Source organism: Carex rostrata, chromosome 8 (genome assembly GCF_964058835.1).
Source record: "Carex rostrata chromosome 8, lpCarRost1.2, whole genome shotgun sequence".
NCBI lineage: Eukaryota > Viridiplantae > Streptophyta > Magnoliopsida > Poales > Cyperaceae > Carex > Carex rostrata.
In genome coordinates, this window is record NC_135925.1 from 19833 (window position 1) to 91921 (window position 72089).

A 72089-nucleotide genomic window follows, 5' to 3' on the forward strand; every position below is an offset into this window, starting at 1 on the left:
ATTCGAAGGGATTGAGAACCAAATGGAATTGTGACAAAAAATAAAACCAGTGGCCACTATTTATAGGCCTGAGGGGTGGCCGCATCCCCTAGAAGCGGGCAGGGGTGGCCACATCCCCTAGAAGCGACCATGGCCGCAGCTCATAAAGGCGGCCCAAAATAGTGGCCGATTTCTGTAGATGCGGCTACCAAAACAGTGGCCGCTTCTAGGGGATGCGGCCATGTCATTTTTATAATTTCCACAGAAAAATGGTGTTTTGATTTATTATTTTTTGAATAATGGTATATTTAAAAATTTTGGCTTTTGTAGTCAATCACGTGGAACATTCCGGTCTCACTCAGCCCGATTCCGAGTTGAATCAATTTGCCGATTTTCAGAACCATAATTAAACAATTTTAGTTCAATGGAAATATGAATTGAGAATGAAAAGCATAAATTATAATATGATGACCCCAATAAAGCTAAACTAAAGTTTTAAAGTATTGCTAATTTAAGGTATGATGATGTGAATAACTTTGAGATGAAGGCCCCGAGTGCAACTATGGCCCACCCATGGCCGGAACACCTACTGCCTCTCCATGTGGCCCTTGGTGCTGCAGGTGGGGGAGCAAAATCGGAGCTGATACACCACAGCTGGACCAACTGTACCGTCTCATATGCCTCGTACCGATTTACTAGTGGCAAGTGATGACTTAATATCTTCTATCATGTTGGTGTAGGAGTTTATTTCATATAAATAAAACGGCTGCTCTTCATCATGTTATACTTAATGTTTTATACCATTTCAGTATACTAAGGTTGTACTCTTTGTGTTTGGTCAGATTGTTATCATAATTACTGTACTTCTATTTTCATAATCCTTCGTATTATGTAATAGCATGGTTCAAAAAGTTTAATCCAGTAAATTTATGAAATCATTCTTTTCCTAAATTTGGACTTATTACTGCAAAGTCTTTGCAGTAGGTTTAGCCATCAAAACATTTTTAGGTTAAAGTAGAAGATTAGTACTATACTACTATTGCTTGTTAGATTTGTATTTTATTTTTTGTTATATTACAAGGTTCTAGAAAGAAGCCAAAGATATAATCGAGATGCCAAGTTGTGTTTTTTATGTGTTAAATTCATGCTTCGATGTTTATCATAAAACAATTCTTATTCAATTGAATGAGTATACATCACATGTATATGGTTATATCATGAATTATTTCAGGCTTAAAACCATCTAGGTTAAAGCTATCATATGAACTGCATTACATATGGCGAGGCCTGCCGCAAATTGTACCACAGGTGCTACGCTGGTATCTCAGGATTTTTACACTTCTTTCTATATATTTTATATTGCTTTCCTGTGGCGCAGCCGCGCAGGCATGATCTATCCTGTGTGATGGACTTTTACCAGTCTATTGTGTGGTGCTCACAGAAATTCCTGCTGGTTACTTTCTAGTTAGCTGTAACATTTTCATGTAGACATAATCAACCTATAATGTCTTGTTTAACAAGAATTAAAATACCACCATTACACCGGTGGGAGCGCACACACAAACACACCGGGCTCCTCTCATGGCATGTGACACTGCCTGGTGCAGACTTTGTCGCTGCCAGTTTGCCTAGCCTTCTTCCTTCACTCCTCTTAAGCGACCCCGCCGCAGTTATGCTGGTTCATCCATAAAAGTACGGTTTAAAGAGGCGCTGATTTAATTTTTGAGTTGCAAGTTCAATTTGGAGACAATAGCTTCTGTCCTTCTTCCAATACTCTCTAGTGTAGCATTCTGTGAGAGCTGACGAAGCAAAATGAGCGTCGTTACTCTTAGTTCTTCAAATGACACTACATCACTAATGTCAAAGAAAAGCACATTCAAAAGCCACCATACTCAGCTGTCTAACCCAAGCACCCTCTAGTTAATTATTATTTTTTGATCTATATCCGGCCCTTTTTTATGTCATTTCAACAGGTCCGGCCCTTGTATTTTAGACGTAGATTATATCCATCTGATCAAAAGGATAAGTCTCTTCGGACATCCTGATTAATTTTTTCATGATATAATAACACCTCTCCTCCTGTCTCATGCAATTGGTAGTCCACTCAGATATAGATAAAATGCATCAATCTGTGTGCTCCTGACATCCACCATATACATATTATAAAATGTCAACTGTTCAATAAATTGTATATAGTACATAGGGTCTGTCTAAATTGTTACTGGCAGCATTTCAGCAGAGGTGCTGCCGGGGCTATATTTAGCCGTGTGATGTCCAAACAACAAATCCAAACCGTTAAATGTTTAATCTATATTATAATCTACTTGGAGACCAAATTTTACATTTTTTAGAATTTTTTTACTATATATTAAGCTGGTTTGAAAACCGCTAATTTCAGTAAATTTCTGCAGCATTGAAATCAGCAGTTTTCAAACCAGCTTAATATATAGTAAAAAAATTCAAAAAAATGTAAAATTTGGTCTCCAAGTAGATTATAATATAGATTAAACATCTAACGGTTTGGATTTATTGTTTGGACATCACAAAATAAAAAAAACAGTGACAGCACTGCCGGCAGTAAATTAGCCACAGCCATAGTACATAAATCATTATATTCCTTAGGACTGAAATTGATGTTTTCTCCCGCTCTTTTCTAAAGGAAAAAAATTGGCCAACTTGTGAGCTAGCACATGCAATGGAGTCTTTTCATCTTCATAATTTTGATATAGATGTATCACAACATACTGCCTCTCCATGTGGCAGTATGGCCCACCTGTGGCCGGAACACCTACTGCCACTCCATGTGGCCCTTGGTGCTGCGGGTGAGGGAGCAAAACCGGAGCTGATACACCACAGCTGGACCAACTGTACCGTCTCATATGCCTCGTACCGATTCACTAGTGGCAAGTGATGACTTAATATCTTCTATCATGTTGGTGTAGGAGTTTATTTCATATAAATAAAACGGGTGCTCTTCACCATGTTATACTTGTTTTATATCATTTCAGTATACTAAGGTTGTACTCTCTGTGTTTGGTCAGATTGTTATCCTAATTACTGTACTTATCTTTTCCAAAAGTTTAATCCAGTAAATTTATGAAATCATTCTTTTCCTAAATCTGGACTTATTACTGCAAAGTTTTTGCAGTAGGTTTTGCCATCAAAACCTTTTTAGGTTGAAGTAGAAGATTAGCTAGTACTATAGTACTATTGCTTGTTAAATTCCTTTTTTTTTTTTTTTAAATTAAAAGGTTCTAGAAAGAAGCCAACAAGATATAATCGAACTGCTATGTTGTGATATATACATCTATTTCTAATTTTGAAGATTCAAAATTCAAGATATAATTGTGATGCAATCGAGAAGCTAGCCAACAAGATATAATTTTGAATTTTCAAATCCTATAGAATTCTACAGAAATAGATGTATCACAGCACTGGACAGTCTATATCCTTCTTGAAATTATTCGTTACATATTATTTTAAATACAGTGTTTTAGAAATTCATAAGTGAGTTCAACAAATAAAATTCCACACGTGGGATGCATGGTAAAATATTACTTCTAGTATATACATTAATTTCTAGTTAACATATAACGTCACCGTACGATAGTCTTTTTAAGACTTGAATTACACACCTTGACCTGCTACGGTAAAATGTTTCATTTTGTCTTTCTTTGTACATAGTATATTTCTACAAAGCGTGTGGAATAATATTAGAAAACTACAAAAGCCAATGCACTCTCAATACCTCATCTCCAGTTATATGGCAATTGTAGTCTGTATATATTCACTGCCTCCAATAAGGCGTTGATTATCAGCCAAATGATTAAACACCAAAAATGGTGTTCAGAAAATTTCAATACTAACACTCTCACAACTCGTCTCTCAAAATTTCGCATTGAAGTCCAGATAATGGTAAAAATAAAATATATTAGTAATAAACCTCTCCAGTTCAATGTATCACTGGAGAAGATGGCAGCTTCAGTATTATCTGAACTGAAGTATTCAGATTGTCAAACAGGAAAGTGATATTTTACTACAAAATTACTTGGAGCTCAAGCTGTCTTTCGCCTATAAAAGATATGCATTCCCTCACCGGCTCTTTGTGAAAAACCAAACACAACATAAGAGCGATCAAAGCCCTAACACAGTTGCACATATAACTTTTTTTTGCATCTCTAAACAAAACATCCCTTTGTGAACCATTGCTACCATGGACACATTCTTCCTTGCTCACGGTGCAGTGACACTTGTCGTGGATGAGACCATCCCCGTACGGTCATTTTTGCAATCATGGAAATCAGACATGATGCAGGAAGCACCAAGGGCGATACTCATGATTTCAGGGCATTGGGACACTGATGGACCGACTGTGAACCTGGTTCATGGAGAAAATGACACCATTCATGACTTCAAAGGGTTTCCCCGATTCTTCTATGAGGTTAGGACTTCGGATGATATAGCAATAGACATGTCAGCATGAACTAATTAAATATTTTATTGTATATATAGTTCACCTCTCTTCTTAGATTTCTAAATTTTTTGGTTGATAATTAGAAATCTTTTGGAATTGATATGGCCTATGTATAATATTTCTACAACAAAACTTTCCAAGTGCAATTACCTTCAGGAGATATCTTTAGTTGATCTTCCAGTTGATATGGCCTAATTTTGACATTTTTTGCTTCATTTTTCTCTTTTGTAAGGATTTTCTAATAACATCCAACAAAACCAATTAATTACAAAAATTATTGGTTCAGCTCAAGTATCCTGCACCCGGTGCACCTGATCTTACCCAGAAGGTGACAGAGCTTCTCGACAATTCCGGGTTCGGACCTGTCAAGCAAGACAAGACCCGTGGCCTTGACCATGGTGCATGGGTCCCACTGATGCTTATGTATCCGGAGGCAAGCATACCAGTATGCCAGCTATCAGTACAGACCGGGAAGGGTGCAGAGTACCATTACAACTTGGGAAAGGCACTCATGCCACTTAGAGATGAGGGTGTACTCATTATTGGGTCGGGTAATATAACCCACAATTTGCAGGCTTTAGGACCCATTGGTGGACCCATCCCCAAATGGGCTTCGGATTTCGACACGTGGGTCAAGGATTCTATTTTAAACGGAAGGTACATGCTTACATATATGCTTCCCTCCTGATCTTTTGAATTTTATTTCAAATGTACATAAAATAACTCACTTCAAAAAGGATAATGTTCAAGTAGCTAATAATTGTGAATTTGTGGTGCTTTGTGAAGGTATGATGATTTGAACAACTATGAGGAGAAGGCCCAGGATGCGAAGATGAACCAGCCGAGTCCAGATCATTTCTTTCCTCTCTTTGTGGCTCTTGGTGCCGCTGGTCATGGCGCAAAAGCAAAGCTGATACACCACAGTTGGACCAACAGTGTCATCTCTTACGCCTCATACCGGTTCACTGCTGCTTAGTGATGAACTTTATTGTGGGCAGATCGAGCTGTTTGAAATCATTGAATATTGAAAATAGGAATAAACAATGTTTTTCTTTCTGAACTTCCCTTCACTGTACTTAGTTTTTTCGTTTGTGTAATCCTTTTAAACACATATATAGTCAAATATTTAAGTAATTCCATCTGTTGACTGTTGTATTTGAGAAACACACTGGGAAAAGTTTTACTTTATTTGGATCATCCTTTGGTTACCGGATGATCGATGGGAATAGTTAAGCCTTAAATTGGAAACTCCAGATTTATGAACGTTCAATTATTTATGATGTTTGATTTAGATGATCACACAATTGCTGCTCCGCTTTTCTTGGTTATTGTCTTGACAATGACACACTTTCAAAGTTATTGTCTTGATAATGTGTGTAAAGTGAAGAAAGAATTTAGGGTAATATATAAGAGCTTACGGAAATAATTCATACGAAGAAATCAACATGAGACAATTAAGGCAACGGAGCTGCGTGGCTGTATTGAAATTAATAGAAATGAATGCTGTAAATACGTGATTGATATAATCAAATAAAAATAGAACTTATGAAGTTGACCTAATTAATAAAACAAAATTACTAATTATACCGTTTCATTTTTTTTATTTAAAGAGTAAAGCTTGGGTGCTATGGATAGCATAAGGCTATCCTTGATACGGTTTTAAAAACTTATCGTATAAACTTCAAACTTCGATTTAAGTAGCTCAGTAAATTAGTTATATAATTAATTTTGTAGAATACCAATTTTTATTATTTTTGTATTTTCTTTTGACTGTTTTTTATGATTTACGAAAGATGACAAAAAATAGCCTAAAATATTGACAAAAAATAAAAATTGGTATCATCAAGGTTCTAAATAGCATTTATCGCGTCATACCAGGAAGCCTACAAAAAAACCTATAGTGAATAGCGTCGCTATAGCTAAAGCTATTCTACATAGCGTTTTTTTTATTTTTATAAAAATTATATCATATATTTGTACTAATTGTCAACATTATCTAAGTCTCATAAAACAATAAATAACATCAAATTGATTAAAAAATTATAATATTTATATTGAACCAATACAAAGTCCAAATTGCAACTCAAAATATCCATAGTAATACTAATATCATAAACTATCGATCTCATTCTATTCAAAATATATTCAGCATCATGACATAATCTATCTTTTTTCTATTTAAATTTCAAAATAACCTAGACATCATGGCATAATTAAGTATCATTTTGTTACTTCAAGAAATATCTTAATATATTCAATCTGAGCCTTTATTTAAAGCCCATATAAATTGAAAAGAAAAAAAAAACAGCTTATGTTGCATAGCGCGCTATAGCTTCCTTATTTGATTTTGTTTGATGGATCTCTTATTTAATAATTAATAGTTCAATATAAAGCTTAGTACGTCAATTGCAAAAAAAAATCATTGTTAAACTCCAATCTGAGCCTTTATTTAAAGCTCATATAAATTGAAAAAAAAAAAAAAAAACAACAACTCATGTTGCATAGCGTGTGCTATTTGCGCTATTGCGGACCACTATTACCGCTATAGCATCCGTAGCTCAAATAGCGCGTTTTGATCATAGCTTAGCGTTTAGGGTCCAAAAACGTTATAGTGCGGCTATAGCGGCGCTATTTAGAACACTGGGAATTCTACAAGTTCATTATATAACTATTTATTGAACTACTTAAATTAAAATTTGAAGTTTATACGATAGGTTTTTGAGGCCGTAGCATGGATGGCCGTATGCAATCCATAGCACCCAAGCCTTACTCTTATTTAATATATATTGTTTCAAAACGTTTTATTTTTATCAAAGACATATGAGTGTTAAAGAGAGACCAAAATTCTTCAAAATTTATATAAAGAGCCAGCCATAATATTTATTTATACATTCAAATTATCATAATATTATTTTATGACATATGATTTTGTTACAAATTAAAGACCTATAATTTAATTACTCTATTATTAAAAAAATTGTAACCATAAATAATAATACTTAACTTTTTGACATGTTATAAAAGCGACCTATTTCTCAATTGATGAATTTATTTATAACTAGGAATTTGTATGCGCAGCATCAAAAGGCACGTAGCTTATATTTATTGAATTCTTGATTTAAAAGATAAGTGCACTCAGTACAACATTGTAATACACACTTTCACTGAATCAAAAAATGGGTTCAAGGAAAGGAATAGCTTGGGACAATATGGGCTACACATATCTTATATTTTTGGGATTTTAGATTTTTATGGGAGGGTTTTTATATCAAATGTAATCTCCGGTGAAAAGTTGTGATTAATAAAGATATTGCGTATGGGCACGTTTCACGCAAAAAAAAAAAAGTGTGTGAATTCGCAATTTCCGTCCAATTTAACTATCACGCCTTCCAGGTTTCCTTGTAGTTTTGTTGGAAAAAGTAGCTTCCGAGCTACCTGTAGCTAGCATAACAACATGTCGTGCTACCCCCACAAAAAATTCTTGAATAGACTTGAAACAACGAATTCAAACCATTGAAACCGATCTACTTCACGAGTGATTAAATAATATCGGACAAAAGGTATTGATCTGTATCGAAATATTGTGATACAATTTCCTTATTCATAAAATTCATTTTTATCTATAATTAAAAATTACCTAGATGTCAAATAACCAATTTGAATATATCATTTCTTGTTTTATGTCATTGGGACAAGATTTTACTGAAAATATAATCTGAAAATAGATATGGCAATAAGTCGGCAGCCCCGCTTGCTCTATTTGTCAGTTTAATTAAAATAGAACTCTTATATATTGGTTGCCGAAATTAGAAACAGAAAATACAGCATGGCAAAATTTAGTAACCTAAACTTATACTTTCCGAATTAGTACACTATTACCTTTGAGTATATATTTAACATAGATTCAGAGGCCAATTTCTCTATGCATTTCACATCTTCTCCTTGTCCTGATCAATTTACATCAGATACAAACTCAAAAGGTGATCTTTCATTAGTCTTTGTTCCGTAAGGTATTGTTTTCAACTTCACTTTCAATCTTCAATATTTATGTACTTTACGTAGTTCATATTTCACCATTCTAGTATTTCAATTTTTTGGGTTCATCTGAACCTATGCATCCGACTAGGCTTTATTTGATAAAATGCCGTAATTCAACTCACCCTGAGTGTTTCCTGGCATCTTTTTAGTACCACTGGTACCAGTACTTGTCTAACAATGTATGATTTTGTTTTATGAAATCGGTGGAGCACTCCACTTTGATCAAAAAAAAAATAATGAATGAATTCAGAAATTATATATGTAAATGCTTCACTCGTGAAGTCTATTAAAAAGAATTTTAGAGGTGGCACGGTATGTTCCTATGCTACAACACTAGCCTTATTCTATTTTCATAATTGATGAAAATAAATAATTTAATAGAAAATGTATATATTGATCTGTATCTAAGATACAACTTCCTTATTAATAAAATTCATTTATATCTATAATTAGAAATTACCTAGATGTCAAATTACGAATTTAAATATATCATTAATTTCTTGTTTTATGTCATCGTGACAAGATTGTACTTGTGATAAATAAGTTAGTTCAATTGAGTTTAAAAATATATTGTAAAAATACAGATGGACGTAATAAGTCGGCAGCCTGACTTGCTAAATTTGTCAGTTTAATTAAAATAGAGCTTTTATTGAATGCCGAAATTAGGAACAGAAAATATACCTTGGCAAAATTTAGTAACCTAAGATTATACTTTCCGAATTAGAACTATGCCGAATTTGTGGTACTTCGGAGTATATATTTACATAGATTCAGAGGCTAATTTCTCTATTCATTTCTCATCTTCTCCTTCTCCTGATCGGTTTACATCAGATAGAAACTCGAAAGACGAAAGGTGATCTTTTGTTAGTCTTTGTTGCGTAAGGTATTTTTTTCATCTTCACTTTCAATCTTCAATATTTATGTACTTTACGTAGTTCATATTTCATCGTTCTAGTATTTCAATTTTTTGGGTTCATGAGAACCTATGCATCCGACTTGGTTTTATTTGATAAAATGCCGTAATTCAACTCACCCTGAGTGTTCCCTCATATTTTTCTAATAAATACTAAACAACTGATTTGTCCTTGAACAGTTATCAAGATTGGAGCGGTACTTGACCTTATTAGTATCCATCATGGGGTATTTTGGAGAAGACACTGATTACATATTGATTGAAAAATATGAGGCTGGATTTTTCCGATTCAAAATCAATTATATAGAACTTGAAAACAGAATTGCCTTCTCGCCCTTTATGTCTCCAGAGATTTGTTCAGGAGGGGTTGTTTGGCATTTAAGTTACTCCAATGCATTTTGCCGGTCCTCATCCATACCGAGGGGTTCTGTGTCGCTCAATATTTGGATTAATACATTCGGTTATCAACAAAACTTTGAATTAAGTGTACTTGATAGAGCCGGCAACCCGTTAATTAAAGACGTGTGTTTCTCGAGGAGCATCACCTTATGATTATATCTCTCTATTAATTTTGAAATCTGTTATACAAGAAGAGGCTCTCGTTGATCATGATGGTTGGTTCTTCGTAGAATGCAAAACCACTTGAGGCAGTTCGTGAAGCACCATGCATCCAAATAGGTATCGGTAGCAGCTTGGTATTTTGAAGAATGGGGAGAAAACGGATGCATGCAACTCTAGCTTTAAATTTTTTGAATTCAATGTTTTCCAGAACTTAAAATGTTATATTTAGTTTAATTGACTATTTTGTTCTTCGTTTGATGGGTTGTGTTTGTATTTCCACTGTTTGGTATTGCTTTTAGCTAGTTTCATATTTCTTAATTGTACTAATAAAGGCTTACATGCGCTGAGATGCAGTTAATCGTAAAATAAAATCAGAATATCCAACAGGCCGATATGTTTATTTATTAAGGCTATTCTTAACATCTAACCTCTTAATTTGCTGCACCAATCTATACCTCGATCCGTAGATATAAGCCTATATTTAATTTTGTATCCCTGAATCCTTTAAAACAAAAAAAAAAGTGGCATTTTTCTCAAGCAATATTCGAATTTTAATTTAAACATTCTTAATTAAGTATTACAACTCTAATTAAAATATAGTTTGATGCATTATAGTAAGCAAAGCAAACGTATATATATATAGAACATTAATATATTTTACATCATCTTAACTAAATTATTTAAGATGGATAATTCTAGTATGTATCTAAGTTTTAATGTGCATTCATTGTTAACATAAATATTGATGGCCAAAATTTAATCATTTTTAAAATATAGTAACTTTCTTTCTTTTTTTCGAAAAATGAGAGTATTATCGTCATGAAAAAATATTTACCTTGTTCGAGAGTGATCACATCACTCTCGACTAATCAATTGCACTAAATTGAAAATTCATATGCACGAATTTTGCCGCACTAAAAAATAGTAAAGTAAATTAGTCATGTTATTACCAGTTATGTTACATAATAACAGGGTACATCAGGTCACATGTGTCGATCACACTTGACATGATTGTCCTCCACTACTTTAGTCACATCTTGTCACGTCACGCAATTTGATTCAGTCACGTTAACTTACCTCACATGACACGTTATGTGACCAACTTTTTGAAAAGTATTTCTTAATTATAATTTATTTGTAATAGTTTCTTTTGTATTCTATTTTGTTATTATATTTTATGAACTATCTTAAAACTTGAAAACAATAATTAAACTATATTAGTCAATTCACATTTGATTGCGTGACAAGACAATCCGCTTGCATCACTATCATCCACTATTTTAATCACGTCACGTAAAAATAAAATAGATCATGTGTCGTTCTGTGATGTGACATGACGTGACTAAGTTACGGTGTGTTTGACACGTCACATCATGTTTTTCCTTCACTAACTAAAGTAAACCCGTATAACCAAATAATTTGCTAATGAATCACACTCTATGGCAATTTAAAAAGTTTTACAACGTTAATCATTTTCAATGCATTAAAATTCATGTGTTTGGGGCATCAAAAGGCACATGGCATATATTTAGTGATTTTCTGATTAGAACAAGAAAAACAAAAAAACAATGTTCTCAGTACAACATTTTAATACACGTTTTCTGCTGAATCTAAATCTATTGAATATACTTTAAACAACATATCCAAACTGTAGAAACTGATCTATTTTATGAGTGATGCAATTAAACATAAAATCAAGGGGTCATCAAGTACAAAAAATGAACGCGTTAAAATGAGCTTATAAATCTTCATTTTTTTGACCGTTTGACTTTATAATAAATGAATTCAGAAATTATATATGTAAATGCTTCACTCGTGAAGTCTATTAAAAAGAATTTTAGAGGTAGCACAGTATGTTCCTATATATGCTACAACACTAGCCTTATTCTATTTTTATAATTGATGAAAATAAATAATTTCATAGAAAATGTATTGATCTGTATCTAAGATACAACTTCCTTATTAACAAAATTCATTTATATCTATAATTAGAAATTACCTAGATGTCAAATTTGCAATTTAAATATATCATTAATTTCTTGTTTTATGTCATCGTGGAAAGATTGCACTTGTGATAAATAAGTTAGTTCAATTGAGTTTAAAAATACAGATGGACGTAATAAGTCGGCAGCCTGACTTGCTAAATTTGTCAGTTTAATTAAAATAGAGCTGTTATTGAATACCGAAATTAGGAACATAAAATATACCTTGGCAAAATTTAGTAACCTAAAATTATACTTTCCAAATTTGAACTATGCCGAATTTGTGGTACTTTGGAGTATATATTTACATAGATTCAGAGGCTAATTTCTCTATTCATTTCTCATCTTCTCCTTCTCCTGATCAGTTTACATCAGATAGAAACTCGAAAGACGAAAGGTGATCTTTTGTTAGTCTTTGTTGCGTAAGGTATTCTTTTCATCTTCACTTTCAATCTTCAATATTTATGTACTTTACGTAGTTCATATTTCACCATTCTAGTATTTCAATTTTTCGGGTTCATCTGAACCTATGCATCCGACTAGGTTTTATCTTGATATTTAGATTTGGTACAATTATAGCTTCCACACCTATTCACTTGAGATCATTTATCATATAAATAAAGAAAAAGAATCTAAGAGAAGATGATGATTCAAATCAAGATTCTTTTTTCTTGTACCCGATGAAGAAAAAAAGAGGAAAGAAATCAATATACTAACCACAAAATGCTCTGTAAGACAGGCTGTCTCTTTGTAGTTGGATCTCCAACTTTTTGGAATGTTCCAAATTCCACTTGAGCATCCAAATCTGGATCAATACCAGCAAAAACATCTCTGAACAAGGTTCTAGCGCCATGCCAAATGTGTCCGAAAAAGAAGAGCAAGGCGAATGTAGCATGTCCAAAAGTAAACCAACCCCTTGGACTACTAAGAAAAACACCGTCAGATTTCAAAGTAGCTCGATCTAATTCAAAAATCTCACCTAATTGGGCACCGGAAATGTTTCAAAAAAGGTAGGCATACGACGTACAAAAAGCTCCCGACCTTCTTTATCTCTAAAAAGGGGGTGTCCTAACCATCCAACCGCTATTCCATCTCCGTTATCCATTGAACCTGCTCTAAATAATCCCCATTTTGCCGGATTATTACCAATGTAATCATAAAAAGCTAATTTATCAGGAATTTTAGACCAAGCTTCCGATAAACTTAGATTTTCGGCTAGCCCGGCGCTAACTCTTCGATATATTTCTTGTTGAAAGTATCCCTGGTCCCATTGATAACGAGTAGGACCAAATAATTCGATTGGGGTAGTTGCTGAACCATACCACATAGTTCCTGCAACAACAAAAGCTGCAAAAAAGACAGCAGCAATACTACTGGAAAGTACAGTTTCAATATTGCCCATGCGTAATCCTTTGTATAGACGTTGAGGCGGACGGACACTCAGATGGAATAAGCCTACTAATATACCTAATGTGCCTGCAGCAATATGATGAGAGGCTATTCCTCCTGGAACAAAAGGATCAAAACCATCCACACCCCAAGCTGGATTGACAGCTTGTACTTTTCCAGTTAGTCAATAAGGATCGGACACCCATATTCCAGGACCGTACAAACCTGTTATATGGAATGCGCCAAAGCCAAAGCAAGCTACACCTGAGAGAAATAAATAAATTCCAAATATCTTGGGCAAATCCAACGAAGGTTTTCCTGTACGTTCATCATAGAATACTTCTAAGTCCCAATATACCCAATGCCAGATAGCTGCCAAGAAGCACAAACCAGAAAACACTATATGTGCCGCTGCAACACCTTCATAACTCCAAATACCTGGATTGGTTACAGTTCCTCCTGAAATATTCCAACCGCCCCATGAATTGGTTATTCCTAAACGAGTCATAAAAGGTATAACGAACATACCCTGTCTCCACATTGGATCAAGAACAGGATCAGAGGGATCAAAAACCGCTAATTCGTATAAAGCCATCGAACCGGCCCAACCAGCAACTAGAGCTGTGTGCATTATATGAACAGAAAGTACCGGTTCCGATATATACCACTCTGATAGGTCCTGTGGGATTAGGAGCCGCTTTTATTCTCGCAGGAGGAACACAGGGGAAACGGGCTGCATTTTCGAACTCTATGATATCTTTTAAGATTCGAAACTTCGTTGATCTAGCTGTTCAGAATTATTCGTCGATTTTGAAAAACTTACGAGATAAACGCAAACTGGTTGATAAATTTTTAAGTGTTTGTGCCAAAAGCACAAGCTACTCGGAACATGAGCTACTCTCCATTATGGAAAGTGAGCCCATTTTATCACCTAGTGAAGCTATCAATTTTGGTATTATCGATCACGTAGTGAATATACATGAAGAGAACGAAAATAGGATCTTGGATACTCTTAATCTTTTTAGTGACCCCACCTATACCTATGAACAAAGTCGAGATTACCTTTTTTGAAATGCTATCTATCTCATGAGCTGTTTCGTGAGAATATCCGGCCCTTGGTGGGGGATCTGGTAATATTGGAATACAACTCTGGTCTTAGACGCATAAAAAGAAGAGTCCATTATATCATTGAAGTGATATAATAAAGATTTTTCTAAGATGAAACAAGATAAATTCAAAAAGATGATTACAAGTGGAGAGCGAATGGAAGAGAAACGAAAAAATATCGAGAAAGAATTACTTGAAGAAGAACTAGATCTAGAGGAACTGAATAAAATGAATGAAGATAAACTCGATTCAGATGAAGAGGAAGTCAACAAATTGATTGGAAAGAAATATACTCGAAACGAAATAGAGCAACTGTTTCTTCTCGCAGAAATAGAATCATCAGGAGAAATAGAAGAAAAAGAAAAAAACCTTGCTTATGATGAAGATGCTAATCAAAATTCAAAAAAATCAATAAAATCAAAAGAATCTAAGGAATCACAAGAATCAGAGGAATCAATAAAATCAACAGAATCTAAGGAATCACAAGAATCAGAGGAATCAACAGAATCAACAGAATCTGAAGAAGATATACCTTACATGGATAAGGTCGATTCTTATCAAAGAAAAACAGGTTTGACTGACGCTGTTCAAACAGGAATAGGTCAACTCGGCGGTATCCCTGTAGCACTTGCGGTTATGGATTTTGAGTTTATCGGAGGAAGTATGGGATCGGTAGTGGGTGAAAAAATAACCCGTCTAATTCAATATGCTACGAGAAAATCCTTACCTCTCATCATTTGTTGTGCTTCTGGAGGAGCTCGTATGCAAGAAGGAAGTTTCAGCTTAATGCAGATGGGTAAAATATCTTCGACTTTATTGAATTTTCAATTCCATGAAAACTTATTTTTAGTGTCACTTCTGACATCACCTACAACAGGTGGTGTCACAGCCAATTTTGGAATGCTTGGCGATATAATTATTGGTGAACCAGATGCAACCATTGCATTTGCAGGTAAAAGAGTGATTGAAGAAGTAATGAAGATCGAAGTACCCGAGGGTGTACAGGAAGCTGAATACTTATTGGAAAAGGGCTCATTGGATTCAATTGTACCGCGTAATCTTTTCAAAGGTGTTCTTAGTGAATTATTCGCGTTCCACGGTATCTTTCATTTAAATAGAGGAGGTTTATGAAAAAAGAATTGGTATGTTCCTTTCTATTGGATTTATGGAATCATTTTGTTCTATTTTTTATTATGTTTTGCTCATTTTGGTTTGAACCACGATTTTATATCGTGGAATTTGATTATTTCACGAACAATTTTGAATTGTACATTTTTTTCTGTGTTCTATAAATTTGTAATAGAGATTTTTCTCTATTTTATAGGATACATTTTCAAAATGTTCAAATTTCGAAATATTCATTTCGAAAACCAAATTGAGCAATATGCTAAGCTCATTCACGGGCTTATGCTAGCCTATACATTAATGTCCTTTAATGAAGACGAGCTAATGGAAAATTCAAAAAAGAGGCTTATGCTAGCCTATACAGGGTGAGTTGAATTACGGCATTTTATCAAATAAAACCTAGTCGGATGCATAGGTTCAGATGAACCCGAAAAATTGAAATACTAGAATGGTGAAATATGAACTACGTAAAGTACATAAATATTGAAGATTGAAAGTGAAGATGAAAAGAATACCTTACGCAACAAAGACTAACAAAAGATCACCTTTCGTCTTTCGAGTTTCTATCTGATGTAAACTGATCAGGAGAAGGAGAAGATGAGAAATGAATAGAGAAATTAGCCTCTGAATCTATGTAAATATATACTCCAAAGTACCACAAATTCGACATAGTTCAAATTTGGAAAGTATAATTTTAGGTTACTAAATTTTGCCAAGGTATATTTTATGTTCCTAATTTCGGTATTCAATAAAAGCTCTATTTTAATTAAACTGACAAATTTAGCAAGTCAGGCTGCCGACTTATTACGTCCATCTGTATTTTTAAACTTAATTGAACTAACTTATTTATCACAAATAAGTTAGTATTTTCCCGAATTTTGCGGTATTTCAGTTTTGCTTATTTGTGAAATTGAGTAACCGAAAATTTGTTTTTACGGGTTTTCGTCTTTTCCCTGTGAATAGTGTTTTTGCATAAAACCGCAGTTTATAGTATTCCTGGCAAAAGAAATAAACTGCTATCTGGTTAGTCCTGGTGGATAACCTATAGAGGCACCATACATTTGGTGCTCCGTGGAGATTCATTCCCCTGGTGTAGCTCTTCTCGCTCGGTTTGCATTCCAACTGTGATTTGGAAAGAATGTATAAATTGTTATATTAATCTATTTATTTAGAAAATCAATTATGGAGTAGATCTGTAAATAGGATTAAACGGATCTTCTTGATTCATTTAATCCGTAGCTTAAGTTAGATGTAAAAAATTTTGTTTTACTCTTTCCACAGCTTAAGCTAAATTAAGGGGTTTGAACTGTCAAAACCCCAACAGAGTATCACTACCCCGATCGGGTATCTCGATAGTTTGGCTTGGATGCTTTCATCCCAGAGCTTCCGTTGATGGGCAAGGATGAAATCGACAAGTTCCACAAGTAAGTATCATCTACTTAATTTCATTATCACTTCAATATTGCCACTGTTTCTCTCATTTCTAATTATTTGTACTTGCAGTACAGCGCACACTAAGTCTAAAGTCGACTGGAGCCAGCATTTCGTCATGCAGTACAACTGGGCTCGACATCCGGAGTAGCACTTATGGAGCCCGCCATCTACTGCATCATTGGGTGCTGGTCCCGGGAATCTGAGATATGTCGTATGGTACCAGAGATGGGGCATGCCGTCAGTCTACCTGACAGGCCATTATGGTGAGACCCTTCGACGTAGACTGATGGATTCATCCAGCAATTATATGCCTTGGGGTCCGATCAATGCTCGCTCGGTAAGTACAACCGAAACATACTTCAATTTAAATTGCAAAATTTAATTACTTACTGTTGGCATAATCATGTTGTGTGCAGCTGTTGACCGCTATGAGATGAGTTGGACACAGCTTGGTGTGCATGGCGAAGGATGCTTGGCGATATATAGGATGCCAAATGCTCGAGCACACTGCACCAATCGTGGAGACAGGCGGTTTTGAAGGCCGCCTCGTTGGCATGCTGCGCGATGCTGGGGAGAACATCAATTGGAGGGAGATAAAGTCCGCACAACGAAATCTGGAGTACCAACCAGAGGCCATCTACGGTCACGATATGCCGCCACCTCCTGCAGGTAATTACAAGTTAATATTAAAAGTACGACACACACAATATTCTTATTTTTGTTGAATTGTTCGTTCTAACTCAGTTAACTTCCAATTATGCAGTTTATGACTCAGGTTGGGCGTTCCACGACTGGGTGTTGAATACCCAAGGATGGGATGCTTATAGAAATAAATACGGAGTTCCAGTAAAGCTTGGCATGGTCAGTCACCGCTTTTTATTATTTATTGCAGAGTTCTTTGTATGTAGCAAAACTAACATTATTTTAATCTAGGATGGAGCACCTCGTTGGAATGCCAATCTCAGTTTTACCGTGGATGAGCTGACCTCGTTCGACACAAATGTAGAGGCGTATGGCTCCCACGAACCACGATATGGAGTGGAGATGGAGCACGACTTTGAGGCTGGTGGGAGTTCATCTCAGACTGCAGATGGCTTTGTCTCTGCATTATTTGGCGCATCGCCTCCTGCCACGTATGCTACAAGCTGGGAGCAAGATCCATGGGAGCTGCGTACACAGCCCGCCAATGCAGAGTCAGCTACTGTATTTCATCCATGGGTAGCCAGTACAGGTACGCAGCACATGTATACGGGAGAGGAGGATGAGGATATGGGAGACGATGAGGAGGATTTGGGAGAGGAGGCGTTAGGAGATGTGAGTCCGCAGAGGCGCGTGCAGCCGCATAGGCATGGCAAGGGCATAGCGGCTCCTAGGTTGTCTCCATCCGGAAGGAAACGACGAGGATGAGTGTAGAGTTTTTGTTTATTGTGATATAGTTCTGACTGTAGTATTTTGACTATGGGACTGTTGTATTATACGTTTCTGATTATGTTGGCGCGCATTATGTTGGCATTATGTTTTTTTTATTTTATATTCATGTTGGTATTATGTTTGTTTGCACTTTACATTTCATCATTATAACACAGTTTAATAATACAATTAAAGTTCAACAATACACTTAAAGTTAAACAATAGAATTAAAAGCGCAACAATACACTATATTAAGAAATTATATTGAAACCGTAATTTTTATTTGCGACCCACACTTCTATTTAAAAAACTAACATCTTTTTCTTTAACAAACTACATTTAAAAAAATAATAATTTAAGTTACATGACATAATAATGGGTACATTAATACATGGCTATTTGGAAAATAATTAAAAAAAATTAAAAAAAAAAACAATACGGGGCGCCCGTCTCTGGGGCGCTTCACATAGCATATAGGGCGCCAGTCCCTGGGGCGCCTCACTTGGCATGTGGGCAGAAATAAAAATAGTACACAGGGTTATTTTGGGGGCGCTCTATGGGGAATTTTGGGCCGCCCGAAGCCCAAGCGATCAGGGCAGAAATAAAAAAAATAGTACACAGGGTTATTTTTAAAATTAATTTTTTTTTAAGGAATATTAATAAAAATGGCCGCATCCAACTTTCTATCATTGGTTTATTATTTTAGTCCAAGCATTGAAGTTCTTAGTTTGCTTCCTAATTTTAATTATTATCAAAATATTCAAATTTATGTTAGAAAGTTGGATGGAATTTGAGGTCAGCAAGTAAGTCGGCAACCAATTTGATTAATAATAATAATAATAATAATAATAATAATAATAATAATAATAATAATAATAATAATAATAAGAATAATAATAATAATAATAATAAATGATATCACAACATTAATTTGATTTGATGATATGGCATGGCACTCTATATATATTCTCAAGAATTGTTTAATTAAGTCACAATGAGAGCAGTATAGACATATATACAATTGCAAATTTGCAACTGCTACTGTACTTCATATTTAGAAAATCACTTGATCTGAAAATTTTGGACCATCCAAAAACAGTGATTTTTAATAAATCTAACAAAATAGTAAAAAAATTTCAAAAAATGTAAAATTTGGTCTCCAAACACATATTAATATAGAGAACAAGATGAACGGTTCGGATCGACCGTTAGGATTTGAAAACTCGAATATAGAGCCGTAGCACGGTAACAAATCGTAATATGCATAGTACCATAGACTCACTCTATTGGCTAAGCAATTATGCATTTTTCTTTGTAGAATAATGTGGTAGTTTATAATTAAGGCGATTGCACTGACATGTATAATAATAAAAAAAAAAAAGACCACAAATCCACTATGAATCTATGATAATTAAATATTATTTACCGATTGTTCATTGTGTTCACTGTTCAATCAATGATCACTGCATAATTTGCGTTTCTTAAAAACAATACCAAAAAGTGAGAAAGGGGAGGTAGCACAATTGGCTAGGAAAATGTCCTAGAGTTGTTATACCCCAAAGGTCGAGAGTCCAATTCCCCCTCACAAACTTTGGTAGCTACTACCAAGTTTTAAAAAAATAAAAAATAAAAAAAATACCAAAAAGTGGAGATCTTCAAACCATATAATACAATACAGTCAATCCTGGCATGATGGCATCTCATCTTGCACGTCTTTTGATAAATCATATTTCTGACCAGTGTATATATGCCTATGATCGTTATCGATCTCACGTTGGATGGATCGATGGATATATGCCTTAAATCATGTTTCTGAAACTACTTCCACCTAGCTAGATCTTTAATCATACACCTCACTCAATTTGCACTTAACTTTTTTTACTTGATAAAATTAAAATGTTGTAAGCATCCACAATTGTCAAAGATGTGCTCTTTCTTTCATTTGAATTTGAATATTAAGTTGAATTATTAAAAAAAAAAACAATGTATAGAGTTAAAGGACAATTAATTGTTTCTTGTCCTCCACATGCAGGAGAGTTACTATAAAAAAAACAATGTCACGTTGAGTGGTTCGAATCGACTATTTGAACTTTGTAAACGGAGATAGAGACGTGAAATATGATATAGTTGGAGCACAAAACCAATGGTACATTTTAACCCTACTTTGATAAAATTTAATACCAATATTTATTTCATCAAATACTAAGAAATCTTCCAACACATCCTCACTACCTTGAAAATAATCTGGTAATCCCATAATTTATTTCAAATTATTTTAGTTTAATTAATTGTAAGCTTATTTAATTTTGAATGACCTAGCTATTCAAAGATGAATAATGTAATTAGGTTCAAATTATCAGAAAGAAAGCGCTAGTCATATACGACTTGAACTTTATTTTTCAATATAAGTACTGAATGATAAATGAAAATAGAAAAAAAAGAAAGTAAAAAAAAAACACAAAAATTGATAACGAAGTTCCGACAATATATATCGAGTGATTAACCTACGAAATATGTTATGTTTTTTTTTATTTGTAACCACTAATTAAAAGTGCGCATTTGTATTTTCCAACTAACAAAAACTAAAATGTAAAATTTAATTATCTGATCTTCGATGAAATAAAAAATTTGACCATCTTTTCAGTTCATAAAAAAAATCTGTTCACACTGTCCGATCGAGTCGGTAAAATTAAAGTCCAATTAAATTAGCACCATCTCTCACTCATATTAAAGTCCAGTTAAATTAGCATCATCTCTCATAGTTTGTCTCAATTGCGTATAAAAATGTCTTTTGCTATACGATAGTAAGTGGTATGGATAGCATATATAAGACGTCCCGTGACATTGCCTCAAAACTCTATTGTATAGATTTCAAACGACAAATACAAAAATCGTTAAAACCGATCTAGTCCGTCATTCATGTATTTACATGTAAAATTTATAAATTTTGAAATCATTTAGTATAAAGTCAATGATGAAGTATATCGGTTTGAATTTGTATTTAAGACTATAACACAAGCCATCTTATGCTATTCATCGTGCTTTAGCCAAACATACAATAATAATAATAATAATAATAATAATAATAATAATAATAATAATAATAATAATAATAATAATAATAATTAAAATTAATGAGTTGACGGAAGACAGACAAAGAAATCTAGTGAACTAAGTACTCTTGTTCATTCTCCATTCCCGTTGATAATATTAATTTTCTTCCACAATTTTAAATGTAAATAGTAAAATCTCATGAATTTTTTACAATTTTTAAATAATATATACCTGTTTGTACCTCTGGACTCTGGTTGACACAACACAATTTGATGAATAATAATAACGATTCATGAACCAACTGATGGATGCAGATCAACTTCGTGATTGATCTTCTCGCCAGTCTATTTATATACTATTAGTATTAGCACTAGGTGTTGCATTGCGATCCACTGTGGCTGGCCATAACATTATCAGATTGAATTGTGACCTTAATTTGCTTGTTGCTCTGTCGGAAGTCGGAAGTCGGAACACTGTAAATGATAAATGTACATCTCCATATATGATTGAACTGAAAATTAAGTTACGGTGATTATGTTTTCTGCATTTTATAATTTGTAAATCTTACTCTTTGTGTAAACGATACAATACAGAAAGATTCAATAGAATGCAAAAATAAAATTCGTGCTATCTTCTTTCAATTCTCTCTCTAATTCTACGATTTTTTTTGTTTTTTTACCACTGACTAGAAATCCAAGTCTTTAAGTACATTTTGTTTACATTTTTAGTTGACAGTTGTGTAGTTCGAAAAGAAACTAACATGTTACAACGAGCTTATACTCTTTGAGAGAAAATAAGCGGTGCCGGGTGCCCATTAAATGATATTAACATCTCTTAAGGTAACAATTTAATTACAATTAAGTTAATTAAGTTAGTCACATAAACGGGATGGTTCAAATATAATTAGTCACATAAACCGGATACATTGCTTTTGCATTGACCGATCATCAAGGTTTTCTTGAGAATAAGGAGTTGTAACAATTAATTTCGCATATATAGGGTTGCTAATGAGTTGAGCCGGCTCGCGAATCAATGAGTTGAGCGGCTCAATATTTCATAATGAATTGGACTCGAAACTGAAAAAAATTCAAACTCGACTCGACTCGACTCATGTGAACACTTGACTCAACTTGATTTGGCTCGTGAGCTCGCGAACTGACTCACGATCCGGTTCATATTTATAAACTAATAACTAAATTTTGTTAAATCAGCTCGGCTCAGCCCATCGTGAGTTCGTGACCTAACTCGCTGTTCAGGAGAACTCAACCATTCAGGAGAGACCCATGAGCCCCTTATCCCAGTTCCACTTATATATTATGTTGCAAAGTATTCTTTATGCGGGTCATATTAACTGCATTCCTAACCCGCTACATATAAAAACATTTGTTATCATGTTTTTATAAAAATTCCTTGGTTTACTGTCCCATTCTCTATTATTATGTTTTTTTAAAATGAAGCTATACCAAGGAATTTTGTAAACTAATCAGAGCCTTTCATGTTATTTTTTGTTATCATTTGTTATCATGTTATCATTTTTTAAGCTATACCAAGTTATTATTATTTGTTATCATGTTATTTTTTGTAAACCAACGAAAATAAAAAAAATGTTTAATGTTTTTAATATTTCTTCTAAATTTTAATGTTTCTTCCTCTTTACATCCCATATCAAATAATGATTGGATTGATGTTGGACAAACGGAAGGCACAACCGGGACCCACATGTCAATTACTCACTATAGAGCTTTATACCACAGACGATCCGAGTCCTTCCGACGAAGCAAATGTAACTGGGACCCGCATGTTTTCAAATATTTTGATTGCTTCTATAGAGTTTTTACTAACGATTGTAGCTAGTATAACATCAGTGTTATTCCAGTCTATATAACATCAATTTTAAAATTTATGGAATCGACTTCAAATGGTGAATCTAAACTGTTTAAACCGATTTACTTTATTAGTTGTGTTTATATGTAAAATTTATAATTTTCAAATTTATTTAGTATCAAGTCAAGCCACTAGTGGAGAACTTGGAATTAGTGTCGGCTATTTATGGGTATTAGTGTCGGACATTAGGCGACACTAATCGGGCTGATACTAATACTTCGTAAATAGCCGACACTAAAAATAAGGCATTAGTGTCGGCTATTTATGAAATGGCCGACACTAATACTAACTTTTAGTGTCGGCTATTTATTAAAAAGCCGACACTAATAAGTATTAGTGTCGGCCATTTCATAAATAGCCGACACTAATACTTATTATTGTCAGCTTTTTAATAAATAGCCTACATTAATGCTTTTTTAAAAAAATAAAAAATAAATTTCAAAAATTCACTATAAATCATAGAAAATTTCAAAAATGAAAATTTTTGTTCTGGGATGCTCATATATTTTTGCTGAACTATATATAAAACAAAGATATATCAAATAATTCATCATAATTTACAAATAACACTCACTAAATAAAATATCATCCAAATTGCTCATTTATCGTTATTCTTATAAATGGGCTGTGCAAGAAAGTTGAAATTGAGAAGGCAATGGATTATCTACATGACATGATTTCTAAAGGGCATCAGCCTGATGTCGTAACCTATAACATTCTTATAGATGGATTATACAAGAATGGTGAAATTGAGACAACAGTGGATTTTTTACATGACATGATGTGACACTACTAATGTGCTGCAAAGACCTTCAATTGGAATGTCGTATTATGGTTGCAACTACCCTCTTCTCTTGCCATATGGAATCACTATTTAAGTGCTACAAAGTGTTTCAGTTAAAGTGTTGTATTAGGGTTACAACTACCCTCTTCTCAAGTCATATGAAGACACTACTAGTGTGTTGCAAAGACCTTCAATTGGAGTGTTGTATTAGGATTGCAATTACCTTCTTCTCTTGCCATATGGAGACTCTACTAGAGTGCTGCAAATACCTTCAAATTGGTGGGTTATATTTGGGTTGCAATTATGCTTTTCTCTTTCCATATGGAGACACTACTAGTGTCTTGCAAAGACTTTCAAATGGAATATTGTATTATGGTTACATCTACCCTCTTCTTTGGCCATCTGGAGTCACTACTAGTGTGCTGCAAAGACATTCAATCGGAGTATTGAATTAGGGTTGCAATTATCATTTTTTTTTGCCGTCTGAAAATACTACTAGTGTGCTACAAAGACCTTCAATTTGAGTGTTGTATTAGGCAACTACCATCTTCTCTTACCAAATGGAGACACTACTAGTGTGCTGCAAATACCTTCAATTGGAGTGTTGTAATGGTTGCAACTACCCTCTTCAATTGGAGTATTGTATTAGTGTTACAACAATCCTCTTCTCTGGCCCTCTGGAGTCACTACTAGTGTGTTGAAAAGATCTTCAATTGGAATGTTGTATTAGGTAACTACCCTCTTCTCTTGCCAAATGGAGACACTACTAATGTGCTGTAAAGACCTTCAATTGGAGTGTTGTAATGATTGCAAATACCATTTTCAATTGGAGTGTTGCATTAGGGTTGCAGCCACCCTCTTGTCTTGCAATATGGGAACACGAATAATGTACTACAAAGACCTTTAATTGGAATTTTGTATTAGGGTTGCAACTACCCTCTTCTCTTGTCATATGAAGACACTTCTAGTCTGCTGCATAGACCTTCAATTGGAGTGTTGTATTATAGTTGCAACTACCATTTTCAATTGGAGTGTTACAAAGACGTTCAATTAGAGTGTTGTATTAGGGTTGCAATTACCCTCTTCTATTTCCATATGGATACACTACTAAAGTAGTACAAAGGCCTTTAATTACACTATTGTATGGTTGCAAGTACCCTCTTCTCTTTGCATATGGAGACACTACTAGTTTGCTGCAAAGACCTTCAATTGGAGTGTTGTAATGGTTGCAATTACCCTCTTTCTCTTGCCACATGAAGGCACTACTAGTGTGTTGTAAAGACCTTCATCAGGGTGTTGTATTAGGGTTACATCTACCATCTTCTCTTACCATATGTAGACACTAATGGTGTGCTGGAAAGACCTTCAATTGGAGTGTTATATTAGAGTTGCAATTACCATTTTCTCTTGCCATATGGAGACACTACTAGAGTGCTGATATGGTGGAAATAAATACTAATAATATTTATAATCATAATGTCTACTTTACTGTTGATTCATAAGCGCATGAATCTATCGTATAGTATAGATTGGGGTATTGATCCGCAGGGATGGTGTATTAAGAGATCTAAGATGTAAACTAAGGTCTAGGTTATTGGTTCCTTTAGGTTGGTTTATTGTGTTTGGTTGTTCAATTGTTGGTTTCTCAGATCTAAGATGTAAACTAAGGTCTAGGTTATTGGTTCCTTTAGGTTGGTTGATTGTGTTTGGTTGTTCAATTGTTGGTTTCTCAGTTGTAATGTTGGATTACAACAAAGAAATAGTAGATTAAGTGTTTAGAAGATGGACTTCTAGGAAATCAGACATTCTATCATTCAAACTTTCTTAATCTAGGTTCTGGTTGTCATAACAATAGCGCACGGTCTGTCACCAACCGCATGCTACTGCTAATACCTGTTAGTTGTAGAGTTACTCGGTAGCATGTGGCTCTGTCACTGTCCGCACACGTTCTGGATAAACTATACAAAGTCTGGTTTCAACTCCAGTCAAAATCGCACACGGTTTAATCAGATCCACACATGCCATGTACTGGTATCCTTGTGATCTGAGAGTTGCTAATCCTATTCTAGTGTTGATCTCCGGTCAGTCTCACAACACCCTAACTGAGTAAATACTTGTCGGGTACTTAGCACAATTGCATGTAGATTAATGATAAGTCCTAATTACTAATATTACAAAAGGGTCAAGTTCACTTGGTCGATCCTTCCTCTAACCTTTGGTAATAGCAACAATTAAGATTACCCCACTATTAGTAATGGAATGCAACAGACCGTTAACCACTTGACTGTAGTTCGAATACAAGCGGTCAACTGATGAGTGTATTCTACTTGTATCTAGGATAAGTTATATTCTTCGCATATTGGTTAACCACAATTATATATGAATGGATTGCGCACTCCACTCATACGAGGTCACTTTAAGCACACAATAAACAAGAACACAAGGCATAAAATCTCAGTAAGAACTCAAATCATAGTGCAAAGATAATATAAATGAACAACTAGATTAAACTCATAAGAATTCAAGATTACATGTCTTCATTCTATAATAGGGTTGCTTAGCCGCTCATGGCGGGTTCAACAACAAAAGAAACAAAAGACATAAAGAAAGAGAGCAATAAAGAGAGATGGAGGGAGAACACCTATGCTGCCCCTTTATCTCATGCACGCCGTCTTTACGCCTTGTTCCTTCCTCCTCTTCTAGTAGAGACCTTGTTATTCTTTAGTGATTTCTCCTTTGCATAGCCTCCACTAGAGTGAAACCCTAGTTCTAAGTGCTCTGAGATGTGTATTTTTCAGAGATTCGAGAGAGAGATCTTTTCCAGGCGTTCATTCGCTTAAATAGGCCTTGGTTGGGAAGTTAAATCTGTAACTGCTATTTTGGCAATTTCTGCGTACAGATGCCGGAATAGCATGCGATTTGACTGAGATCCGCACGGACGGTTATAACTGTCTGCGACAGCTCTTGCAAGTGGCATGCGGATGAAGGCATCCGTGCACCTGAGGCTGAGATGTTAGAATTGTGTGTTTTATGCCTGTTTTTGCTCCAATATCATTGAAAATATGCAATTCTCTAAAATCAAGTGAAATAACAAAAATGAATCTGATTCTCTATAAAATGAGCAATTGTAACTCGATAAATGGCAATAATATAGGCTAAGTGATAGAAAAAATAGTGACTTATTTGACCCCTATCAAGTGCTACAAAGACTATTAATTGGAGTGTTGTATTAGGATTGTAATTATCCTCTACTCTTGTTATATGGAGACACTATAGTGTCTTCCAAAGACTTTCAATTGGAGTGTTGTATTAGGGTTACATCTACCCTCTTCTCTGGTCATCTCAAAACACTACTTGTATGCTGCATAGACCTTCAATTGGAGTGTTGTATTAGGGTTCCATCTATCCTCTTCTCTTTTCATCTAAAACACTACGAGTGTGCTACAAAGACTTTTAATTGGAATATTGTATTATGGTTGCAACTACCCTCTACTCTTGCCAAATGGAAACACACTACTAGTGTGCTACAAAGACCTTCAATTGGAGTGTTATAATGATTTCAACTACCATCTTCAATTAGAGTGTTACAGAAACCTTCAATTAGAGAGTTGTATTAGGATTGTAATTACCCTCTTCCTCTCTTGTAATTTGAAAGCACTACTAGTGTGCTACAAAGACCTTCAACTGGAGTGTTGTATTAGGGTTACAAGTACCCTCTTCTCTTGCTATATGGAGACACTATTAGTGTGTTGCAAAAATCTTCAATTGGAGTGTTCTATTATGGTTGCAACAACCCTCTTCAACTAAAGTGTTACAAAGACCTTCATTGGAGTGATGTATTAGGGTTGCAATTAACATTTTCTCTTGCCATATGGATACACTACTAGAGTGTTACAATGACCTTCAATTGGAGTGTTGTATTAGGGTTGCAATCACCCTCTTCTCTTGCCATATGGAAACACTATTAGTGTCCTACAAAGACTTTTAATTGAAGTGTTGTATTAGGGCTACATCTATCATCTTCTCTTGCCATCTGGATACATTAGTAGTGTGCTACAAAGATGTTCGCACGAAAAGTGTATCACAAAGTTTCAGTACAGCAAGTTGTACCTTTCAAACCTTGAGTTAACTTCCGATTAAGACTGCAAGTGCACAATCCTATCGTATAATAAAATCAGGTATCGATCCATAGGACGGTTCAAATATAAACTGGACTCTACTTAAATTAATTAGGTACTAGAAGTGAGAAAATGTTGGTTTGGTTTGTTTTAAGTTCCTAAATTGGATTGCAATAATAAAATTACAGTAATTGTTCGCTTACAAAAGTATGCTACAAAGTTTCAGGTACAGCTAGCTGTACCAGTTTAAAACCTTGAGTTACTCTCGATTAAGGCTGCAAGTGCACAGCCCTGCTCGTATAGTAAAATCAGGTATCGATCCTCAGGGACGATACAATTCGAGTCTAAATTCTTACAAATCTGAGTTAGGTACTAGAAGTGTGAAAAGTTGGGTTTGGTTTGTTTATATTTCCTAATTTTGAGTGATAATTCAATTAACAGTAAATGAAAGCAATTAAAGGTTTTGGTTTTGAACAATGATAAAAGGCGTTCCCAGGGTCTCAGGTTTCATCCCAAACTTTGCCTTCTCTGGACCTATCATGCGACTCGCATCATCTCTGATGCGACCCGTATGATGCGACTCGCATCATCTTTGATGCGGGTCGCATGGCCCTCGAGCAGAGCTGACATGTGTTCGTATCTAAGTTGATTTCTTGTGCGAGGCTTCAACCTGTAGCTCTCACCTACTGGTATCTAACCTAAATTGATTGTCTGGTTTGCTAGAAGTATCCACAACCTTTTGATAATGGAAAGTTCACCTCTCGGCTACTATTGATCATAAATCTACTTCAAATACTCAATCACAATTGCAAGAAACATCAAGGTCAAATTACTAGAAGAGATGTTATAGACATCTAACAGTAGACAATCAAGAATCAATCAAGCAATCAAAATCAAGCAATCAATGAATACTCAAACAAAGAATCACACAAGTTCAAACTTAGATCAAAACAACATGCAACTCAAAGACAAAGTTTAGAGATTACATCCTAACCCTAGGAACTAGAGATCTACTCAAGCATAGTAAAAGAAAGCATAAAAGAGAGAGAGAATAGGCAGATCATGATGAAGCTCGAAGATCCAAGGTAGATTGGAGAGGATCTTGCAATCTTCTCTTCTCCTCTTCTTCAAGCAAGCTCCAATCTCCTTCTTCTCTCTTGATCTCTGCTCTCTAAGCGATCTGGAATGTAAAGGGGGAAAAAGCTCCCGAAATTCTGGCATAGGACCTGCTTATATAGGTAACGGATCTGACTTGGGGCTTATCGGGTTGAATTTGAATTGGGCAGCAACAGTTGATGCGACTCGTATCAGGTGGATGCGACTCGTATCAGATGGATGCGACTCGCATCATCTGGTCTTCAAGTGAGGAGTGAGGGTCGCATCGCAGGTCGCTTTGGGCTTTGATGCAACTCGCATCAGGTGGATGTGACTCGCATCAGATCTTCCTAAAGTCTGCCATTTGCTTGATTTTACCCGATTTCGCCTGATTCCTGCAAAGTAAAAACCAAAACATAGCAGTACCACATTCTATGGATATTCAATGTAAAAGGCACTATTTGTTGGTTCAAAACATAGATTTTTGTATGGAAACAAGTCGAAATAATAGGTCTAATAATGTGATATCAAATTCCCCCAAGCTTAACCTTTGCTTGTCCTCAAGCAGAGATCTAAACATTGGTACCGGTTTGGACTCTAAATGCAAGTTTCCTAAATGTAAGAATTTACATGAGCTGTTTCAATTAGGAACCTCAAGAATCATGTTGGTATAACTTGGACTTTCTTATTTAACCTTGATTCTCCACACGAACCGACCAACCAAACCTCAAGTCCTGAACTGTTTGAATACTTGTAAAACTGATCAAGTTATCATTTATCTATTTAACCATTGCCCTCATTTGTGGAGATTTCCCTTTTTACCCCCCCCCCCCCCCCCCCCCCAAAGCTTGGAACAAGCTTAGGTCAGAAAGTTGCGGACTTCGCGTGTTGATATGTGCAAAAGTTTCTTTCTTTTCTAAGTGGGAGACGAGCTCAAAGGCGCCCTAAAAGGACTTATTGCCAGTACTCTTATGTTCTCCGTCTTTTCAATTCTATTTTTCTTTCTCTTCTTTTTTTTATTTTTTTTATTTTTTTTTATTTTTTTCTTACTTGCACATATCATGAATACACACACCCACTGGTATTCCTTCATACCAATAAGTATCCCAAATCTTTATTTATCAATAATCCCCATTTCCTTGTTTGGAAAGGCACAAGTCAATTTCTAAATGAGTTTCTCAATACATTTCAAGTTTTCATTGTTACAAACGTTCAAAAATTTTGTCCTTATCGGTTTGTTGGTCAATTATGGGATAGTTCTAATCTCCTAGGGTCATCCTAATCAACACCAACAATTTTCAAGAAGTTTCCAATCTAAACAATCACACAAATTCCTACCTAAAAATGCAATAAACAAGTAAACATGGCCTAAGTAGAAGCAAATAAATCCTAAAGGTCACCCCCCCAAGCTTAGTCTGAGCATTGTCCTCAATGCTTCAAGACTCTAAGATAAAGCAAAGGAAGGGGAGAAGAAAAACAAGCCTGCTCAGTCATCGGAGGGATCGAACCTCCAATCGCGCAAAACATCCTCAATGTCACCCACCATGCGCTGTAGATCATAGAGAATGGCACCCTGCTCACGCCTCATGTCATAGACGAGGCTGTAGACATCCTGGATAGTGGGTGAGGGAATGGGAGGTGGATAGGAGGTGCTAGCGTAAGAGGTGGATGGGCCAGCATAGAAGGTGGATGGGCTGGCCGCAAAGGTGGAGTCACGGAAGTGCGCAGGAGAGACAGGAGGATGCTCAAGAGGGACATGAGCATCAGGCATGGGCATATCGCCATGGGCAGGAGAGTAGGGCTGCACAGGAGGAGAAGGTGGTGTCGGCTCGTCTGGCAGAGGCTCAGTGAAGAACCAGGTACTCTCATCATCAAAAGACAAGGGCGCAAGACGGAGGGGCATCAGATGCAAGCCATGACCCTTCAAAGCCCAGAAGTAGCGAGAACGGTGGTTGGCAGGGCCGCACTCGATCTTGAGGAAAGTCGCCCGCTCGTATGCCTTGGCATCCAGGGTGAGATGGCCAGTAGAGAGAGTGAGGCCTGCGGTCGAGACGCCAAGCCGGTCAGCGATCAGGGTGACGTAGGCGCCAATGCGAACAGATCCTCCGACCTTCGTATTGCGCTGGATATCCAGCCAGTGACGGACCATGAATAACATCAGGTCGGGTCGCGCCAACTCGGCCTCAGGACGGAGCATGTGGTCCAGCAGACAGAGATCCTCCTCATTGACACGGGCTGCAGTCTCGCCGCTTGCGAAGATGGAACAGCCGAGGGTACGCTGGATGCACCGCAGTACCGGGTGAGAAATGGCAATGCTGCGATACTGGGCGCTAGTGGCACTCATCATCCCAGTGATCAGACGCCAGAAATGAGCTTTGTCGAACCCCACTCGATGGTCAAGGAAATCCGTATCGGGGTCGCGCTCAAAACCGAAGTGACCCGGTGCGTCTCATTGCGCATCTGGAACTTGATGTAGTAGCGGCCGCGCATGTCTTGTCGGAGCTTGAGAGAGGAGAGGAACTCGAGGGTGATCTCCGTGTAGCAGGCACGGTCGATATCCCAGAAGGCGGGAGTAAACCCGATCCTCCCGGTGAGATGGAGAAAGTCCTCCCGAACCCCAAAGGCATCTAGAGTGTCGAAGTCAACTCGGCGCGTATTCTCATATGTGCGCTGCCGGAGGATGAGAAAGCGCTCCATCATGCCATGGCTGGAAAAAGTGAAGTGAGAGGGTGGGTACTCTGCTGCTCGAGGGGTGTACTGACCCGAAACGGGGTCAGAGTCATCAGAATTGTACTCCACGGTCATAGACTCTGCCCCTGAATGAGAAGGAGAAGATGGATGATAAGAAGAATGAGAAGAAGAAGAAGAGTGTGAGGAGTTACCATTGTTACCAGCCGAACCCGAGCCTTGCTGAGACCAGTCGGGCTGCTCAGAAGACTCAGAAGGAGAGGGAGTGGGGTCTGGTATCCCCTGTTGGATACGGAGATCCCTCTGTCGGCGGAGCTCGGCTTGACGGCGCTCAAAGTTGTGCTTGGTGCGACGCTCGTTGAACGTTGGTAGATCTGGTGCATCTGACATGGCTGCGATGCGACTCGCACTGTTGTTGATGCGGGTCGCCTTGTGAGTGATGCGAGTCGCCTTGTGAGTGATGCGAGTCGCACTGAGATTGGTCTGATGGCAGAGGCAATCCGACAGAGACGAAAGAAACGGAAGAAACGTGGGTTTTGATGGTGAGTGGAGAAGAAGAAGGTGGAGATGGAGAAGTGAGGAAGGTTCGGCAAGGAGAGATGGAGAGGTGACCGGTGGAGAGGTGGTGAAGGCCGGCGGGTAGGGGAAGAAGAAATAATTTAGGGTTTTGGGTTGAGGGCTTAGTTGAGGCTCGCACGGAGGTGGTTCGAGTCGCAACAGAGAAGAGGGTTTAAGGTTTTCGCTGAGGTGAGGAGAAGAGAGGAGAGGGGAGTGCAGGTGTGAGGATTATATGGTGAGACTCGCATCGTTTCGAAGCACCCCTTCAATGCTGCGACGGTTCCCAGTGATGCGAGTCGCATCGAGGGGACTGCGAGTCGCATCAAGTGAGATGCGAGTCGCATCAAGCATGGACTGGCAATTTTTATTATTTTCTTTAAAAAGATGAAACAAATTGAAACGGCAAATTGAAACGAAAAGTAAACAGAAAAGAATGTCTAACTAATCTAACTAAAAGTAAACTGAAAGGGCTTGGGTTGCCTCCCAAGGAGCGCTTGTTTTAGGTCTCAAGCTCAACCTTCTTTGTGCTAATCCTTTGGTGAGATGGGATCGGAGAGGTCTTGAACAAACCGCTCCTGATAGTCATGATCTGCCACATAGTGCTTGAGACGCTGACCGTTCACCTTGAAATTCCCACGTGCGTCATTCCCAATTTCAATCGCGCCGAAATGGTGCACCTTTCGTACAACAAATGGTCCTGACCATCTGGACTTCAATTTTTCAGGAAAGAGTCGTAACCTGGAATTGAACAAAAGGACCAGATCACCTTCCTTGAAGTCGCGAGACATGATGCGCTTGTCATGAATTCGTTTGGTTTTGTCGTTTGGTTTTGTCATGAATGCGCTTGTCATGAATTCGTGCAAGTCGAGGATACGCTTCTCTCCAGCTGCCAACAAGTCCATGTTGATAGCTCGAGTGGCCCAGAACGCCTTGTGCTCAATCTCAACTGGCAGATGACACGGCTTCCCATACACCAGCTTGAAAGGGCTCATCCCAATCGGCGTTTTGAATGCGGTACGGTAGGCCCAGAGTGCGTCACTCAACTTTAGAGACCAATCCTTCCTTGTTCTTGCCACGGTCTTCTCCAAGATAGACTTGATTTCCCTGTTGGAGATTTCAGCTTGGCCATTTGACTGAGGATGGTAGGAGGTGGAGACCTTGTGCGTCACTCCATGTCGCCGCAGGAGATTGTTGAATTGACGGTTTATGAAATGCTTCCCTCCATCACTGATGACAGCTCTTGGCACTCCAAAGCGAGGAAAAATGACATCATTGAATAATCGCTTCACCGCGTCTGAGTCAGCTCTTCGACAAGCCACTGCCTCGACCCATTTTGACACGTAGTCAACTGCAACCAGGATGTACTCATTCCCAAATGAAGCTGGAAATGGTCCCATGAAATCTATGCCCCACACGTCGAAGACCTCGACCTCAAGAATGGAAGTGAGAGGCATCTCATTGCGATTGGTGATGTTCCCAGTGCGCTGACACTTGTCACACGACATCACCAAGGCTTTCGCATCTTTAAAGAGAGATGGCCAGAAGAAACCACATTGCAAAACCTTGGTGGCTGTCTTGGAGAACGAGGCATGTCCTCCATAAGCGGATGAATGGCAGTGCTCAAGAATGGAGCGTGTCTCTTCATGTGGTACACAGCGTCCGAAAATGCTGTCGATCCCTAACTTGAAAAGAAAGGGATCGTCCCAGAAATAGAACTTTGCGTCAGATTTTAGCTTTTTCCTCTGCTGGTAAGTCATGGCGTTGGGTAGAATCCCCGAGGCAAGGTAATTGGCCATGTCTGCATACCAAGGGTCTGAATACCTGCCTATGCGGGTCGCAATGACTCCCTTGCGAGTCTCATCATGATGGATGCGAGTCGTAAGGCACTCCATGCGAGTCGCATCAAGGTGATCCAGAGTTGAAGTTGAGAAGAGCTGCTCGTCGGGGAAGGAATCATCGATTGGCAAGTCGGCAGAACTCTCGTCATCCAAGCGAAGTCTGGAGAGATGGTTGGCTACGGTGTTCTTGACTCCTTTCTTGTCTCTGATCTCAAGATCGAATTCTTGCAAGAGAAGAATCCATCTTATCAGTCGAGGCTTCGCGTCCTGCTTTTTCAACAAGTACCTGAGCGCGGCATGGTCGGTGTAGATGATGATCTTCGAACCAACCAGATACGACCTGAACTTGTCAAGAGCAAACACAACAGCAAGAAGTTCTTTCTCGGTAGTCGTGTAGTTCATCTGGACAGGGTCTAGCACCTTGCTAGCGTAGTAGATGGCACACGGCATCGTTCCCTTCCTCTGCCCAAGAACTGCTCCTACTGCGTAGTCGCTCGCATCGCACATGATCTCAAAGGGAAGAGACCAGTCAGGTGGTTGCAGGATAGGTGCTGAGATGAGAGCTTCCTTCAAGCTGCAAAAAGATTTGACGCATTCGTCAGTGAAGACAAAGTCAGACTCTTTGATGAGCAGATTGGTCAATGGCTTAGCAATCTTGGAGAAATCCTTGATGAACCGACGGTAAAATCCGACATGTCCAAGAAAGCTTCGAACTCCTTTGACGCTCGTCGGAATCTCCAGTTTCTCGATCACCTCAATCTTGGCTTTGTCGACTTCTATGCCCTTTGAGGTCACGACATGTCCAAGGACGACTCCTGACTGGACCATGAAGTGGCATTTCTCCCAGTTCAGAATGAGATGGACTTCCTCACATCTCTGCAAGATCTTGCACAGGTTGGTCAGACAAGAGTCGAAACATGTCTCATACACCGAGAAGTCATCCATGAAAATTCCAACCTCTTTCTCAATGAAATCTGAAAAGATGGCCATCATGGCTCTTTGAAAGGTTGCTGGTGCATTGCACAGACCAAATGGCATCCTACGGTACGCGTACGTACCGTAAAGATAGGTAAAAGTGGTCATTTCTTGGTCTTGTGGGTGAATCGGTATTTGGAAGAAACTAGAGTAACCATCCAGATAGCAAAAATAGGAATGATCTGCAAGTCGTTCGAGGAGTTGGTCAACGAATGGCAAAGGGAAGTGGTCCTTGCGTGTGGCCGCATTCAGCTTCCTGTAGTCGATGCACATGCGATGCCCTGTCACCACACGGGTTTGGACCAGTTCGTTCTTCTCATTTCTTACCACCATTGCCCCTCCTTTCTTTGGCACCACGTGGACTGGGCTCACCCACCTACTGTCAGAGATAGGGTATATAATACCAGCGTCTAGAAGCTTGAAAATTTCTTTCTTGACTACCTCCTTCAGGTTCGGATTGAGCCGTCTTTGGTGTTCAACAGATGGCTTGTGATCATCCTCCAAGAAGATTCGGTGTGAGCAGATGGACGGGCTGATCCCCTTCAAGTCGTTGATCGAATACCCAATCGCGCCTCGATGAAGCCTCAATTTCTCCAAAAGCTTGGCGGTTTGTTCGGGATTCAATTCTGCGTTCACTATAACGGGGAGAGATTGATCTGGTCCAAGGTACTCGTACCTGAGGTTGGCTGGTAGAGGCTTGAGTTCAAGAGTGGGTTTCTCTACCTGGGCTTTGATGCGGGTCGCATCATGCTCAAAGCGGGTCGCATCGGGTGGACTCGACTCGCCTCCACCAGCTCCAAGGCCTTCAGACCATGGCATGCGACTCGCATGGGGTTGATGCGGGTCGCATCCAGTTTCTCCAAAGTCAGCTGCTTTCACATCTGCTACATATGCTTCTGAATTCTTCATCTCAACCTGCATTTCAGACAGAAATTTGAAGTGTTCGTTCATACTCTCATTGGTCCGCTCAAGAAGGTAGTCTTCTACCAAATCCGTTAGGCATTCTTCGAGCACATCTACTCGGAAACAAGATTCGGTTGAAGGATACTTCATGGCGCGGTCGATTTGAAAACACACTTTCTCTCCTCCGAAGTTCATGGTCAGCGTTCCTTGAGAGACGTCGATGATTGCACCTGCTGTTCTGAGGAAAGGTCGTCCCAAGATGATGGGGACTTCTTTATCCTCTTCCATCTCCATGACCACAAAGTCGACAGGCACAAAGTACTTACCGACTTGAACTGGTACGTCTTCCACAATGCCAAGTGGTAACCGTACCGAGGAGTCTGCCAGCTGTAACGACATTCGCGTAGGTCTGAGCTCACCTACCCCCATTCACTCGTAGATCGTGCTTGGCATGAGACTCACGCTTGCTCCCAAGTCGCATAGAGCTTTCCTGATTGTCGCCTTTCCTATGATACAAGGAATGGAGAACTTACCTGGGTCGTCCAATTTGGGAGGTAGATCGCTCTTCAGAATGGCACTGCATTGTTCTGTCAACTTCATTGTTTCATTCCCCCCAAGCTTCGCTTGTTGGATAGGATATCCTTCAGGAACTTGGCATAAGAGGGCATTTGAGTCGAGGCATCGGTGAACGGGATTGTGATTTGCAGGCCTTTGATCACCTCAGTGAATTTCGCGAACTGTGCGTTCAACTTGTTCTCAGCTAATCATCGGGGAAAGGGCACAGGTGGTCTGTTCCCTTTTTCTTTGTCAGATTCATTGGATGCGAGTCGCATGGTACCATTGCGGGTCGCATCCACAGGTTCTTCAGGTGATGTTGCGAGCCGCACTGTGGTGGTGCTGGTCGCATCAGTGGTGGTGCCAGTCGCATCAATTGGAATCCGATCAGTTGGGAAGGCTGGTTCATCATACTGGGTCCCACTCCTCAGTCTGATCGCCTTAGCTTCTCCTCTGGGGTTTGGTTCTGGTTGTGCGGGCAGCTTTCCAGGTTGAGGTTGGCTAGAAGTGACGATATGACTCAGTTGCTCCAACAATTTGCTCTGGGCGGCCATTTGAGTTGCCATCGATTGCATTTGCTCCCACATCATTTGGTTCATCTTCCCTTGCTCGTGTGTGAAGTTTGTCGCATAGGGAGGCACATATGGTTTGGAAGGGCCAGCTTGAGGTGCTCGGTTGTTCTGATTGGGGAAGGAAGCATTTTGGTAGAAGTTCCTGTTGTTGCTTCCCCCAGAAGAATTGTTCCAGTTGTTGCCAGATGAAGGATTGATGAAGGAGTTGTTGTTGTTGGTGAGGTTGGTGAAAGGGGGCCTGGGAGCATTGTTGAAAGGTGCAGGGTTGTTTTGATTCCTATTCCAATTCTGTTGTTCCATTGGATCCTTGGAGTAGGATCGGTTGAAGGGAGGTTTCGGAAAGAAGGAAGGTTCATTGTTGATGGAGTTGACCTGCTCAGCCTCCTCTTCATCCTGCACCAATGGACACTGCTCGTAAGCGTGCCTCTCGTCACCGCACATGACACATGCTTGCGGCTGTTTCTCGACTCCATTGCTCGTTGCATGGCGTCCAACTTAGCGGTTAGAGCAGTGATTTGATCAACTTCGTATCTGCCTCCACCTCCAGGTCGGGTGTTGTCTCGGCCAGACCACTGTTGGTTTTGCGCCATGTTGTCAATCAAGTTCATGGCCTCCAGAGGTTCCCTTGACATTAGCGCCCCACCTGCAACTGCATCAACGGTAGTGCGAGTGCTCTCAGTTAGACCATCATAGAATGTTTGAATCAACAACCAATCAGGAATGCCATGGTGGGGACATGAGTACTGCAACTCTCTAAACCTTTCCCATGCCTCATTAAGGGGTTCATCAGACCTTTGCCTAAAACTGGTCAGTTGGTTCCTTACCTTGGCAGTTCTTTTGTGGGGGAAAAATCTAGTGAGAAACAACTTAGATAATTCCCTCCAATTGGTAATGGAATCCCTTGGTAATGCCCCTAACCACTTTTTGGCTTTGTCCCTAAGAGTAAAAGGAAATAGAGCGAGTTTGGTGTAATCAGCTGTCGCCCCATTGGTCTTGATGGTCGTGATGCATTCAAGGAAGGTTTGGAGATGAGCGTGTGGATCCTCCTGATCCATGCCATTGAAGACGTTCTGCTGAACCATGTTGACAACTCCTGGGTTGAAGTTCGGTTGTTGTCCCGGAATCCTTGGTAGTCTGATCGCGCCTCGGACATCTCCGGCCCTTGGCACATTAAACTCTCGCAAGGTTCTCGGCATGAAGACATCCATGTCGTCGTCAGACTGGTCGGTCAAGTCTTCTCTTTCTCTATCTCTTTCTGCATCCCTGTCCTCCCTGCTCGGATGTTCTGACATTGTCTCTGTGATGCGAGTCGCTTCAGTTGTGATGCGAGTCGCGTCAACTTCGATGCAGGTCGCTTCAGTTGATGTCTGAGCAGGAACTGTGTCTTCTGGAGGTGTTTCGTCAAAGAGTGGTCCTCTGCTCCTCAGTTGGTAAGTCAGCTTGTATTTACCTGCAGGAGGGGGGATGAAAGCCAGTTTTTAGTAATAAGGAAGTAAAGCAAAAGAGAAGAAAAGATACAGATTAAAATCTAGATTAACTAAGAAAAGCAAAAATCTAGAAAAGAATTGATAGCCGTCCCCGGCAACGGCGCCAAAAACTTGTTCGCTTACAAAAGTATGCTACAAAGTTTCAGGTACAGCTAGCTGTACCAGTTTAAAACCTTGAGTTACTCTCGATTAAGGCTGCAAGTGCACAGCCCTGCTCGTATAGTAAAATCAGGTATCGATCCTCAGGGACGGTACAATTCGAGTCTAAATTCTTACAAATCTGAGTTAGGTACTAGAAGTGTGAAAAGTTGGGTTTGGTTTGTTTATATTTCCTAATTTCGAGTGACAATTCAATTAACAGTAAATGAAAGTAATTAAAGGTTTTGGTTTTGAACAATGATAAAAGGCATTCCCAGGGTCTCATGTTTCATCCCAAACTTTGCCTTCTCTGGACCTATCATGCGACTCGCATCATCTCTGATGCGACCCGTATGATGCGCCTCGCATCATCTCTGATGCGGGTCGCATGGCCCTCGAGCAGAGCTGACATGTGTTCGTATCTAAGTTGATTTCTTATGCGAGGCTTCAACCTGTAGCTCTCACCTACTGGTATCTAACCTAAATTGATTGTCTGGTTTGCTAGAAGTATCCACAACCTTTCGATAATGGAAAGTTCACCTCTCGGCTACTATTGATCATAAATCTACTTCAAATACTCAATCACAATTGCAAGAAACATCAAGGTCAAATTACTAGAAGAGATGCTATAGACATCTAACAGTAGACAATCAAGAATCAATCAAGCAATCAATGAATACTCAAACAAAGAATCACACAAGTTCAAACTTAGATCAAAACAACATGCAACTCAAAGACAAAGTTTAGAGATTACATCCTAACCCTAGGAACTAGAGATCTACTCAAGCATAGTAAAAGAAAGCATAAAAGAGAGAGAGAATAGGCAGATCATGATGAAGCTCAAAGATCCAAGGTGGATTGGAGAGGATCTTGCAATCTTCTCTTCTCCTCTTCTTCAAGCAAGCTCCAATCTCCTTCTTCTCTCTTGATCTCTGCTCTCTAAGCGATCTGGAATGTAAAGTGGGAAAAAACTCCCGAAATTCTGTTATATGACCTGCTTATATAGGTAACGGATCTGACTTGGGGCTTATCGGGTTGAATTTGAATTGGGCGGCAACAGTTGATGCGACTCGTATCAGGTGGATGCGACTCGTATCAGGTGCATGTGACTCGCATCATCTGGTCTTCAAGTGAGGAGTGAGGGTCGCATCGCAGGTCGCTTTGGGCTTTGATGCGACTCACATCAGGTGGATGCGACTCGCATCAGATCTTCCTAAAGTCTGCCATTTGCTTGATTTTACCCGATTTCGCCTGATTCCTGCAAAGTAAAAACCAAAACATAGCAGTACCACATTCTATGGATATTCAATGTAAAAGGCACTATTTGTTGGTTCAAAACATAGATTTTTGTATGGAAACAAGTCAAAATAATAGGTCTAATAATGTGATATCAGTAATTAAAAGTTTGATTTTTAACAATTATGAAAAGGCGTTTCCAGGGTTTCTGATTTTATCTTCCACTCTGCCTCTCAGCACCATTCACGCGACCCACTTCTTTTCAGAAGCGACCCGTGTGATGCAACCCACGTCAGGTATGACGTGGCCCGCGTGGCCCTTGAGTGAATACAGCATGCTCTGTTTTTGTGTCGGTTCCTTGTGTAAGGCTCTACTGACCGTACCTAATATCCCTAAACCTCAACTCTGGTTTGTTGGCTTAATAAACTGGGTAATGGAAATGCAATTTCACCTTCTTAGATTTCCAACCCTAAACTCGTGTTTATTGGTATTCAACCTAAGTTACTTGTTCGGTTTACTAAAAGTATCCATTATCTTACGATAAGTAGAAAGGTTCACCTTACAGTTACTATTGGTCTTGAGGACCTACCTCAAATACTTGATCTAGTTGAAAGAAATATCAAGGCCAAAATACTAGCATAGATGCTATAGACATCTAACAGTAGACAATCAAGAATCATTCAATCAATTTCAACCAAGCAACTAAAATAATACTCGAATCAAATAAACACAAATATTCAACACAGATTCAAACATGCATAATAAAACAGAGTTTCGGACTACATCATGACCCTAGAAACTAAGAAATCTACTCAGACATGATCAAAAAGCAAATAAAACAAGTGAGAGAATAAGAAATCATGATAAAACCCGAAGAAGACAAGTTCCAAGCCGAGCCTCCTCTCCAAAGATTGCTTCCCAAAAGGAGAGATATATTTCTTCCTGCTGTCTCTCCCTTATTTATAGCTATTTTTTGACTTAGGGAGCAAGCAACCAAGGATGGAAGGTGAATCAATCGAGATCTCATGAGATATGGCAATAAATTCAGCTGATGTCTTTCTAAAATGATATCTGTGATTTGCACATTATAAATTCTGATTTATAACCTTCCTAGAATTGTAGATCTCATTGTCCTCTTTCCAACAAGCTTTTATTTGCCTAAAACGGAGTTCGCATGACCAAGATATGGTCAAAATACGAAAAGATGTCGAAAGCTGAAATTTCCATATTTGCTCTGTCGGCTTTCTGAGCGACCCGCATCACAACTGACGCGACCCGCTTGGAGTCTGCGTGGCCAGCGTCCTGCCTCTGATTATGCTGTGAGTCAAACTTCAAATGAGCATAACTCATTATTCGTAACTCTGTTTTCAGTGTTCTACCACTTTTCAGAAAGCTTGCGAGAAGATCTATAATTTGCTACATTTCCTGTAATTTAAATAGACTTCGGTAGTAACTTGATTCTTGATATAATTCTAAACTAAATTAAACTAAATTAACCTAAATGCATAGAAATTGGTCAAGTTATTGATATGAAACCCTAGGCAAAAGTATACATATTTCATGGTCATCAAAAGACCTTCAATTGTAGTATTTTATTAGGGTTGCACAATTATCATCTTCTCTTGCCATATAGAGACACTACTAGTGTACTGGAAATACCTTCAATTAGAGTGTTGTATTAGGGTTGCAATTACCCTCTTCTTTTATTATATGGAGACACTACTAGTGTGCCGGAAAGACCTTCAATTGAAGTGTTATATTAAGGTTTAATCTACCCTGTTTCCTTGTCATCTGGAGACACTGTTAGTGTGCTGCAAAGACCTTCAATTGGAGTGTTGTATTAGGGTTGCAATTATCCTCTTCTCTTGCCATATGAATACACTACTAAAGTGCTACAAAGACCTTCAATTGGAGTATTATATTAGAGTTGCAACTACCATGTTCTCTTGTCATATGGAGACACTACTTGTATGCTGTAAAGACCTTCAATTGTAGTGTTGTAATAGTTGCAACTACCCTCTTCAATTGGAGTGTTACAAAGACCTTCATTGGAGTGTTGTATTAGGGTTGCAATTACCCTCTTCTCTTGCCTTATGGAGACACTACTAGTGTGGTGCAAAGACCTTCAATTGGAGTGTTGTATTAGGGTTATATTTACCATTTTCTCTTGCCATCTGAACACACTACTAGTGTGTTGCAAAGACTTTCAATTAAAGTGTTGTATTAGGGTTGCAAAACTCTTCTCTTGCCATATGAAAATACTACTCGAGTGCTATAAAGACTTTCAATTTGAGTGTTATATTAGGGTTGCAACTATCCTCTTCTTTTCTCATATGGAGACACTACTGGTGTGCTACAAAGACTTTTAATTTGAGTGTTGTATTAGGATTGCAATTATCCTCTTCTCTTGTCATATGGAGGCACTACTAGTGTACTGCAAGGATCTTCAATTAGAGTGTTCTAGGATCGCCATTGGTTCATTACTAAAGTAGATCTGATGACGTTTCTATATTAAATGACTTATTTAATGGCCATAAAACTATTTCTCATATGTCCCATATTTCCAACCGATGGCGTTGGAGCCAAACACCATCGGTTTTGAGCCGATGGAATATGTGTATACCTTTCTTATCGGGACGATAGCTATCATTTCGGAACGCGATTGCGGATTGTGATTTTAACTGATGGTGAAGTGTTTTTTTGCCCGAAGAGTCGGAGTCTGAATCTAAGATGAATGAGCTAAAGAGCATTTGCAAATTACCAATTGACAAGTAGGTTCAGGTTATGTGATCTTAGTATAATTTTCTATGTTTTGATATTGTGGGAAAATCTGCTGTGTGGTGCCCTTTTTTTTTGTTATTTTGTTTCATATTTTCCTATGCATGTATGCGCTCTTAATTAATTTATTTGTAATAAGTTGTTTTCCTCAAGTCCGATTCTGTTTTCTCGTACTGAAATTCGCCCTTGATTCATAACGTTATAGCGCTTCTATAGATAGTGTATTGTTATATCTAGTGAACGGAATAAATATTATTTATTTGTATCGGTAAATAAATTGTCCGTGTTTGTATCCACTCCGTTGCCCCCACAAAAAATAGCAATACACAGAATTATGCACAAGAAAACTTAAAATGATTTCAGTATAGTTTGACCATATAAATATAAATTTCCAAATTAAGCCCTCACCACTGCCATATCAAACTTGTAAATGTATGGATAGTCATTCTAAAATGCGTATGTATAATTTGACCATTAAATATAAATTTCCCAATTAAGCCCTCACCACTGCCATATCAAACTTGTAAATGTATGGATAGTCATTCTAAAATGCGTATGATGATGGCAACAGAGCAAAAGCATGTTTTTATATTGATGCTACAAGTGGTTGATCAATATATTTTTTCACAAGTCATGCAGAAAGTAAGCCAGGATAATCAAATTATCAAAGAACAGAAGGACATGCATGACTGTCCAGTCCGAATTGAAATACACAGATCCCTCCTTTAATATTCGTGAGGATTCTAATCTGACTGTCCAGATCTAAACAGAATATATTTTTTACCTTCGGTGATATGAATTCCGAAAGACTTTCTTAGTGCTAAGACCTCGGCCCATTTTTTTTTTTTGATAATATTTGACAGAGGCTGTCAAATTAGACCTCGGCCCATTACAACCGTAAATTACTTCTATATAACCGTAAATTGATGCCCCCAAGTTAAAATAAAAGAAATGCATGAAAATCAACTGCAATAAATTACTACTGTCGATCTTATTTAAGATGTCACACCAGTTTACATTGAAATGCGGACTTTATTGACAAAATGCCAAGAAAACACCATCTCAGGCATCTTCTAATCTCACTACAAAAACAGATTATTTATGTTTCCTTCGTAACAAAAAAAATATATAATTGACATCATGAAGTTCACAAAGAGACTATGATTTGGGCTTCTGTGTGATTTTCTCCACTCCTCCCTTGCAATCTTCAATTACTTTCTTTGCCTTCTCACTGACCCCAGCCCAAACCTCGGCACCACGCTTCAAGTTCTCAGCTGCTCGTTCTTTCAAAACAGCAACTAGAGAGAGGATCTTCTCTCTGAGCCTCTCAAAAGCAGCAATTAACTCAACTCTCTTATGTGAAATATTAGCCTTCAACATTTCAATTTTCTCTTTAACCTTCTCCTGAACCGAAACTCCTTTTGTCTCCGTTGGAGAGGTTTCTCCGGCAGAAATCCAAGAGATGCCTGCTGACGTATCGTCTTGGAGTTCTTCGTCTTGAACCACTACTTTAATGCCTCGTTGCTCCCAGTGAGATCTCGCTTCCTCCAAAGCTCGTGCTTGTTCTCTCGCTCTTTTTGCCTCCTCTTCTGCCCATGCTCTGATAAAGCACATAAAAAGAAAAGTAGGGGTGTCAATGGTACCCTTTTATCCATTTACCTAGTCTATATTGTATTTGATAAGACGGGTATGGGTAAGATTATTTTTATTAACTTATCAGGTACAGGTAAGGTAAAGTTTTTTTTTTCGTTAACATAGCGGGTGTATGGGTAAAGACTATTTACTATACGGTAATATCAAAAATAAAATTATATATAGAGAATTATAGATCCATATAATTATATGGGGATGATGCTTGATACAATATAGTTTTATTCATGGCCCATATATATCTATTCAGTGGCACCCTTTTATCTATTTACCCAACCCGTACCATATTCAATTAGACATGTATGGGTAAGGTTTTTTTATTAGCTTATTGGGCACGATCAAGGGTAAAAAAAAATTCTCATTAGCGGATAAGGGCATGAAAATGCTTCCACCCAACCCATTTCCTATCTGTTGACACCCTAAAGAAAAGGGTTAACTCGTAGGTGCATTTGGATGGAGCAAGAATAGCACTAACTCGAGAATAGCATTATTCTTTTGAGCTATTCGATGTTTGGATGGAGCAAGAATAGCACTAACCCACTATATTTGTTTATCTTATATGGGTTAGCTCACTATTCTACTAACCAACCAAAAGTTGGGTTAGCTACTATTCTCAAATTTGAGATTAGCTCTATTCTTGCTCTATTCCTTGTTTTAGGGTTTAGGGTATTGACCCTTTCCTCTCAACTTCCAAGTCATATTTCAGTAATGAAGGGTAAATGTGGACGCAATGAAGGGTATTTCAGAAAAATGTGAACTGGATGCTACCTGGCCATGGCCAAGGCTTTCCTCTCAACTTCCAAATCATATTTAAGCTGTACAATTGATTGGTTCTCATTTTCTATCTCCTGCCTCAGTTTATTGACCCTTTCCCGCTCGAAGGATACCTCCATTTTTTTGCTCATGACTCCCTCCAGTTCCTTCTCCAAATTATGCTTCAATTTCAAAAACACTTCCATTTCAGACTCCACAGCTGCACGACCCATTGCTATTGTATTATCCTGCTCCTCCCTCTCTTCCTTTAATTTTTTCAACTCTAATCTTGCCTCCTCAGCCAATTTCTCAAGCATCTCTACCTTTTCTCTCTCTTTTGCAAGATCATTCTCATATGCTGCATTTAGATCCTTTTCGACTTGAGCAACTAAGGCAGTGTGTGCATTGACAGCTGACTCGGCTAGAGCTTCCGCTTCTATGCGTGCTAATTCTTCATTTACAACCTCATAAGATTCACCAGTAGACAAAGCAATGGCAGCTTGTCCCTTGGTTACAGGCTTACCAGGTTGGAATAATCTGGTGTAACCTATTGAAAATTTGCAGAAAAATATTACAGTGCATTAATTCCTTGTGCAAGACAATGTGCAACAGAAAAACATGAAAGAATGATATTTAGAAGAGTGTACCAAATGCAAGAGCAGTGATGCTCTGTTCACCGGTAGCTAGGTCAGACACCAAAGCAGGCCACGCATCTGGGTTTATTTTATCAATGTCTATGTATCCGGATGCTTTGTAGAAAGCCTGTTTTCATTGTTTACAAAAAAAAAAAATAATTATCTAAGAGCACGCCAAATAATTACAAAAAACATAATTCTCACCGCAAAGTATATTCAAACTGGAGTCTTTTGCATACATTTCTGTCAATTTCTGGCAAGTACCGTTTCTCCAATGCCATCTTCCAACTAACGAGATCTTGTCGTGAAAGGGGGCTGTAAGTGCACTGTTGGTAAGAAAATATCCAAAAATAATAATTAATATTATGAAAGCAATTACCAAATATATACCTTTCCGGAGAAAAAAGGATCTTATCCTTATCTTCATTATCAGTGATACCCAATTCAAGTATTGAAAGCTTACTCGAAAGAAGTCCAGCTTCTGCTAAGCCTATCCCATGCAAATTTAAACAAAAGACCTCAAACAAGAAACTTATATACATACTTGTCAAAAACCTAAAATATAAGGATAGAAAATTTAAGACCTTGAATGCAAGAGAAATCTGGGTCGTCAGGGGTGACATCATCAAAAGCAAGCTCCGTCACATTCTCTATGTACATGGCTGGATACACTTTGGAAACTGTGTTTCTTTGTCAAAATAACAAATTCGGTAATGTTCTTCAACAATCTATTCATTTCAGCCTAAATGTGTTTCAAAATAATAAAAAAAATACCTTGAAAGGGAGCTAGCAGCTACCAACCAACGAGCATATTCACGGCGAGTGCATAATTCACCTGGTTTGGCAGTTCCTTCTATAACCTGATAAATTATTAATTTGCAAAATATGTTTTCAATAAATCTCAAGAATCTTAACAACTGGTTAGACTTCTGTACCAATCATGGTTTATTACCAGCATATACAAGCTGCTTTTAACTTTAGATATACCTTCAGAGCTTGAAGAGCTGCAAAAGCCTGAGATTGGGACTGATCAACAACAGCAGGGACCAGGACATTCCCAGGCGGTACCAGAAGAGGTGCTGATACTAATGATGGTGCCGGGATCCCAGCACGAGAGAAAGACCCCTCAGTCGTTTCAAAATTAACCTTGCTTATCTCAACTTCATCAACCGAGCCCCCTGCCTTTTCTTTATTTATTGACTCAGTCTCTTGCAAAGAATCTACTTCATTAACAGAGTTTACCATCTCTTGCTGATCCAGTGAAACAGCTTCTTTAGAGACTTCCTGTGTTTCTACAACATCGCCTGATTCAAGTATAACAACTTCAGAGGCTACGATTTCAACAGGGAGCAGATCTGCCATTGCAGGTGCATTTAATATCTCCTGTGGATTTACGTCCTCCTCAGGTTGATTAATTTCATTTTTCTCAAAATCAGAAAGGATTGTTTCAGGTGTTGCATCATTAGCATCCAAAATCACTGGTTTATCTTCTTCAATTACAGAGCTGTCAGTAGCATTTAATTCTGTTTCCTGATCTAAAGTGTTCTCTTCCGAAGAATCCAACTTGGTTTCTGAAGAGATGTTTTCAATCTTCTCAGTCTTGTTCTCTAAATCACTGTCAGAGTTTTCTTTGATCGAAATATCTTCCTTAAATTCTTTATTTATCATATCAATTTTAGAATCATCATCCGAATAGATCAAAGCTGTTTGCTCACTGGTCAGTGGTTGCATATGCATTTTTGTTCCTGTATTAAGAAAACAAATTGATTTTAAAAAGTAAAATCAATCAGCGAAAATAATACTTTGAACAATCTGTAAGTACCATTTGCACTTTTCCCAGTGAAAGATAAGGCAGCAAATGCAATAGTAGCAAAAAATAGACCTCCCGCTAGTGCAGCTCCAATAACACCTGAAAGTGGACTACCAAGGAAGTGTATTAGCTTTAAAAAGAGTATGAAAAGTCATCTCATAAAATACCAGCACCTATAATTCGCTACTGTATCCCATGCAAAATACCGGCACCTATAATGCGCTATTATACATGTACAAAATTAGGTAACATGGTGACCCAAGATGTAAATGTTTCCTTTTTATATGTGGCTCTTTCTTGGCATCTCTTATTTAAATTGAGGTTTTATTTTGGAATGAAAGATGAATTAGGGCTTAACATAAGAACCAATCAAATCTGCAATTATAGACTGGCCAAATCAAAGCCATAACATATATCGAATCTAACAAAAGAAAACAACATCTCAGACCGATTAAAGATAGACTTTCAACAGTTTACAGAAGTCCTTTTAAATTAAAAGTCATATGATATAAGTTTACGTTACTGTTACTGTTACTGTTACTGTTACTGTTACTGTTATGTTCAACCTTCCAATTGTACTCAATGCAACATGAACGAACATAAGAATTGAACCATACAAGTCAATTCAGTGCTCTAATCCGCTCACAATTCCAAAATTCAACAAAAATTAAATTAAATCTCAAGCTCACCTGCAAGCTTCCCCTTCTTATCATCATCATCCCCACCGTTGCTGTCAGACCAGCCCGAAAAGGCATCCAAAGGCCCACTCGAATTGCTCCATAATCTCACCTTGATTCCCTCTCCATCGGACGGCCGAGAATGAACAACCACCCGAACCCGCAAATCAGACGGCTGAAATCGCATCTTGAGAAAGAATTTAGCCGATCCCTTGTACCTGAGTCCGGACCGGAGCTGGAGAGAGGTCGGAGAAGAAGGTACGGATAGAGATGCCATTGGTTGGTTGGTAATGGTAGGTAACGGAGCCTAGGGTTTTTCGAAATCGAAATCGAAAGACTAAAAACGGGGAACGGATAGGACAAGGTAGCTCTATAGGACTAACTATGGATGTATGGATGGAGAAAAGGATTGGTGAGGAGAGAAGATTAGTTAATAGCTTGGGAAGTGAAGAGCCAGCCGTATCATGTATGCTGGATTGCTCATACTCATATCATCTTAGGTAACACAAAATCTTCACTTTAGATCTACACCGTTCAATCACAAGATAAAAAACCGATCCGCTTTGAAGGGATCAAGACGATCAGCTCTTCTCATTTCTGGTTTGTAGTTTGTACTGCGGACACTTCCCGATCGATTTCGGAACTAATAATGATGGCACGGAAAATGAAAAGCTCAAGTTACATGCTTCGAGACATCTCATGACTTTATTAAGAGAACACGCATTTTTTTCTCAAAAAATATTATGATTTATTAATTTGTAGCTCAAAAAAAAGATATGTAATTTTGAGATGTAACAAAAATGGTTGTTATCAAGACCAACATAATGTTTCAATAGAATAAAGAACAAGAACAACCGCAAGCTGTGTAACATACTGTCAATTTAAAATTAAGGGAAAATGACAAAAGATAATAGATTATGGATGAGTGAAATAAAAAACTACTTACATGATCATGAAATTTCAATTGATGTAACCAGACATCCAATATGTCGTATCTTATCGCAAGAAGAAATAAGAAGTGTTGAACATATGACCAAATCTAAAATACCACAAAGGCATTTTATTTCTTTTCTTCGACAAACTAACCCCAAGCTTTCTACAATCTCAAAAATCATTTACAATGCAAAAGCAAAAATTCGCAAAATTAATTTTGCGGGTCGTTCAGTCATTGAAGCTCTTTTGGAAGAGCTTTCCCAAGACAGTTTCACGTACGATATTTTAAGTGAATGATGCCATCTCACTCATATATTTTTTGCTCATCCAATGTCGATAAAGTTAACCCAAAACTTTCCTAATATATTTATTATGGATTGTATCTACAAAACAAATATGTACAAAATGCCAGTACTAGATATCATAGGAATTTCAAGTTTCAACCGGTTCAACTAGATACACATGTTTAAAGAGAGATCTTAAACGTCATAAAGAAGTGAGGACTCATGATTGTAGGTCATTTGAGCACAGGAAGATTTCATTGGAACGAGGTGTGTACCAGCTATGATTGGTATCATGGTAATAGATGAGATAGCTTACCCAGCTCGGACCTTTGACATGGCACCCTACCCATCACTTGGCTACTATGATTTAAAGTTTAGAGAAATATTGAAACTCAATCACCATGGCCACCGCAGAGACATCAAACATATGTTGCATTTAGTTTTAATTTACTTCAATATTTGCAACTCTATTGCTCTCATCTAAAATTTTACTTTGGGTTAAGCATTTCATCAAACACCTTAAATGCACTAATTTATTAAAAAAAAATCAACTCAAAACTTCAAGCCTTTCAAATGTTTTACAAATTCGAATTTAATGATTACATTAGACTAATTATAGTAATTGATCTTGGTGATTCTTTTGTGATTTCGTTTCAACTCAAGTCAAGTCTTGATTGAGCCACCGTGCAATACATGAGAATAGATAACAAAAAAAAAAGATTGAAAGAGAAATTCAAATTGGAACCAGAGAGGAAATTAAAGGAAAAAAGGGGAAAGGAGTGCCAAATTGTAAGTTCTTTCCAAATTAGTGAGAGAAGAAAATGCAAGGAAAATGAATGAACTTAGAAAAATGAGCAAAATATGCATGTTTTGTAAAAGTTGTTTTATAAAAATTCGGCCAGTTAAATAGGTTTTAAGCGATCAAGTTGCTTAAACGGTCTATAAATAGAATTGAACCAGACAAGTGACCGGTTCTGGGTTTTTTCAGTTTAACTAGTGGTCTGGTCCGGTTCTGATAATACTAGGATACATAATCTATCGAGCCCATATATAATAAAACAACAAATACGAGACTCGTGGACCTAAACAAAATCTAACCCTAGCTAATCAAGCTGCATGGCCATCGAGAACAACTCCTGACATCTCCTGCCGTGGATCGCCAGACTCTATACCTAAAACCCACGAAACAACTTGTGGGTGAGTGACAAATCACCAAGTATGTAACTCGGAATTATCCCCTCAGGGATCCTCTATGGTTAAAGCACTTTTATTTATAATTTGCGTACAGCTATGATTATAATTAAATATGCACATGTATGAATCTATCTCAATATCTAATGAAAAAAACACTTTTAATCAATGTCATGATGCAGTTATTCTAATATGCCAACATGCGGAATAAACTCAAAATAAAAATACAATGGCGGATAATAATCAAAGCGGAGTCCAGTACCAAAGCACTGTGTGTACAAATATAATAATACTACGGAATAAGTAAATCACCCTGTGCCATGCTAATAGGATCAAAAGACCCGGTATGATATAATCCAAGTACTTTGATCAGAGGCAGAATGATACACATTGCTTAAATGACATCAAACATTGCCCACAAGATAATAGCACACTAGCAGATGGTTATATCTTAAATTTCGTGTTTTATCTCGCCTAAATGATTCTTCAACCAAACATATAAAATATGAGAAATCATACAATGCAAGTCGTAAAATAAGTTAATCTCATCCCTCATGAGCAGGAGAGAACTCTAATGTCCGGCCAAACCAATAGGATCAAGGGCTCGAGTCCGACCCTATGCATCAAGGCTTGAGTCCGGCCTTATGCACCACATCACAAATCCACAAGACTTGAGTCCAGCCTTTGGAATTCCGCTCTAGGCAATGTAGCTCCTAATGTAGGGGAGAATCACTCCCGAATTATTTCGTGCCACAGGGGTCGAGTCCGGCCCACACATAATGGTAAAATGATCGAAAAATAAATATAATCAAAGTTTATACATATAATATAAGTATAAACTTTCCTATACTACAAGACTATGTTCCGTCCCTTATCAATGGTTGTCGGGCCGTCCCGGATCCTATACTACAAGACGGAACGAAGTCACTCGGCCTCTGCTCAGCTCTCACCAATGCATATGTATGTCTATATAATAATATATTGTCTTCTACGAGAAGAAGACAATCTAATAACCTAATATTCTAATAATATATATATATCGTCGATCCAAACCGTTAGATGTGATCTCTACAATAAAATGTGCTTGGAGACCAAATTTTACATTTTTCGGAATTTTTTTACTATTTATTAAGATGGGTACAAAATCCAATGGTATGAATTTGACTAGTTTTTGTACCCATCTTAATAAATATTAAAAAAATTCCAAAAAATGTAAAATTTGGTCTCCAATCACATTTTATTGTAGAGATCACATCTAACGATTTGGACTTTGAAAATGTAAAAAATGCTTGTTGTAACTCAAAATTGTTGTAACTTGATCCCTCATATATATATATATATATATATAGGGATAGGCTATTATACATTGCAATGCACAGAGGGGTCTGTGCATTGCATTGTCAGCCGTTGGATCGTTGTTAAGATTCGTGCAATGCTGATAGATCTGATTTTAAAATTTGTCGCTGGATTTTAAAATTTTCGGAAATGGAGGGTCCATTTCACAAACCCTTCCCACCCGGTCCCTTCTTTCTCTCTTGCGCGGAAAAGGAAAAGGCGACACCCTAGGCGATCCGGCGGCGATTTCTTCTTCCTCCACGCGACCTCACCCCAGCCCCGACCCTAGACACGGCAGAGAGCTCCGACCCCCAGCCCCGATCCTCATCCTCTCTATCTCTCTGTCGGACCTGACCTCACCCTCAGCCGCACTGACCAGACTTAGAGGCGACAGCCTAGGCGATCCAGTGGCGACATCCTAGGCGATCCAGCGGCGACATCCTAGGCGCTCCTCCAGTGACTCTCCTCTCCTGTCTGCGCCAACACTAGCCCCGACACTCTCCTCTCCCCATTGTCAGATGCCCACACCAGTGACACCGTCCCCTCCTCTCCTGTATGTATAGGTAAATCTAGTGATCTATAATTTTTTTGTTGTTTTATAAAATTTGTTGTTTCATGGTAACCCTAGATTGAAACTAGAGATATGATCTTAACTGGATTTTAGTAATGCTGAATTTAGTTGTTGGATTTAGTAACTCCAGCACCCCCAAATTTAGTAATGCTGGATTTTAGTTGCTATAAAATTTGCTGCAATATTAATTAGTTGATCATTATTACTACATATTTGGTTGTTTGGTTGTCAGATTTATGCCTTAAAGGAGGGTAATTTAGTTATTATGATATGATCATAATATATGCATGCCTTGTAATATGCATCTATTATTTTTTTGTTGTTGATTTAAGTTGTTTAATAGTATTGAAAACCATAGCAAACCGTTCTCCCCTGACTTGTACATGCCTTGGTATTAAATCTCATGTTGAAGAACAAATTGTGAAACTAAAAATCGAAAGATTATTCTTCAATTGTGATCTAAAGTTGCACTGTACAATTGTGATCCAACCACATGGCAATTATTTTATTTGTAACTTCTATTATATCTTAAAAAAAAGTTTTATCTTATTTTATGTTTTTTTTTGTGTGTAGGCTGATTTTGATCCAATTAGATGGATTGATCGTTCATTAATTCGATTGTGCTCCAAATTTGGCGATTATTAGAAGGAGAACCCTTCGTCTTTCACCTTATCTCCTAGATATATTTTTACAAAAGCCAAATGTGTTGGGTGCAATGAAGTATTTCCATTGACCATTGTTTTTAGCAGTGAAACAAGATAGCAAATGGCACCGGAAGGAAACTTTATTTTCTGATATCAGAAGCAATGAATGGACTAATGAAGCAAGGTTTAAGGTCCTTTTCCCAGAGAAAGGGAAACGAAAGGTTTAAGGTCCTTTTCCCAGATGCAGGCATACAATATTTCCCTTTCATTATTTTTGTTTTTTTGATTGTAATTTGCTTAATATTTAATGAAGCAAGCAGACATATTTTTCTCAAAAAAGGAAAGAAGATGAAGTGGGTGCTGGCATTTTTTTTTGTATCATGTTGTTTGTTATGTTATGTAATGCACTGGAACAATGAAATTGTTTGTGAATTGTGGAAAGCAATCACTAGTACAAAAATCCCCTTCACCGACCCTTCATCACCGACTGTTTTAACTGAAGCATCAGTGTTGCTACCCCTACACTGACCATTTAATTAAATAACAGTCAGTATTATTTCTCAACACTGCCGCTTGAAAAGCAGTCAGTGTTTATTCTCAACACCGACGGTTTTTACAAAAAACAGTCAGTGTTGGTTGTCAACACTGACGGTTTTTAAAGCGTCAGTGTTGGCCACCAACACTGACTGTTTTTCAAGCGTCAGTAATTGTATTCAACAGTGACGCTTTAAAAACCGTCAGTGTTGATAACCAACACTGACTGTTTTTTATAAAACCGTCGGTGTTGCTAGTCAACAGTGACGCTCTAAAAACCGTCAGTGTTGGTAACCAACACTGACGGTTTTTAGAGCGTCACTGTTGACTAGCAACACTGATTGTTGTAAAACCGTCAGTGTTAGTAAATTTACTGACTGTTTTTTGGGAGGCGTCAGTGTTGGGTATTTACTGACTGTTTTGTTACGGAACCGTCAGTGATTTTATTTCGCTTATAAGCTATCCTCTTCCCTGTATAACTAGGTCAGCTGCTTGTAAATTTTATTTCGCTCTTCGCCTCCTTTCTGCTTAGCCTCAGCCTCCTTTCAGCTCTCTCTCTTCGCCTCCTTTCAGCTCTCTCTCTCCGCCTCCTTTTCCGCTTAGCCTCGGTCCATTGTTCTGACCTACCTCACCCCGCTCAGCCGCACTTCCCTCTTCTCTGATCGCGTCCTCTTTCTCCGGTCCCTCCTAACGCCGTAGATTCATCTCCTCTAAACTGCGATATAACTCGGTAAGATTTGCTCTTTTTAGCTCTGCAACTGAGTTTTTTTTTACTTTACGTATGATATTTGTGCTACCCATGTTTGGAATTTTGTGAATTCTGGGAATCTTCATTCTTTCCTCAACTTGGAAAATTTCGGACCTGCTGCAAAATTGGTTCTGTAAATTGTTGGACAGTACTCATCTATCAAAATTATACAAAAAATCAGAACCACTCTGATGCAAGACAGTACGTAGTTATTAAAAGTATTCAATTATAAGTATTCAATTACATGCTTAGTCCGCCCCTGCTATAGTCTGGTAAGGGTCATATGTTTTTAATTCATACACAAATAGGATCTTGATATAATATTCTTTGCTTAGCCGTACTCTCTGATTTGACTTCTCAAGTCCTTAGTTACAATATAATATGGTTTTCTTTGCCTAAGTTGGTGCTTGGTCAACTTACTAAACAATTATTTTTGCAAAGAACTACATGGAAATTTTGTGAACCTACTCAGCATTAGTTAATCCAACCATTTATAAAGTAATATTTTCAACTACCTACTGAGCATTAGTTTCTTGGACATTTCGAAAGCATCATATAGGAAATTTTCTACATTCTTAGTTAATCCAACCCTTTCACTGTCCCAATTAGCTTAATTTGCTATGCATGTTTCTATTAGCTTAATTTGCATAAAATTATTCTAATGTTGTATTTATATTTATTGCAGAAAAAAATTGAATTCACGCCGAAGGGAAAGGCAACAGTTGCAATTGATCTATATTTATTGAAAATACTAAGTGAAGATATTCTTATGTAACGCTAGTTAATATTATGGCAACAGTTGCAATTTCTATATTTGTTGAAAATTATTCTTATGCAACGCTAGTTAATTGAAAATACTAAGTGAACATGCATATTTTATTTTATTCTATGTACATATTTTTTTTAGTTATTACTAAGATAACTGATTTCCTCATTTTTTTTTTAGTTATTTATCTATGTGCATATTTTTTTTTAGGTATTCCAATCAAGTTATCTTAAGTCATATATTATTTTATTCTTTATCTTTATGGAAAATAAATCCTAATTAGATTATTTAAATCTATGAGAGACAATTATTTGATCAGGTTTTCGTCTTTATCGAACAATTAATAAAAAACAAAATGAACATGCATGTCAGCTTTATTAACTCTTAAGCAATTAATTAGCCAGATATAAAAAATCCCTTCACCGACCCTTAACCACCGACTGTTTTCACCGAAGCGTCAGTGTAGCACACTCCTACACCGACGCTTTTATTAAATAACAGTCAGTGTTGTTTTTCAACACTGACGCTTGAAAAAACAGTCAGTGCTGGTTATCAACACCGACGGTTTTTAAAGCGTCAGTGTTGACACCTAACACTGACGCTTTAAAAACCGTCGGTGTTGATAATCAACGCTGACGCTTGAAAAAACAGTCAGTGCTAGTTATCAACACCGACGGTTTTTAAAGCGTCAGTGTTAGGTATCAACACTGACGCTTTAAAAACCGTCGGTGTTGATAATCAGCACCGACTGTTTATTTTAAAGCCGTCAGTGTTATCCATTTACTGACTGTTTTGTTGTGAACCGTCAGTGATTTTATTTCCCATTTAAAAATAAATAGAAAGTTTGATAGAGTTAAAATTGTGAATTTCATTTCCCGGGTAGCTTGACGCGAAGCATTTCCCCTTATAATTTTGATTTCCCTCTTCGTAAACCAAAAACCTATCTGCCTTGCTATCTCTCTCCCGCCTCAGACTCCCTTGCCCCGAGCACAAAGCTCTCCGCCTTCGCCTTGCTGTCTCTCCGAGCTCAAACCCTACCCCGGCCGCCTCAGCCTCCGTCGCCCCAAGCACAAGCCCTACCCCGCCTCAGCCTCCGTCGGGGATTTCAACCCTTGCTCTCAGTCTCCGTCGCCCCGAGCTCAAACCCTACCCCGCCTCAGCCTCCGTCGGGGATTTCAACCCTTGCTCTCAGCCTCCGTCGCCCCGAGCTCAAACCCTACCCCGCCTCAGCCTCCCTCGCCCCAAGCACAAACCCTACCCCTACCCCGCCTCAGCCTACCCCGGCTCCAGCTTCCGATAACAGTGAAGGAGGCAAAAGGGAAAGAAGGAGATCACTTCGAACCCCCAACAAATATCGACTGGAGGGCACTTGCAGAAATAAGGTTAGAAGTTCTTAAAAGATCACCTAGTTTTACATGTAAGTATGTGCAAAGAGACCACGAAAGGGAAATTGAAGGGTGGGATTTCCTGGAAGATTACAGTTTATTCCATAGCAACAATTAGATGTTTTACAATTGTTTGAACATGATTTACAAACCAAAAATGGCTGGCTGCCAGCAAGCATCCAGTGAGCAACTGTCGCCGGTAGGGGTATATACTCATCGTTTATGATAACTCTTGAACTTGTTGTTTCTAGCAGTGAATTTTCTGGTGTCAAAAGCAGAAATCAGGATTTTTTTTTTCAGATTAACCCTTATGTGATCTTATGACACTATGCATTCGGCTGGGGCAGATTTGCAAATAACAGAGGCAGAACTAATGTCTGGAACAGAATTGAGGAATTCTCTCCTCTTGTCAGACAATGCTTCGAATTCTGAACTTTTAATATAGTATATTTCTAAGACTGTAATAAATAGGTAATGTTCACTTGCTTTGTGTTTTGTACAAGTACAGAGTGGTGGTACCAGCCTTTTTTTTGTCTATGCTTGTTGTGATAATTGAGATTTTCAGAGAGGAGATGTCCTTTTCGATAAGGAGTTAGAGCTCTGAGGCGATAACAATGGCGATTAAGGCGATAATAGAGAGTTAGAGAAAAATCAAGAAAATAAACACAAAAAGTGAAAGACAAAAGCAAAATGTCTCTCAGAAAGGCCCGCCAGATAAATAAAGCCCGAGCTCATTTCTCCTCTCTCATGGAGCATGGCCCAATGGCCCCAATCGATTCTTTCAAATCCAAATTGCTTTTGGTTCCCCTTTGGCAACCCAAACAACCTGAGTTTCGCTCCAAGGAGACGAGATTTTCGTTGCTCCGCACTAAAATAGACGATATCAAGCGCAGATCTACGCCATCTCATCCCGTTTGCCTGAAGTGTGGCGATCGAGGACATTTAGCAAAATTCTGTCGCAACGCCTTGCTTTGTTTTTTGTGTAACAAAACAGGCCATACGAGCAGCGCTTGTCAGTCAATCTCGTCGATCCCGTTTCAACTTCCTACTCACCCACCCCAGTTGGCTACTGAGACAGCCATGGCGCCATTCGCGACTCGTCGAGGCGCGCCACGAGCGAGATATCAACCGTTTGGTACTCGTCTGCCGCCGAGACCACCTCAAAATCGACCGCCTGGACAACCACCGCCCTCACATGCACCTCCACACTTCTCGGCGCAGGCCGATCCTCCATCACAGCCTCCGATGGCGCAGGTTATGCCAGATCGGCCGATTACTAGACCTCCACCCCCTACTCAGCGACCGGTAGTTGATCCGACCCCTCCGGTCGTCCCTGAGCCCGATCCTGCTCCACGGGCCGTGCATCCTCCGATTTTGATGTTTCACTCTTCACCAGAGTCGGAGGCGATCAACAGGGAACTCCAACTGAGTTTCTTGCTTGATGACATTGCTGCGTGGGGGCCGGAAAAAGTGGAAAGAGTACTCCGTACCTCCTATCCCCCATTCAAGTGGAAGGTAGCTGTATTCGATGAATTCATTTATGTGATACAAACGCCTTCTGAGGAATGGCTTTCGGCAGCTACTCGAAAACGATGGTTGCGAATGGAAGATGTCCAGTTCCCCATAGTCCGATGGGATCCCGCCTACAACACTGGTAAGCGTCTAACATCAATTTGGTTGCGTTTGCATGGATTTCCGTATGACTTGTGGACTTGGGATGACTTTAGCCGAGTCGTCAGCCCATATGGCGCAGTGGTTCTAGAGCTTGATCCTGGTACCAGATTTCGGTATGACTACCGGTTCTCCAGAATTCGGATCGGCATTGGAGATCCCACTGCGTTACCCCGATTTCACAACCTCACTCACAGGTCTCCTACTGGTTTTGTCTCTACTTCTGACATAGAGTTTGAAATAGAGACAACTAATACAGAGAGTGTCAACTCATGGCGAGGGAGAATCAATGGCAGACCATACCCTAATGGCACCCATTTTGGAGTCACTCCATCTTCCCCAACAGAACCTCCTAGACCTACCTCTCCTGTTAGACCTCCCACCCAGATGAACATAGACCCCCCACCCTCCCGACCACCCTCCTCTAATCTGATGCCCCCCAATTCCACTCAAACAATGCCTCAACAAACAGCCCCGGGGAATCCCAGAGCAACATCAGCTCCCCCGGTTAACAGAGTCCCTGTTCATACCCCCTCTCTTCGATCTCCTATCCCACATAGGAGAGGAAGAGGCATTCACATCTCTGATAGCCCCTCTCAACCAGTCCTTGGTGCTTCTCCCCCCAATGGAAAAGGGAAAGCTCCACTTACCAAGTGTAGGCCTGATGAACCTTTTAACCATGATTATGATTCAGATGACTCGGATGAAGACTCTTTTCAAAGGGCTCTTTGCGCCATTACCAACATGGCATATGGCATTGGCCCGTCTGGTAATGATGCCAATAATACTCCCCAACCTCCTCCACCCTCCAAACCTCAGATTTCCCCACCTCTTGACACAGATTCTGTCCCCACCTCATGTCTTGCTCTGCCCACACTGGCACCCACCCCAGTCACTCCAATGGCTGGAGAGAATCCCATCCCTCACTCTTGTAATTCGGACAGCGAGCCTATAGCCACCATAGTGGACAGGTTACTGGATGACGTACCTCGCATGGTTCGAGCCGCCAAACTGCAATCACGGAAACTCAAATCACAACAGAAAAAACACAGTGGCAAAAACCATCCCTCAGCCAAAAAAGTCAGATTCTCTTCTCCCCCATCTACTAGAAAACCTCCATCTAGAAGCCCACCACCTCGCAAACCATCTAAGCAAATGCCCACCAAATCTCCCTCTGTGACCACCAATCATCAGCCTCGTTCACCGACCAAAAAATGTTGCTCAGCTTCCTCTCTTCCCCCTCCCACTCCAGCTGTAGTTGACATCTCGGATACCTCTACCGAATATACCATGGCAGATGATCCCGTACTCCCTCATGAATGGAGGTATAATAAAGCAATACCTAGGAGAAGCTTTCGCTTTCAAGTACAACACACACACACGCCTATACTGAAAAGGGCACAGAAACGAAAGGCATCTGGTTCTGCTAGGCACACAGGTGATCCTTTACTTTCACACTTTCCATATCACAGATTTACTATTCCTCAAATAGAGCAGTTATTCAATGTCTATCATATTAAAATAGGTAATACTGAGCAAGATAAGACATGTATTATTTCAGCCATACAGTCCATGGATAGGAATTCTTTTGAGTTATTACTCACTACTTTAGGATATAAGGGGACTAACAGTACTCATAGTACTCACATACAAATACATCATGTGTCAGGGATTCATCATGTAGATCCTAGTCTAGTTACCAACAGAGTAGATGAAGGTTTTATATGAAAATCCTCAATTGGAATATTAGGGGTATGAATTCCCCACGAAAATGACAGGCCTTAGTTGATTACATTAGTAAACACCACATAGATATCGTAGCCATACAAGAAACTAAGAAAGAAATTTTTAGTAATAGAATTCTTAGATCATTATCTGAGAAAATTGATACTTGGGTTTATCTTCCTTCCATAGGGAAATCGGGTGGAATTTTATTTGGTGTAGATAGCTCTAAGATAGATATAATTTCTCATTCCTTACATAAATTCTGTTTGGATATTCATCTAGTCAACAAGATCGATCAAACAGAATGGCAATACACTGTAGTTTATGGCCCAGTTATTCGCCAACTCACAAAGGAACTTTGGGACGAACTAGATACTATTCGGCAAGGGATACATAAGTATTGGGTAATTAGTGGAGACTTTAATGTCATTAGGTCACGCCATGAGAAATCGGGTACTAGTTATGATGTTAAAATCAGCAAAATGTTCAATAATTTTATTAATAAACATGCTTTAGTAGAACATAAACTGCACTCTCGAAAATTTACATGGTCCAATGGTAATAATTATGCCCTGCTGGATAGGTTTTTCACTACCTTAGATTGGGACCAAAAATACCCTTTAAGTATAGTTTCTGACTTAGGCAAAAATGGCTCGGATCATTGTCCTCTCGTAATGCAAGTGTTGGCAGATACACAATCCACACATTCTCACTTTAGAATCGACCCATTGTGGTTTGAACAAGAAGAATTATGCCGCTTAGTCACTAAGTGGTGGAATGAAACTCCTTTACAAGGGAGTGACTTAGCCCATAGTTGGCGTATCAAATTAGGCATCATGCGACGAAAAATTAGGGGTTGGTCCAAAAATTTTTATGGCCACAAAAAGAAAGAAAAATTCCAACTACTGGATAGGATTAATTCATTGGATATATTGAAAGAACAGAGAGACCTATTTCCACATGAAGTAGAGGAATGGAATCATCTTAAAAATAGGTTAGAAAATATATATCTAGAGGAAGAGATTTATTGGAAACAACGATCTAAGCAAAAAATGGTTAGAAGAGGGGGATCAAAATACTAAGTATTTTCATATTATCGCTAATCATAGGAAGAAGAAAAATTCCATTCACACTTTAGACATTAATGGAGCTCCCACCCAATCTATAGCTGATATCAAAAACCATATATGGCAATACTATAAGGATATTTTAGGAACTGCAGGTCATAAATATGCATCCTTACACCCTAATTTTTGGGATCCACAAGACCTGATTACTCCTCAGGAAAATCTTCTTTTAGAGGCTCCTTTTTCTATAACAGAAATCCAACAAGCTTTGTTTGACTGTGAGCCATCTGGAGCTCCAGGTCCAGATGGATTTCCTTTTAAATTCTATCAGCATTTTTGGGATGTAGTTAAACCAGATATATTACAACTTTGCATGCATTTCTATGACAATAAACTACGACTAGACAAATTGAATAAATCTATCATCTGTCTTATCCCTAAGGAACAAAATGCTCTCACTATTAATAAATACAGACCAATCAGTTTAGTTAACTGCATTTTTAAACTTTTGTCCAAAATTTTGACTCTTAGACTAGGATCTGTAATGTCTAGAATCATAGATGAAAGTCAAGCTGCTTTCCTGCCTAATAGGTATATTCTCGATAATGTGCTCCTTAGTCAGGAAATTATCCATTATAGTAAGAATACTAAACAGTCTGGGGTAGTCCTCAAAATTGACTTTGAGAAGGCCTATGACAAAATGCATTGGGACTATCTCCTTGAAGTGATGTCCAGTAGAGGGTTTGGTAACCGATGGTTAGAATGGATTAGACATTGGTTAGTGAGTTCACAATCTTGTATTAGTATTAATGGGGATCTGACCCCTTATTTCTTTTGCAAACGGGGAGTCAGACAAGGCGACCCCCTTTCCCCATTTCTTTACATATTAGCTGCAGATGTGCTTAGTAAAAATTTTAACAAAGGGAAACATGCCCAAGTCATTAAGGGATTAGGACCTCCATATTTTCAAAACACCAATATTACTAACTGCCATTATGCAGATGATACCATACTCTTTTTAGAAGCTAATGCTGAAGTAGTTCAAGCTGCTTGGTGGGCTATGAAAGCCTTTGAAGCAGTTTCAGGGATAAGAATCAATCTTGATAAGACCGAAATGTATGCCATTAATACTGAACACTTAGATATCTTAGCTCAAACTTTTCAGTGTAAGACTGCACAATTCCCTATCAAATATTTAGGTCTTCCCCTTCATGACAGGAAACTTAGAGTATTGGACTGGAATTTTCTCATCGATAAAATTTCTAAAAAATTACAACACTGGAAAGGGCAACTATTATCAATTGGAGGGAGAGTTACTATGCTCAATGCTGTTATTTCCTCTATACCACTCTATGCCCTTTCTCTTTTCAAGGTTCCTATCACAGTCTTGAAAGAAATTGACAAACTTCGATGTCGGTTTCTATGGCAGGGGTCTGGAACCTCTAGGAAAAAGTTTGCATTATTGAAATGGTCACAAGTTTGTTTAGACAAAACGTATGGAGGTATGGGCATCCTAGATTTGAGGGATATGAACACCTCTCTCTTAGTTAAATGGTGGTGGAAATTGCATGATCCACAGTATCATAGCTTATGGAAAACACTACTTCTTTATCTATACAATCCTAACTCTAAATATTCCCGTAAATCTCCTTTCTGGCATGCATTACTAGCTTTACATACACTAGGATCTGGTAGTACACGCTTCACTCCTGGTTTACACTCAACAATTAGCTTTTGGGATGATATCTGGTTTGATACATGCTCCTTAGCCACCAGATACCCCCAACTCTACAATGCTTGTATTACTAAACATATTTCTTTTGCATAGGTTATTTTCTCACAGGGGCACAGGGTGAAATTCTATGAGGTTTTAACTGGCATATGTTTACAAGAATGGAATCAAATTTTATTTCTCTTAAGTCAACTCTCTTTCACCCATGATTTTGACAAATTAGCTTGGAGATGGGACCACACCGGACGCTTTACTGTTAAATCTCTCTACCTTTTCCTCAATCATAGAGGGGTCCTGGTTAATAATCCTCTGCTCTGGTGGAACCTCCCAATTCCACCTAAGATCAAGATTTTCATGTGGTTAACTTTTAAAAACAGGATCCTGACGAGGGTTAATCTTAGAAAACGGGGCTGGGAAGGGAATGTTACATGTGCCTTCTGCTCACAACCGGAAACTACCAACCATCTTTTTCTTAATTGTCAATTAGTATCTCAAATTCTCTTTTGGTTAGGGAAACATCCCTTACAATGTTCCCATTGGCATGATATGGAAGAGGTTTTTAATTTCGCCATCACTTTACCTCCTTTAGAAAAAACAGCTTTCTTGATCGTGTTTAGTGCCACATGTTGGACTGTTTGGAAGCATAGAAACGAGGTTTGTTTTAATAATGTTCAACCTAAAACAGCTAGATCTTTGATATATCTAATAATCTCTTTGGTACTGTATTGGACAGGTCACAAAAAGACCAAGGCCAAAACACGACGGGAGGCAACAACATGGCTACCTGATGAGGAGATCTTGGAGTGCATCCCTCTTCGGGTGATTTTCCCAGGAGAAGGTGAAGCCATTTCCCTTCAGCTCGAGAGTGAAGACTCTGCTCACGGGAGTTTCACCACTAGCTAGAATAAATTAGATATCTAGCGGATTAGTGTGACAAGCAGGAACTTTTAAATGGAGAAGATGATGCCATATCCTTCCAGCTAGTAGAAGACTTCTCTTCTGACTGCCGATTTATCTTTAGTGCTCTTTTGTTTTGACAAACTTACCAGAGTTACATATGATGGTGTTTTGAGATGATTCCTGGCGGCAACTTGTTGGTATTGCCAGGATTTGATGCAGTGATATTAGTTTAGTCTTCTGTTGCAAAAAGCTTTAGGGGATATGACTCTGTAATAGAGAGTATCGGGACTCTCTGGGCTTTATGCCTGAACAGTAACTGTGTGTTTCGTTTTGTTATTAAATGAAACTGGGCTGCAGCCTTTTTAACCAAAAAAAAAAAAATTGAGATTTTCATATTCCCAAGGGAATCCTGTTAGAAGTAGAACCTACCGATATCCTCAAGGCACAAGAGTCAGGTTCATGGTATTATTGGTACTAACATGGATAATTAGAGAAGACAAGAATTAATTGCTCTTTTGTATGGAATTGGGCATCTAATCAATTGTTCGTTTTACAAAGCGGGGCTCATTCTGTTAACGGTAAAAAGGTCATGTAGCTAGGTTGAAATAATAGAAATAAAAAAGAAGGTTCACCATAAATGAGATATTTAGCAAATGAGTAGAGCTCAGTCAGTCATGCATTGCAATGCTTTTTTTTTATCAAGCACACAGTACTCTTTTTCTATCTTGTTTAATTTTATATATTGATTTTGATAGTTGAGCGATTATTGATATCATTTCATATTTAAATAGAATAAGAAAAAAAAAGTTTTCTACATATATAAATAACCATCCAGGTGTTTAAAAAGTCTTCTATATATATAAAAAAAAAGTCTTCTTGAGGATATCAGGTGCAATTGTGATTCTATTTTTCTCTATACGCCCCTTAATGTGTTTAAATTTACTTATGCTGAAACTTCATATATGGTGAAGAACCTCTTTTATTGCTTGCTTTTACTTACATTGACCATTTCAGAGCCCTAAGCAAGAAGGTGGGAAGGTGTGTGGATTTTACGTCATGAAACACATGCAAGACCTAGTCACTACGCAATTTGATGTTTTTCCTGATGTATGTATTTTACAATTGAACTTGATTCAATTTTCATATAACTTGGATAAAATTAACTTAATATGTACTCATGTAGTGTGATTTACCGACAAAAAAATATACATCGACGCAACTTCATGCAATAACAAGACAATGGTGTAGATTTTTCTTGGACAACTACTAATCTATTTACAAGGCATGTAATGCTTGGTAAATTTTGTTATATTTGCATATTTTGTTCATAGTTTAGTTGTATATTTTGTTCATATTTGTCATGTAAATTTTGTTATATTTGCATATTTTGTTCATAGTTTAGTTGTATATTTTTTTCATATTTGCGTGTTTTCTGGTGAATGAATCTATTATGTTGTGTGTCTTTTGGTGAATGAATATATTATGTTGTCTAAATTATTTGTATGATACATTGTTTAACATCAATAAATGTTAAATAGTAATATATGGCTAGCAAGAATATGGAGGCTAGCCCAAATATAAACAGAACCATGCCGAAATTTGTATATCAACACTGACGGTTATAAAGCTAATAACGACTGTTTTTAATATATATATACTGACATTTTTAACATCAACACCGACTCTTTTTCAAGCGTCAGTGTTGAACCCAACACTGACGGTTTTTTAAGCGTCGGTGTTGAACGCCAACACTGACGGTTTTTTAAGCGTCGGTGTTGAACGCCAACACTGACGGTTTTTTAAGCGTCGGTGTTAAACACCAACACCGACGCTTAAAAAACTGTCAGTGTTGGTATTCAACACCGACGCTTAAAAAACCGTCAGTGTTAAACACCAACACTGACGCTCTAAAAACAGTCAGTGTTGTGCTCAACACTGACTCTTTTTCAAGCGTCGGTAAAAGGTAACCTTCACTGGCACCGGCTTTACTGGTGTCGCTATAACAGTCGGTGTAGGGGTATTTTAACAGTCGGTGAAGGGGTTTTTTGTACTAGTGAATATTTATGAATTATGTGTTTATTTTTTAGTTTTTATGATGTATGTACTATAAATATTTTGTTGGATTGATATGCATATTACTTGGAAAAATTATAAATTAGCATTTGATTTTTGAACATGTATGCTTTATGCGGATTTAATCTTTGTATTAGTTGAACATGAGTACATATCCATGAATTTAGCACGATTTTTGGATTGAAGGATTCATAGAAATATGAAACTCAGTAAATATGAAAATTTGCTTGTAAATAGATTTCCTATAAATCATGCTCATGTTTCCTATAATATACACAATAGTGCACATTCAAAAAGAAATTTATTTACATTTATGCGCAGTTTACTCCCACAAAACATCAAATTACATAAAGCATCAAAATACTAATTTCAACTAAAGACACATCCATTATGCTTCGCAAAGCGTTCCCTTGCCTTTCTCATTATATGCCACTGGCAGCATCTGTGGACAGTTGTTGGAAAAATCAACTCAATTGCCTTCTTCATCGCAGGATCTTGGTTGGTAATAATGGCAGAAGGATGCTTGTCGTACATTGCCTCTAAGAAGGTTTTGAACAACCAACAAAAGTTGTCTGCCGTCTCGCATTTGAGAAATAACAAAGATTACCTGCATCTGAATTCTCGGATTATTTTCACTAAGCTTGGTCCCTTGAAAGGTATATAATTGGAAAGCAAAGGTTCTGGCTACAAAAGTTCATTTATTATTAGTCTTTCAGAACTTTCATTGAGAGAGAGGAGATGGCTACATGCATGTATTGGAAGGTCAAAAACATAGGTTCTCACTGTGATTCAAAAACATAGGTTCTCACTGTGATTCATTTATTATTAGTCTTTTAGACAATAGTAACCACAGGTAAGTGTATTCAATAATAATCTTGTCAATTACAGCTAATTCTAAGTATTGGAAGGTCAAAAACAACTCAGAGTCAGTCCATAATAAGCAGAAGAAAAAGGTTCTCACTGTGATTGGATATCTCAGCGACTGGAAGTACCTCCTAGTGGCTTCCCAGGGATCAAACTCACTGCCTGGCACGAAACAAGTACGAAGTATAGAAAAATTAAAGGAACAATTAATATGCAAAATATAATTTGAAAGTGGAGGGTTTTGAGAAAGGAGGAGGGTTTGGTTTGTACCAGAAAGAATGCATTCTATGACATAATCAACCCTAACGCTATCCAAATCAACCCCAGCTAGATCGATTGAGGGTCCAGAGCGAGATCGAATGAAGCCAGATGAGAGGAGAAATTGGAGGAGGTTGTGGCGATCATGGTGGTAGCGACAGAGAGATAGAGAGGATGAGGATCGGGGCTGGGGGTCGGAGCTCTCTGCCGTGTCTAGGGTCGGGGCTGGGGTGAGGTCGCGTGGAGGAAGAAGAAATCGCCGCCGGATCGCCTAGGGTGTCGCCTTTTCCTTTTCCGCGCAAGAGAGAAAGAAGGGACCGGGTGGGAAGGGTTTGTGAAATAGACCCTCCATTTCCGAAAATTTTAAAATCCAGCGACAAATTTTAAAATCAGATCTATCAGCATTGCACGAATCTTAACAACGATCCAATGGCTGACAATACAATGCACAGACCCCTCTGTGCATTGCAATGTATAATAGCCTATCCCTATATATATATATATATAGGCTAATGTGCTTTCGGTAGCATATGAGTTGAAATACACACAGTCCAAATTTGAAATTTTAAAATTCAAAAAGTCGATCTGAACTGTTCATCTTGTTCTCCATATTAATATGTGCTTGGAGACCAAATTTTACATTTTTCTGAATTTTTTTTACTATTTATTAAGCCACTTGGAAAATTGCTTATCCAACGGTGGCTTAACAAAATAGTAAAACCGTTGGATTAGTGATTTTCAAAGTGGCTTAATAAATAGTAAAAAAATTCAGAAAAATATAAAATTTGGTCTCCAAGCACATATTAATATGGAGAAAAAGATGAACAGTTCAGATCGACTTTTTGAATTTTGAAATTTCAAATTTGGACCGTGTGTATTTTGGCCCATATGCTACTGAAAGCACATTAGCCTATCTCATATATATATATAATATTATTTAATTACTTTACTCCTAGAATACAGTAAATTGAGGTTTTGCATGATTTATGCAATTTCTACCTACAATGCTAATATCTCGTTATTTGATCTATGTTCCGACCAAATTTTATACCAAAACCTGTGTCTGAAACTACCAAATTGTGTCTATTTCATTGAATATCAATAAAATGTGGTACTGCTGCTCTTTTATTCTTATTTTGCATAATACGGGTGAAATCAAGGAAGAATGTGGAATTTGAATTTCTTCATACGAGCCGCGTCATATCTGATGCGGGCCGTATCACACCCTGACCCGACCACTGACGCGACCTGTATACGATGCTGAAATTTCAGGACCTGAACTTAAAAAAGTCATAACTTTTGACGTGTAGCTCCGTTTTAAGTGTATGACCACTTTTTGGAAAGCTTGTGAGAAGATCTACAATCTGAACTAGAGACACAGGATTGCGGGCCGTGTCAAGCATTTCCTGAAACATAACCAGAATTTGGAAATAAGACTAATTGAAGGAAGGTCGGCCAGAAAAGCTTATAAACGTGATTTCTTGCACCAGAGACCTCATTCTGGAGCTAAGGAACATTTCTAGGGTTTGGAGAAGACGGCTTAGCTTGGAGAAGAAGAAGAGAGGAGGAAAACGCGAGTTTTGCGATGATTCTTCTTCGTTTTTTGAGATTTGTCATGAACTCTCTTATCTTTACTTTTTTTTTATTTGTTTTTCAATCATGTTAGAGTAGATCTTTTAGTTTCTAGGGTTATGATGTAGTCGAATACTTTGTTTTATATGCAAGTTATTTGAATCTGTTTTGATATTTGTGTTTACTTGTTTGATTAGTATTTTGATTGCTTAGTTGAAATTGTTTGGATTATTCTTGGTTTACTGTTAGATGAACTTAAGCATATTTCTTGTACTTTGGCCTTGATCTTTCTCTCAACTAGACTAAGTATATGAGGTAGGTTTGTGAGCCGAGAAGCGAGACCAATTAGTAGCCGAGAGGTGAACTTTTCATGCGTCGAGAGATGGTGGATACCGTTAGTAAACCAGACAAGTAACTTAGGTAGAATACCAATAAACGAGAGTTGAGGTTTAAAAACCTAAGAGGGCAAAAATTGTAATTCCGTTACCGAGTTTATTAAGCCAACGAACAAGAGTTGAGGTTTAGGAACATCAGGTACAGTTAATAGAACCCTACACAAAGGAACAACACAGAAACAGACAGCTGCTATATTAACTCGAGGGCCATGCGGACTGCGTATGAGAGTACGCGGCCCGTGTCAGGTACTGAGTGGCAGAGTTGAAGATGAAATCAGAAACCCTGAAAATGTCTTTTATCATTGATTAAAACCAACTAAATTTACTTTCTGTCATTTTAATTACTGTTATTGAATTTAAGAAATTAAACACCCCAAATCAACCTTCTCCAACTTCTAGTTTTTAATTAATCTAAGTGAAATCTAATTAAATACTTGAATCGTCCTCTGGATCGATACCTGACCATACCATCGATAGGATTGTATACTTGCAGTTTGAGTCACGGTGTAGTCTAGGTTAAAAGGTATAGCTTGCTATACTGAAATTTGTTCTATACTTTTGAGTGAACAAGTGCTGAAAAGATAAACATGATCTACAGTTTTAATGCAACTACTTAAAAATAAAGTGCGGATATCAGGTGTTACGTATTTTAGGTATGATTATTTGGTGTCAAAACAGTACACTTTTTCGCTTTAAATTTGTAAAACCTAAATACGCAAAGAAGATTGAATTGAAGGTGCACAATCTATCTTTATAGTAAATGAGGTATCGATCTAACAATAAGGCAATTGTATTTTCTATTTAAACTAGATTAAATCTAAATTAGTGCAAATAAGTAAATGGGGGGGGGGGGGGGGGGGGGGGTTGTTGCAAAGTAAACTAATTTTGGGTTCAATACTCGAAATAGTTGGTTGTAACAAGAACTAAATTAAATGCAAATAAAAAGGGTTTTGAAAATTAAGGTAACAAGGTATAAAGGCTTTTGGTCTACAATCACTTGGTCATTCTATTTACTTTTGGAATGTCATTGTCTTGATGGGGATTCCAACTAAGTTGGCTTATATCTACCTCCTAACATCTACCTTTTGTAATTCATGACTTCATGTTAATGTACCTTTTAATTAGGACTGTCATCACCTAATTGGGTTATTTAATTGAAGGCATCTACTCCTACTACTAGGTACTGTATTTGGTAGACTCCCGATAGCAGAGTACTCGTATATTTGGTTTTCCACAACTTTCCATACTGAACCTTTGGTTCTATGAGTCCGGGGTAAACTAGATTGGTCCATTTAATATATTATCCCTAAGGTGATTTGTGTACAATGCAAGGATTTCTTCTATACCATTACAACCATAGAGATAGGAGGTACTGTCACTACCTCTGCAAGGTTTGGTTGCCAAAATACAATCATGCATGACTCACAAATATAAAATAGAACCAAACATCAAGCCAAAACAATCATTATAAAGAGAACATCCAAGTAAAATAAACTAACTCAAGTTCATGATACAACCTAAGTCCTTAGAGATAAAATTAGCCTCTCATTAGTGCAATCACAAAAATAATAACATCCATGATAGAAAATAAGAAATCTACTACAAGTAAAACAAGAAAATAACAAGAGAAATTGAGTACACCAATTCCCAAGTTATGCCTTAGATCTTCCTTGTAAAGCCCTCGAGATCTGCCAAGTTCTTCAATCCTTCGTACATTTTGATTCACTTGAAAAAGATAAGATGAAATGGAAGAGATTATTAGGATTTGATGGAGGAGAATGGTGGTATCCAAAGATGGTTGCCTCCTGCCTTTTATAATCAAATTCGTGACTTGGGAAATAATCAGGCCCAATCTAGAAGTAAATCGGGCGAAGATCTCCCAATTAATGCACAAAATCTACTGAAATTCTTGCTGGTGTGGCCCAGGGTGCAGCCTGGTCAGGGGTGGAGGATGTGCAGGCAGGGGAGGCCGCATCTTCACCCGCAAAAGCCCTCTGACTTTTTGGGGTGTCTACTAATGAGGTGTGCGGCTAGGTGTGAGGGCAGGGGTGGCCACAGCAAGTTCTATGCTTGTCTTCTGGCGCTTCTGAGAGGTGTGCGGGTTTTGTTCTTTTACGATCGAGTCTTCTTTCAAAGTGAATACGGTCGCACCAAGTGCCCCAGAGACCGTTTCAAAGCTTACAAATGCTCCAAAACTACAAATAAAATAAGCAAACGGCATTAACTTGGTTCTTGATGTATTTCTAACCTAAATTACGCTAAATTAACCTAAATGCATAGAAATTGGTCAAGTTATCGATTCAAAACCCTAGGCAAAAGTGTATATATTTTATGATTATCAAATTCCCCCAAGCTTAAACCTTGCTTGTCCTCAAGCAAAATCCAAACATAGGCATCAAGCCGGTATCTAAACTCACCAAAGTTCCATTTAAATTCATAAATGCGAAAAACTTACATGATCTTGCTATTGTTAAAAACTGCGAGAATCCTTTGGGATAATAATTTGGACTATAATTTGGACTTTCCTTGATCAATTATAATTCACTCCACAATTCGATAAATCAAATTTTATATTCAAAGATGCTTTAATATTTGCAAAAACTAATCATTTGAATTTATCAATATTTCATTCCTTTGCCAAAATTATGCCCTCATTTTGTGGTGATTTTTTTTTCTTTTAACCCCCCAAGCTTGGAACAAACTTAGGCTAGAAAGTTTTGGACCTCGTGTGTTGATATCATACAAAATTCATTTTTTTTTCTTTTGTTGCTTTTATTTTTATGACACTATATTCTTTATCCTTAGTACAAAACCGACTAGTTATAGATAATTAATCATACC

At 38.1% G+C, this 72089-nt stretch overlaps 2 protein-coding genes, 1 long non-coding RNA gene, 1 other non-coding gene and 1 pseudogene across 6 annotated transcripts; 2 read left to right on the forward strand and 3 right to left on the reverse strand.

Annotated features, from left to right (window-relative positions):
• The first annotated feature begins 4103 nt into the window (after window positions 1-4103).
• Window positions 4104-5641, forward strand: LOC144558173 (4,5-DOPA dioxygenase extradiol-like). The gene is made up of 3 exons (XM_078306943.1): window positions 4104-4420; window positions 4740-5110; window positions 5240-5641. The coding sequence occupies exons 1-3, from the start codon at window positions 4193-4195 to the stop codon at window positions 5427-5429; spliced, it is 789 nt and encodes a 262-aa protein (XP_078163069.1). The 5' UTR covers window positions 4104-4192; the 3' UTR covers window positions 5430-5641.
• Window positions 5642-12530: 6889 nt separating this feature from the next.
• On the reverse strand, window positions 12531-14517 carry LOC144557944 (photosystem II CP47 reaction center protein pseudogene; annotated as a pseudogene). The gene is made up of 2 exons (XR_013512821.1): window positions 14482-14517; window positions 12531-14015 (listed from the first exon to the last, which is right to left on the reverse strand). The product of XR_013512821.1 is annotated as a photosystem II CP47 reaction center protein pseudogene (transcript).
• A 23639-nt stretch (window positions 14518-38156) lies between these two features.
• LOC144558868 (small nucleolar RNA R71) lies at window positions 38157-38263 on the forward strand. Its single transcript, XR_013513025.1, has one exon. It is a non-coding gene; the product is annotated as a small nucleolar RNA R71 (small nucleolar RNA).
• A 5774-nt stretch (window positions 38264-44037) lies between these two features.
• On the reverse strand, window positions 44038-49053 carry LOC144558772 (uncharacterized). 2 transcript variants are annotated; one of them, XM_078307644.1, is made up of 10 exons: window positions 48613-49053; window positions 47936-48022; window positions 47101-47858; window positions 46888-46973; window positions 46698-46801; window positions 46504-46603; window positions 46353-46428; window positions 46126-46240; window positions 45494-46025; window positions 44038-44675 (listed from the first exon to the last, which is right to left on the reverse strand). In XM_078307644.1, the coding sequence occupies exons 1-10, from the start codon at window positions 48875-48877 to the stop codon at window positions 44234-44236; spliced, it is 2565 nt and encodes an 854-aa protein (XP_078163770.1). In that variant the 5' UTR covers window positions 48878-49053; the 3' UTR covers window positions 44038-44233. The 2 variants fall into 2 exon arrangements, with proteins under 2 accessions (XP_078163770.1, XP_078163771.1); XM_078307645.1 differs by having other exon boundaries at window positions 47936-48033; window positions 48613-49025.
• Window positions 49054-66788: 17735 nt separating this feature from the next.
• Window positions 66789-67426, reverse strand: LOC144558774 (uncharacterized). The gene is made up of 3 exons (XR_013512987.1): window positions 67294-67426; window positions 67121-67185; window positions 66789-66843 (listed from the first exon to the last, which is right to left on the reverse strand). It is a non-coding gene; the product is annotated as an uncharacterized LOC144558774 (long non-coding RNA).
• Window positions 67427-72089: the final 4663 nt, after the last annotated feature.

What these genes read in the sequence shown, in the direction of transcription:
- LOC144558173 (XM_078306943.1), top strand. Translation starts at nt 4,193, where the DNA reads ATGGACACATTCTTCCTTGCTCACGGTGCAGTGACACTTGTCGTGGAT. An exon ending in TTCCCCGATTCTTCTATGAG is followed by an intron (nt 4,421 to 4,739) that starts GTTAGGACTTCG and finishes TTATTGGTTCAG; the next exon opens with CTCAAGTATCCTGCACCCGG. An exon ending in GATTCTATTTTAAACGGAAG is followed by an intron (nt 5,111 to 5,239) that starts GTACATGCTTAC and finishes TGCTTTGTGAAG; the next exon opens with GTATGATGATTTGAACAACT.
- LOC144558772 (XM_078307644.1), bottom strand. Translation starts at nt 48,877, where the DNA reads ATGGCATCTCTATCCGTACCTTCTTCTCCGACCTCTCTCCAGCTCCGG. An exon ending in GCTGCTAGCTCCCTTTCAAG is followed by an intron (nt 46,802 to 46,887) that starts GTATTTTTTTTA and finishes ATTTTGACAAAG; the next exon opens with AAACACAGTTTCCAAAGTGT. An exon ending in AGATTTCTCTTGCATTCAAG is followed by an intron (nt 46,604 to 46,697) that starts GTCTTAAATTTT and finishes TGCATGGGATAG; the next exon opens with GCTTAGCAGAAGCTGGACTT.